Source organism: Photinus pyralis, unplaced genomic scaffold, assembly GCF_008802855.1.
Source record: "Photinus pyralis isolate 1611_PpyrPB1 unplaced genomic scaffold, Ppyr1.3 Ppyr1.4_LG4, whole genome shotgun sequence".
Lineage (NCBI taxonomy): Eukaryota > Metazoa > Arthropoda > Insecta > Coleoptera > Lampyridae > Photinus > Photinus pyralis.
The window spans coordinates 32,094,533-32,166,621 of record NW_022170511.1 but is presented as its reverse complement, the minus strand read 5'-3'; the positions used below and the strand labels follow the sequence as shown (position 1 = coordinate 32,166,621).

The 72,089-nt window shown below is 35.3% G+C and overlaps 4 protein-coding genes across 9 annotated transcripts in view; 1 reads left to right on the top strand and 3 right to left on the bottom strand.

Moving 5' to 3' along the window:
- Positions 1-6,080, bottom strand: part of LOC116168331 — an 8,103-nt gene extending 2,023 nt beyond the window's left edge. For 2 of the 3 annotated variants that reach the window (XM_031484104.1, XM_031484105.1), the window contains exon 1: positions 1-28. This exon is cut by the window's left edge. Coding sequence is in view for 1 of the 3 variants with exons in the window: in XM_031484103.1 (XP_031339963.1) it covers positions 5,988-6,020 (33 nt within the window). In the remaining 2 variants the exon portion in view is untranslated. Of the gene's footprint in view, positions 29-5,987 lie in introns of those variants that run through there. The other variant, XM_031484103.1, reaches the window with a different exon arrangement.
- Positions 6,081-12,862: 6,782 nt separating this feature from the next.
- On the bottom strand, positions 12,863-25,887 carry LOC116168332 (pinopsin-like). The gene is made up of 6 exons (XM_031484106.1): positions 25,616-25,887; positions 24,618-24,777; positions 24,032-24,227; positions 15,821-15,953; positions 13,296-13,526; positions 12,863-13,246 (listed from the first exon to the last, which is right to left on the bottom strand). The coding sequence occupies exons 1-6, from the start codon at positions 25,754-25,756 to the stop codon at positions 13,166-13,168; spliced, it is 942 nt and encodes a 313-aa protein (XP_031339966.1). The 5' UTR covers positions 25,757-25,887; the 3' UTR covers positions 12,863-13,165.
- A 12,038-nt stretch (positions 25,888-37,925) lies between these two features.
- LOC116168330 (alpha-(1,6)-fucosyltransferase-like) lies at positions 37,926-48,341 on the bottom strand. Of its 2 annotated transcripts, XM_031484101.1 has the most exons (9): positions 47,767-48,341; positions 47,599-47,717; positions 46,142-46,404; positions 45,838-46,095; positions 45,622-45,787; positions 42,619-42,781; positions 42,259-42,496; positions 41,918-42,212; positions 37,926-41,870 (listed from the first exon to the last, which is right to left on the bottom strand). In XM_031484101.1, the coding sequence occupies exons 3-9, from the start codon at positions 46,381-46,383 to the stop codon at positions 41,547-41,549; spliced, it is 1,686 nt and encodes a 561-aa protein (XP_031339961.1). In that variant the 5' UTR covers positions 46,384-46,404; positions 47,599-47,717; positions 47,767-48,341; the 3' UTR covers positions 37,926-41,546. The 2 variants fall into 2 exon arrangements, with proteins under 2 accessions (XP_031339961.1, XP_031339960.1); XM_031484100.1 differs by having other exon boundaries at positions 47,599-48,341.
- A 6,832-nt stretch (positions 48,342-55,173) lies between these two features.
- On the top strand, positions 55,174-71,883 carry LOC116168597 (UDP-glucuronosyltransferase 2C1). Of its 3 annotated transcripts, none has more exons than XM_031484522.1 (5): positions 55,174-55,496; positions 64,589-64,914; positions 65,369-65,869; positions 71,046-71,274; positions 71,320-71,883. In XM_031484522.1, exons 2-5 carry the CDS (start codon positions 64,591-64,593, stop codon positions 71,835-71,837), a joined length of 1,572 nt encoding a protein of 523 aa, XP_031340382.1. In that variant the 5' UTR covers positions 55,174-55,496; positions 64,589-64,590; the 3' UTR covers positions 71,838-71,883. The 3 variants fall into 3 exon arrangements, with proteins under 3 accessions (XP_031340382.1, XP_031340381.1, XP_031340383.1); XM_031484521.1 differs by lacking the exon at positions 55,174-55,496 and adding an exon at positions 64,386-64,535; XM_031484523.1 differs by lacking the exon at positions 55,174-55,496 and adding an exon at positions 64,389-64,481.
- The last annotated feature ends 206 nt before the right edge of the window (positions 71,884-72,089 follow it).

The following is a 72,089-nucleotide window of genomic DNA, read 5'->3' as shown; positions in this document are numbered from 1 at the left end:
TATTCTTGAAATGGTCGCTTGACACATTCGCAATTTAAATAGTAAAGTGCAAATTGGAAACAAACAATCTTATAGTTGTCGTAAAGTTACGACTGGTACGATATGATAAAGATAATAATGTCAGTTTAATTTTAACATCCTCGTAAAAAATAACTGAGTAGAAATGAGTATTTAAAAATATGCTAAGGAAGCTATGGGGTAAATACAAAAAATATACAGGGTGGGCAATTAGTCTGTGGGTGCAAGATTGTAGGTTTATTAACGCACGTATTTAAAATTCATTGTCGGGGCATGATGAAGGACTCTTAAGGCTACAACCTAAAATATTTTCAACGAAATTGCAATTGTTACACAGGGTGATTTATATCAAATATGTATTACCTACAGGTGATAACTAAAATCAGTCGTTTAGCCGCAATTCGTCATTCATTCAAAAAGTAGATGTCCAGTAAAAATGGAATATCGCAGTTATCAGAAATCTAAGAAGGCCGTGACTTTGCAGTGTTACTAATCATGGAAAATGTACTAACATACGCCGAACGATCACTCGGTTAATTTTCAAAATTTTAATCAAAGGTAACTTGATTTTTGTAAATGGAACTACCCAGTTTTTTTTATTGCATAAAATGTTGGATTTTGTTACCTTTCTAACGATATAGAATGTCGGTATTTATCTTTTACATATTTTTTGTAATTCAACAATTTTTAATAAGTTATATTGTTTTTCGGTTTTCAAAGCCTCCTAGTAATTAGTAGGCTGTTAAAAATTATAAACAAAACAAAACAAAAACTCTTTCATGTATTTCGTAGCTAATCTTAAAAGTCATGAAAATTCGTATTTTTAAATTAAAAAATAAATTACTATTAAATCAAAATAAAATGGAATAGCATCTGTTAGTTTGGTCCATTGGCATTTGCAATTCTTTTGTTGATTGTTGATTAGTTAACTATGTTAGTAAAATGAAATTTACACGGTGCTCTTTACTATGAATTTTTAAAGTATCAATTTTTTGCTCTTCTACAAAATGTTCCGGTGCACATTGTAGAACAAAAATGTGGTTTCTGCAGGATGGTGCCAAACTAACACATACTATGCCATTGTATTTTGATTTAATATTTTATGGATTTTCATAGCTTACTATTCAAATTGATTTATTTAACCTTACGCATTGGTTTAAATGCAAAGTTTATTATTTTATTTTTAAAATTAGCTATGAAATACATAAAAGAGTTTTTGTTTTGTTTTGATTATAAATTTCAACAGCCTACTAATTCACAAGGTTCTTTAACAATCGAAAAACACTGTGGCTTAATAGAAATTATTGAATTACAAAAAATATGTAAAAGATAAATACCGACATGCTTATATGGTTAGAAAAGTAATAAAATCCTACATTTTATCCAATAAAAAAACGTGGTACTTCCATTTAAAAAAATCAAGTTACCTTTGATTGAAATTTTGAAAATTGACGGAGGGATTTCTTTTAACACAAAAAAAGTATAACTTTACCCGTTCGGTATACATTTCATGTAACGCTGCAAAGTAATGGTCTTCTAAGAATATTGAATTTTTACTGGACATCTACTTTTTAAAAAAATGAGGAATTGCGGCTAAACGACTCATTTTAGATATCATGTGTAATACATAAAGTTACACTAAAATTGAACAAGGAATCGAAATATGTAATAATATACAGGGGGTTTAATTAAAAAAATGCTACTTTGATATAAATCACCCTGTATAACAATTGCATTTTCATTAAAAATATTTTTAGGTTGTAGCCTTTAGAGTCCTTCAACATGCCCCGACAATGAATTTTAAATATGTGCGTTAATAAACCCACAATCATCCACCCACACACTAATGGCCCACCCTGTATGAAAAATATATTGAAAAATTTGTTAGGTATATTTTATAGCTTTCCACAGTATTCGCAATGGCTATATACTGCGTACACACCCGCGAAAATAATCGAGTGCTGATGAAAGCAGTCGTTCGGGGGTATTTAGGTAGAAATATTAACGTTGAACGAATTTGGGAGAATTCCGACGAAACCATTCGGCTGAACACGGGCCTTAATACATATCATTTTTTGCGTGATATACTCTTTTATCACATATACAAGAACAACTTTCAAACTTCCTCCGCCCTGACAAGGGAGCGGAAAGCAAATAATCGAAATGCCCACAAAACTGTCACCACCATTCAGATATCCAAAAGAAATATCACTGGGACCCGGCCTAAAACGATCATCCATAAAAAAAGCTACTTTGATCTCTCCGATGATGATCGGACAAATCGCTAGTCACACGTTTTAAGCCTATAAGTTTATTATCAACGCTTTCAAAATTATTCGAAAAAGCTTTTCAAACACTACTAGAGGATCAGCTTCGGAGAAAAACACTATCCCTTCATGTCAATTCCTAGATTTTATATTTATTATTTGAGCTGCGAAGTCAACTAAGTTACCAAATATGTTTTTCAGAAATTACAACGCTCAAATCAAAAAATAATTGAGCATCGAGCAATTGAGGTATTCTAGAAAACAATATTTTTTTAATGGGACGCCCTGTATATTTATAAACACCCGAAATGTGAAGGGTTGGTTACACTTTGTGCTACGTAGTGCCCTAGGACGAAAACGATCTTAGCTTTATCCTAAGAATATCAAAAAACAATCGCCGAATCCATTCAAAATGTTGTAATAGAATGCAACTGAAAAATTATGCGAGTATAAACATTCAAATACATTGACTTAAACAATAAAAAAAACTCAACCATGGAAGAAGAATAAGATACATGCAGGGACGAGCAAGAGCCAGATAAAAAAATTACACTCAGTCCTGTAGAATGGGGATGAAAGCATATGAAGATTAATAAAAGTAAAGCCAGTGGAGTCATTTATGTTAATTTCTATGGAATTCGCTTTATAGCTATGTTCTTAATTAGTTGCGAGTAGCTCAGGCTGTCGCCCTGATAAAAAATGGCTACTCTTAATCATCTTTCAAGAGAGCAGACCGATCGTATGCTCTTAGTAAAACCTATTTTATTTTGTTTAGGGTTCAGTGTCAGAAAATGAAACCAGATATCCGGGAACAAGTGATTAATTGCTACTTTTGGTGGGTTTATGCAATCATTATCATTAGTTCACTATCAAGTCATTAAGAATAAGTAGCCAATAGAAATAAAGGTTTATTGGGCGTTGCTAGCCAACAGCATGAACTTCGTGAACTAAAGAGATTTGTATAAACCCACAATGAATTCCTACTTCTAGATTATCGGTATAATAAGGAATATTAAGTCTTTTAAAATGCAAATGGGTATATTTTACACCTGTAACCTTTGTTTACAAATTCAAGCCGATGACCGCAGTCGAGTAGAATGCTACTAAAGTTAACATCAGTAGTAGTAACGTAATAGTGTAATCCATCAATGCTCAGAAGTGCCAATTCAGCAAAACGCGAAGCGCTCAAATTTAAATGTAAAAAACAAAACGGGGTTCTTGGGAAAACTGACTTGAAGTGTGTCCAAACGTTTTCAGATAGTTCATCTACAACTACCCGAACTTATCTGTTTTTTTGTGTTTAGTACACAGCTGCGAATTTGAAAATAATTTTTTTTCTCGTTGTGGTCGAGGTGGAGAAGAGAGAGGAGTATTGGTTTAGCTTTAGATGAAAGGATAAGCAATACCAACATCGTTTTTGAGTACGTCCCGTACATTGGATATAAAGAAGAGAGGGGTTTCATAGCCTGCCATATAGATACAAGGTGCGTGGTGGATGGGGTCGGGGAAAGGACGAAGGGTAAGGCTTTTTTTAGCGAAAGCAAGCGATGTTATAAGCGAAGCGAGAACAAAGATGGCTCGCCGTCCGAAGACTTCAAGTCTCAAGAGGTTGTTGAATGTAGAAAACTAAACAAAGGACCTGGTCCATAGAACACGCAACACCTAGAAAACGGCGAGAGGAGGTCTGCGAAACATTAAAGAGACCAAAGAACGGTAAAGAGACTTCTCCTTGAGGCTAAATATTACGTCTTGCGCCATAAAAGCTTCATTATGCTTTCGTTACATAAATAATTATTACGTTACCAGTCACCATACACTCGACATGGTTTTTTAAAGTAAAGTAAAACTAATATGTTGTCTCTGGAGGAAAGGCGCCTTTTCATTCATCCCCAAAAAACCAAGTTTTATTAAAATGACATTATAAAAAATAAAAATGATAGTAGTTGGCACGTTTATTTTGTTAGCACATATAATACCAAGTTGGTAATTATAATCAACTTCACTTAACATTTGCGGACAAAAAAAGCAACACCTCAAAGGTGAACTTATTAGTAAAGTCATTTGCATTTTGTCTGTTAAACTAGAAACTTGTACGAGGGTGAGCTGCCATCATGAGCACCTCAATCACTTTTGCGAGATTGAACGCGAAAGCTGCTAATTACTAAACTACCGTTTGCTTTAATTACCACGACAAATTGAGAATTTAACATATATAAGTGTAGAACAATTTTCATCAGTTCCTCACAAACAATAATAATGCCATGCATACTGATGCCGTGTTGTCCGTACATGCAAATGACAGGAAGTAATCTACTTCTTTTATTATTGTTATTACCGATTCGTATATGCAGAGATTGTCTACCTAAATTTATTAATCGATCCATAGGAAAATATATGGAAAGTGAAATTAAAAGTTCTTCAAAATAATCTTATTTTTAATGTAGCATATGCTCAACTTTCTCCCATTTGAAACACGTAATACTTTCTACGAGGAATTTACTGCAATCTAAAGCAAGCATATATCTTAACCTTTGACCTTAATCGAATCGATGGGCTCAGATAACTTATTATGTCCGAAATTCGAACGGAAAAATAGGCTGTGTAGGTGTAAAACACGCCACGTTAATTTTGGCGTGTTAATTGAATTGGAGCACTTAACATAATAAACTAATCAAACTCACTGGGTTACTTTCTTTTACGTACGTTTTAACCAAATTAACCGCACACTTAAAGTAATAAAATGTGAGGGAGTATCCATTACAAGAAGATTTCTTCTTCACTTAACACGTCCCTAACCTAAATTTTACGTTTCAGAGGTTACAAGAAACCAAACGCCTGAATTGAGTTTCCAAGTGACCACAAATTATTAATGCTCAGGTATTTATTTGAAGGATGAAATCGAACAAAAAACTAACTGGTTTCTATTTACCGTCTTGATAAGTAACATTGTCATCAATTCTGGAGTTGGATTTGAGTAGGAATGTTCCCGTGAAAGTAAACTAATTAGTTTGTATCTAATTAATACAGGTGAGATATTATAATTGAACATCTTAACTAGTAAGAGTACAAAACAATAGAACTACCTCTTCGTGACGGTTTAATACCAATTTTAATTGATCAGGTCACGTTCATTAAACTTTACGTTTATTAATTCACTCCCAGTACTTCGTTAACAAAACTTTTAATTGAAAGGTTGTAATGACTCATACTACGTGTCCATAACGTGAGCTATTATCAAATGCAAATATTCGATTTGGCGACCAACATCAGGTGCCCCCAATTGAAGATGCATGCAGATAAATTAAATTAAGTGCGCAATTAACCGCTGGAGATTCACTAAGTGCACCGGAGCTTAAGAATTTACAATTGGCTGAGGACAAAACCCAAATTTAGTAACAATTTGCATTATACTATCTCATGAGACCATGAATTTGTCACGCCACGATAAATCGAATGCTACCGAAATAACAGTAGTTGCAGAGGGCGATCAATTTGATCTCAAATTAAGGGAGTTAATTGTATTCCGTCAACAGGTTGCATTTCAATTAGATTCAGTTGATTCTCTCGGCATAGGAAAGTCACACAATGAAATCTTCAGTATGTGTTTCACCATAGTTTTAAAATTTCGGAATAGTTTTGCAAGTAATTTTACAGTGCATGACCTATAGCTGGAAGAATAAAAAATTAGCGTGATATACATACCAGCAGTAGCAGTCTCATCCTAACACTGAACATCTTCACAAGATTCTTTATAAGAAACTACGCAAAGAAGTGAGTGACGGGTGTGTTTTATACTCTTCGGCAGAATAAGCAACACATCTAATTTCAATCCCTTCTTTCCGGCAATATCTTGTCCATATCCCACGTAACAATGCACTTTATAAATGTTTTTATAAGAAAACGTGGATGTTGCGGTTGACAGATTTAGCATGTACCTATACACTAATTAATTATATTGCATCAATTTTTTAAGCTACAAAACACACATCGAAATTATTATAAAACGCATTCACATTCATTTGATGATCCTCAAGCATAGAGACAAATAAATATTTATGTGGAAACAGTTACTCAAATTAGAATGAACATGATGAAGTGTGAGAACATAAATAATCGTTAATCAAACGTTAAATATGCAGAAAGTGTATATTTCAATTCTGAAATTAATACATTTTTTTTTACCATGGACTATATGAACTTTTACTTCCTGTAAGCAATGTTACCTTAAATTTAATCTTCTTTAACAACAGGAGTAGGTACTTTCAACGGATATAAGGTGCACCTATTCTAAATTGTTTCACAAATAAATTTGTCATTAACCGCTTTCATATTCGATTTTTATACAAACAAGGTGTCACTTAAAATATTCTTGAAAGTACAATCTCTATTTCCACCTGGTATCTGCGATATTATGAACTCGCAACTGGTTAGAAATGTCAGAAACGTGCACGAAAAAGTAATTTGGAAGTCAAAATATTTAAATTCAAGAGGAGTACTTTCAGTAATCAATGTGCTTTAGTGTTCAAGTTCATTCAACGAGTTTTCCACAACACATACGGATAGAGGGAGAAGCCTTCCAAACTTGTATTAACATTTCTTGTTTTTATGTTTTAGTTTTTGTGTAATTCTCCATTACTTCTAATGACAAAGTCATCGATTTCGTTACCATCACACAACAATTCTTTGGCACAACTCAGCTTTATTAAGGATCCTCAGATCCTTTATAGTTGTGTATTGTCGTCCGTCATCCATCAGTCCATGTGCGCTATAACTCTTTTTAAATGTGGCCGATTGTGATGATATTTGGTGTGGAAGTTGGTTCAGATGAAACAAAAGGTATGGGACTTCGAGTGAATCGGGAACAGGAAAAACTGCAGGCTCAATATAATAGAAAGCAACATATTTCAATCCCTAGGTCATGTATCGTGTTCACTAGATTATTCCCTATGATCCTTAGATGTGTAACAATTCAATATAACTCTCCTCTGTGGTCTAGGTTAAAAGTTTTCGAGAAAAATGTACACAACATTATTCTTTACCATGAATTTGAGTTGTAAAAGCTTTCAAACGCATTATCTTGATGCTGGAAGAGAACATCACGTGAGCATTTGATAACCGCATGTGTGTGATTCAAAGATGTTAAATTATTTTTCTGAGGCCACATGGATTTTGATCAAAATCGCAATTCTTGCACCGAGATCGTTAGGAAAAACACCAAGAGCATGATCTCAATGCCCAAGACATGAATTTGATGCATTTTTGGCGCCCACATGGACTTTTCATCAAAACATGTAAAAATCCTTATTAATGCACCAAGATCGTTAGGGAAAAGCTAAGAGCATTAATAATAGCAGCCCAACAAAGTTAGCTCGTTAAATTATCCGGATAGGTTTCTACACACTAAAGAAGAAGATTTTAATACCAACAACAATTTAAATTTTAATACTCCGTTTACCTTGGAACAATTGAACATCGTGTAACAGTTTAAAATAGTATTAACCTTTGTAGTCATATTTCTATTTCCATTACCCTGTATTACATGTTCGCGCATCGTTGAGTGCAACCAATATGTCAATTCTCTAGTTACTTTTATATTTTTGTGTTGCCTGCCCGTTTTAGTTTCTCGATCTACCGATCAATGACGTCAGTTTACTGTAATTCGATACCTTGCTGTCATTGGTTTTAAATTCGTTTCCTTTATCGATAAGCATTAGATATTACCATTTATGGTATTGACATATCCATCGGCTCTCGTGGTTGGTTGGAATTATTCGTCGTCGGTTGCATCGTGACCGGAAACAAGAAAGTTAGCGTCTTCTTTTCTCGCCACCTGCTTTAGAAAGACGGTCGATTTGTGATCCCGAGTTGGGGGTGCTTGTTATATCTTCCAGTGGTTGATTTTGGATCGAACACCCTTGCGAAAGCATCTTTTAACCAAGTCAACCCAAATTAATGTTTGCACCAAGCAGTTTCGTTTTAATGCTTGGGGACAAACTTCCGTAAGGAATTTTTTTTGTACTGGAGGAATTTCAAGCCACCTTAATCGGGGAATCCATCGTATTTATGGTATAAGAAGGCTACCTTACTTTAACGAAGTTCTTTTTTTTGTGTACTCTCTGCTTTAAGAGAGTCCTTGTAAGGAGTCAAAGTCCAACGATTCCGTAGCTTCTATTTACTCTCTAAGCGAAACACATCTACGTTAAACGACAACATGCAGGAGTTCCGTCTACTGTAAAATCTGCCATTGAAACGTTACTATCTCTAAGGCGCAGCCAAACAGATACTGCGGACACCAACCCTTTTGACACCTGTTGCGGTACATAGAAAACCGTTAGCCGTTTACACGTACACCAGGAATCTTAGGAACCAGAGACCTACCTATCGTAGTGGTGATATCTTATTATTGTTTAAACTATTGCCTTTGTGTATTTGCATTTCATTTAACCCATACTTATGTGGTAAATGTTAACTGGCCGAACACTAGAGCCACCCATATTACTCTTAATTAGTACGCTTGAACTTGAAAGGGAATAATTTGCTTTAATTAACTGCATTTACTCATGTGAAGTAAATCACCTGTGAAGTACAGAGCTCTATACTATGATTTAAACTTCGATACGCTACAAGCTACCAATCAAGGTATTCAATCCACTGTCAATTTAACCCATTAAACTCAATCACTGTGCAACGGTAGTGGGTGTTCTATACCTACTTTCAGGATTTTTGGTGTGAACTAGTTTCAGCTACTAAATTTATGTAATATTTCATTGGGGGAATTTTATGTAAACCTTGGAATTTGGGATAATTATTTCAACACTTATACTTGGGGTTGTTTAGTTTTTTTTTACATAACGTGTTTATTATACTTTATTGATTTTTGATTCCCATTTGGGGAACATAACTTTTGTGTTGGTGTTACGTATGCAGGTACAATTGCACCCAATAAACACTTATTTTTGTGGGTTATCAGTTGCCTACTTTAACGCTAAAGCTACCTTTCCTAGTTCCGGTAGTGGCAAGCGAAACTTAACTTGGAATTAGGTGGCGCCCATAGATTTTAATTGAAGCGACCAAAAGTAAGTACTGACGACCTAGGCTGGATCGAGGAGTTATAAGTGCCAATTACCAATTGAGTTAATTCTGTTACCCACAACCCTGTACATTAGTCTTTCTCTCTCCGCTGTTTGCTATTTGGTCAACAGAGCTAGCTGGCCGGTCAGCGGCGTGTGTTTTATTTATGAAGCACATGGTATTTTTGTAGTGCCTTGCATTTTGCTGCTTGCGCGTTATAATCGCCATCCGTAACACCAAGTCATGTTCACCGGGAGAAGACGGTATCCATAAGCAGATGGTAGTATAATGATCTTCAAACGTGTGTGGACCTACGGATTGCATGTATGGGGAACTGCCCGTGTTTCTAATGCAAACATACTTCCGTTTAACACCACTAGACTTATTGCACGTTGACATTTAGTTAAGTTAGTTACTTTTATTATTGGTGAGATACTATAATCTAATTTAATGTTGATAACTTGTCACGTAATATGCTAGATTTTCTAATGGGGAACTCCAGTTTTTGTATAATTTATATTACAACTTTCTTTTATAGCCTATGGGCATTTTTAAAAATATATTCACAAATAAAGGTCAAGATTAGTGTGGCTATATAGCGTCATTTGTGCTTATAATGAATTGCTAACTTCACTGACGGTTTTGATAATTGCGTTCGCATGTGTTTCCCGATTATAAATTAATTAACTGCTTGTTTAAAACCAAGTTCTTGGAAAATTTGTTGTCGCATAAGCTATGTTCATAATATACTTATAGTCAGTGGCGGATTTAAATTTTTTTCACCCCTAGGTATACCGAAAGAAATGCGCCCCTCCAAAAATAATCTTTAAATGAACAGGAGGAACAAAGAATAGAGAAGAGAACTACTAGAGAGAAAGACGATTACCAGGAGACTGAAGATGAGGCATACCAACAGGAGGAACAAAGACCATATCATAACGAGTTGCCAAGATTCTATGTACCTCGGAATGGAAGGTAGGCCGACCCTGCCACACATGGAACACCACCATAAACCAAACGGTAGAGGTGTCGGGGATTACCATGGGAAGATGGGAAGAGAAGAGTAGAGACAAACATCAAAGGAAGAAAGAAAGCAGAAGAATACTAGAGGTGGAGGAAGAATCAGACACAAAGACAAGTAGCCAAGGGGAGGAGGAAAAGGGGACAGAAGGTAACGCAGGGGGAGGACAACAATAAAAAGGGCCTAACACGAGGAAAAACAGGGAAGGGAACGAGACCAAAGCATAGGAACATCGGAAGCCAATGAACGCCCGGAGAAGAAGCTATCACTAGAAAGCAGAGTTCCCTCTAAGGCAGAATACCAGTGGCGAAGCTGTGGCCGTACCCGTTCGGGTCGGATAACACCCAGTTAGCCGCCCCCCCACAACCCCCCCAATCCGCAAAATCCACCACATTGTTTGGCATATGTCGCGGCCCAGCGCGATGGCAACAAAGTAGTGGAGAAACGTCCCCGATAGTGACTACCAGGGACGCATCCTCACGACAGTTGACTAAATCCTGGGAGAGGCGGCGACGCCAGGCATATGTCAAAGTTTCAAGTTTCAATTGCAATAAATTTTAAGATGCTAATAAAAATCACCTTATAACTTGAAATTTTTAAAATTAATATGAATTAAATACAGTATACCTAAGATTACGTTTTCACACACGTCGAAACTTGCATTGTCGATTATCGTTCAATTCCAATTTATTTCATAATTTTAATTAAAAATTTTTTCCATTTGTGACTTGTTAGGGCCTTAGGGGATTTATTTTAAAACTTAAAATGTTACCTAAAATAAATATAGTGCAAAAAATGCCGCTCTCTAAAGCTGCCGCCTCTAGGCACGTGCCTAGTGTGCCTAATGTAATGTAACAAATTTATTTTCACAGTGTAAAATAAATTCATTTTAACAGTGTAACTTTCTCGTCTATTCAATTTTATATCACAATAAATTCTTGAAGGAACTCAAAATTTCCAATTGATAAGCGCCAATACTTCCTTGATAGCTACGAAAGCGAAAAGACGGCGGCGGTGAAGCGAATTACGCCGTATAAATTGTTGCTAATTAATGGCAAACTGCAAATATAATATTGTCAAAGGTAGTACCGTATAGTTTACTTACCTACCAAGAGTTGTGTTTTTGAAATTTGAGTTCGATTAGCCGGTTTTTTGAAAAGGGATTTGTTGCCAAGTCGTAAGTTTTTTTCTGATCGTTCGTTCTATTCATACATACAGTGAATTTTTTTTTAATGCGAACATAGGAGTTTGCATGCAATGTAATTTCCCTATGTTCGATTTTAAAAAAACACATCATCTATTGAGTAGTTCAAATGAGTAGTAGATACAATTGACAGCTGTCACATTATTGCTTAGAATGTCAAGGAGGACACTTCGAACATTTATTGTAATTGTTTTCGGTATTTATTTTCTTATTTTCTTCATTTATGTATTGAATAGATCAAATTAGTAGAATACTAGGTGCACATGACCTACAAATAATTGAAGGTTGGTTCACAATGAGTTGTGGTGTCAGTGCGTGGCCTGTGAGGTCCAATTATCGTAAGTTTAAGAAAAATGTATCCTAAAGTTGCTATGGGTTCGTATGGCTTCTTTAAAAAAATCTTACCTAGTGCTCTTCATCATAAAGACTATAGAGTTGCTGTTCATAGTCACACAAGTTGCGCGATTTGAGAATGTGAACCGTGCACACCTCATGATGTGTTTTTTAAAAAATCGAACATAGGGAAATTACATTGCATGCAAACTCCTATGTTCGCATTTAAAAAAAAACTCGCTGTATATTTTTAGCTTTTTATTTTTTGGGTTTATATGGTTTATGTTTTCCTGAAAATTTGGTTTTGGATCGAGTTCTAAATATAAACCATTTTGTAAACGAATATTTACTTTGACGAAGAAAACTATTTGTAAAACATAAAATTTTGTATGTACCACGGGCATAAACTGATGTTTATACTCTCGGGCGACTAAAAAGCTCTCGGGCCATAGGCCCTCGAGAATATAAACATCACTATTATGCCCTTAATACATAAATAACTATTATAGAGAAATGTTCGAAAAACAATAATAGACAAATCAATCAGATTTTATGCTTCATTTGACGAGATGAAAGAGTTGAATGGCATTTCGATATTTTTCGTTATAATAAATGATTAAAGGCACAAATAGGGCACCAAATTTATGTGACTAGTGCGGTTTTTGTGGTTTTAATGGGTTGCCAACTTTACAGATGTGTGATGCGTGTGAAGACAATGTGCACTTTTCTAAAGAAGCACTTTTCTTTGAAGGGAAAAGACAACGACTAGATTGAAAAGATTTTTTTCAATAATTGACCTAAAAGAGTCATCTGCGGATTTGTACACTAAAACGAATACAAGTGGATACCTACCCTTTAAAATACGGAATTCTAAGTTGTGTTCCCAAAAGCGATGTCATCGATATATATTATCAACATTCATTATTCACATACGATGCAAAGTCGTTTACAAATATAATACAGATATAACATAATAATAATATACCTACCCTATTTAAACATAAATCCCTAAAATATAGCTGAATGGAGGTGGTAGTGAAACGGAACAGAACACGTCACCCATAAAACTAGTCTGACAATTTTTGTCTTTAATTTCAAAAATTAATTTATCTTGTTTTGAAAGATTTTAGTATGTCAATTCTGTAGAGAAAAGCTACATTTCAGATAATTTCATTCAACGTTACTAAATAAGAAAATTTACAAAAATAAACTATACTTCGTACATTATGTTTACATTTAAATATAAAAACATTAGAGGGTTGTCACATTTGTAGTCCTTCCAGTATCCCTACGACGCGCTTTCGAGAACATTTGCATCCATGAGTGGCGAAACTAAAACAAAAAGTATATGTAATAACGCACCATTACAATCCACTTGTACCTGCGTATTAAAGGCGACATAAATGACGGGGTTGTAACATACACTACTTTTCGCAAGGATGGCTGGAATCACTCCCATTGCTGGTGTAATGCTGTTTTTTGCACCAAATTGTGCAACTAGAGCCATCACGGCGTACGGCATCCAGGCGGTTAGAAATGCCACGATCATTACGAATATGGATATGGTTACTCGTTTTTCAGACTGCTTTACCTGGCCGGATTGTAAGTTTTGCTAAAAGATCGCGAGTACAGTTAACATCACTTTTCGCAATTAGGAATCGGGCTTTTCATTATCCAAAAAGATACTAACCGTTAAATGAATTAAGCCGAAGCATGAGGGTAATTTGCTGGAAAATGCAAAACGCCGACTCTAATATGCGTATTTTAGTGCTCAATTGATAAACGTATGGATATTTGAATGAAATTTAGATACGCTACCCTTAATGATTTTTATTTCATACTGTCCGGTAGATGTTCGATTACACTATCATTTTGAGTCCGGTAGGTGAGTTATTACAGCATCCGAGCCGGTAAGTGTCGCTAAGCAACACTTACCGGACTGTTATTTGTATACATCAAATTTGACATCTTCACACAATTAATTAAAAACCCCAACATAAATTTGGCTGTAATTCTTTATTTCAAACATTAACATTGATTGTAATGAAACAATTTGTATTGCCCTCAACACTACGCCTGGGTTATTACTGAATGTCGAGTTAGTAATGTTTGATTCCTTCTGCTGTAAAACTTCAATGAAATTTTCGCCGCCTTGTATCAGTTGTATCATACGGGCAATCTTAACTTTTCCTTCTACCGAGCCTTCGATGTATTTTTCTGCCGTCGATGAGCTTTTCCATGCTCCATGACGCTTTAACACCGAAACCCAGGCAAAAAAATCTCAATTCAAAAACTTACTGCGTCCAAAAAGTATGCCAACATGACTTTTTCCTCTACTTGTTTCGCCCCATGTTCGTTCCTCAATTGGCAAAACACTTAGTACTCTTTTTCATACCTTGCTGCCGACTTCTTAGGAACCAACTTTTCGGTTGCTTCATGAGATTTCGACAGGATTGTATCGGGAACATTGCAACATCCCACAACGTTTATAACGTCAATTTTTCAGTGAAAAAAATTCAATTGTCAACAAACTACAAACTATAGCAACGGCCGTTGTCACAGAAACAAGGTAATGCGATTTTACAATATGATGAAATTTTGTAATCTTTGAAATGAAATAATGATACAAAACAGACTTACAGTATGAAATAAAATACGTTACGATATATGTCCGGTAGTACTTGTAACAGTACTCGTTTAAGACATTCTTGACTCGGCTCCTGACGTCGCCTCGTCCATAATGTCTAACTCGTACTGTTACAAGTAACCTACCGGACTTATAACGTAAATAACTATTTCATACAGAGTCGCTGATAAATCTGGAAACGGTCGATTATCGAGGAAAATGCAGTGCGTTTGAGATAAGAGGGTCGCCTCAACCCTCAATATCTCTTTTATTTGGCGAGATACGAAAAATTTCTCAAATACAATTTTATATGTGACACACGATCTATCCATTCCCATATCTTTTGATATCGTTAACCTGTTCCTCAGTATTCCTTTTTCAGACTGCTTTGAAATTATCGATGAAAACCTTTACCAATTCCTCGCTCCCAGACACGTGCTCCTTCATCTCGGCATCTCTCCAACTATGCTCAGAGCAAAACTACTTCTTGTTCAATAATAACCATTATATCAAAACTACAGGTTTGCCTATGGGCAGTAAACCTGTCTCGTTTACTAGCCGAAGTCTTTTTAAATATCCTAGAATCCAACGTTTTCAACTTAACCCCATAAAAACCCATTTCCTTTTCTCTAAGCGACATGTCGATGCCATCTTTGTGATTTTCAGGGGTAACAGGTCAGAGTTAGATGCTTGTTTTCAGATTCTTCACCCAAATTTAAAATTCACTTTGGAGATCGAGACAAATACATCCCTAAATTTCCTGGACCTGTCATTGACGAGAGGTTGTTCAAATATTCAAATCGACATTTATAGAAAACCATGTAATCCCTTTTAACTCTTGCCACCCCCCATGCCATAAACTAGTTGCCTTTAGACTTTAGACAGCCTCGGTCTTACAGAACGCTATGACGATGAAATCCATACTCTCGAGATGTAAATAAATCCTCCTTTGCCCACCACATCCTGCGTTTAACCCCTTCCTTCAGTAAAGAAGACGTTGAAATGTTACATAATTGTATTTCGAAGCCATGGTATTGATTATTTTCACGTACATAAAATGTGCTTTATTAAACTTCCCCTTCCAGCGATTTTCCCTATTACCAATGGAAATCATAGCAGCGTTTGGAACTAATGCACGTGGATCATTTGATTGAATTCATAAAATAATTACAAAATAGTTGTTGGAATACAAATTGTAAATTAAATTTATTAATTAATTCTAGTAATACTTGCTTTCCAAATTTAAGCAACGCCAAAAAATGGTAAATGCAATTACTTACTTGCTTCAGTCGAATAATTATGCTGATGTAGCTGAATCCAATTACTATTAATGGCAACACCAATCCAAATACAAAGAGAAATATAATATAGCTTTTCACATTGAAGCCTTGTTCCTCCCAATTTACAGAGCAACTGGAAACAAATGGGCAAATTTGAAATAAATGCAACGTACAGGGATATAGTTAATCTACTGCCATTGTACTTGTACATTGTTCACTTATTAAATGAAACCCCACAAAGCACGCCAGTCCTGTCAACCTTACAAGAACCGTAACACCACCCATCCATCGTTTGAAGTAATACGAGTATAAATAATTGATAAATAAATTACAAAGTACAGTACGCAGTAAACAATAAAAACTAAACAAATGTGAAGCAATTAAAAGCTACTCGGAATACCCGACGCTGATTTTATTTTATTTCATTAAATGCAATGCCTTTCGCAACCGTTATTTTCGTTTCATTACACAGCGCGAAACAATTTGGTTTTGTTAGTTTTAAAACTCGACCCAAACCGCGATTGGGCGGAAAATCGTTTGATTTCTTTTCTGGGAACATGGAGTGTGTTTAAATATACCAGCTTCAGTATTTATGAATACTAAAGTAATCACGAATATTAAGGTAACCATGATAAAGCAATTTAGTTATCTACCTCTATGTCTGTTGCACTTATTTGTTTTCATTCCTTTAGTTGATGAAGTACTGTGTAATTTCATGCTTATTTAGGAAAAATTCGGTGTAGCATGTACGGTTACTATAGATTTTTAACTTCCTTATGGAATATCTGGCTTTATCGAAATGTCTTTAAAATAACAATGAAAACCAACTTTTGGCATTGCGTATTATATGGGTGAAGCTATGCCCATATTTTATATACATTTAATATTGTTAAATAATCTCCCTCTTCCTCTCCCTCTCCCCCCTCCAACCAAATCACACGAAAGGTTTGCCGAAAAATGTGCGACTTCGAAGTGTTGGTACAAGTTGTGGTAGTCTTCTTCGCGCTGTTTCTGTTCATCTCGAGTCGCGCGACCAACATCGGTCGAGTTATGGGACGCACGGGATCAAGCGGTGAGTTTTCGACACGCGCTCCTAGTACAGTCAAATTAGATCAAATTTCCACGAATAGCGGAAGTAATTGAAAGAAAGCTGAAAATTGGTATAGAGGTACATTAGGGCTTGTATTCGAACATACTAAAAGTCGGGACCAAAACTCCAATGGCTGGAGCCGCCATCTTGGAAAAAAGGTGCTCCAAATCACTTTTTCGCTGATATCTCGGTAACCGTGCATTCTAGCAAGTAAAGTTTCATATAAAAAAAGAAAGATAATAAAATTTTGTATAAAAAAGATGGTATGCACTTTTTTTGTATTTTCGATATTTACGTCGATATTCCACATTGAATATAGAGCATACTCTTTTTTCAGATGTAGGTGCATTACTTTCAGTGCTCGCGTGCTTTAAACATGAATATGTTTACAAAATTGATTTAGTTGACATTTTAGGGTTTGTTGACCAGTGAAGAGAAGGGCAGTTTTATCTAAAATTAAACACTTACAACATATCGTATTCACTCAACAGATGTGTGTTTTGTATTTCTCGTTAATACAATCACTGTTAATGTATGGAATTGTTGGCTGGGGATATTTTATGCTAGTGAATCCTTATACAGCCTTATACAGGGTGGTGCCTAGCACGACGCAGCACAGGGATGTCAATGATAATTTCTTTATAGTCAATCAATCAAGCCGGGCTGCATGGAAGAACAGAGCTTATAAGCACTGAATGCAGTCCTTTTTCCTTTTTTTTCGTGTTATTGGATGTGTTATAACAAAACGAGGAAATAAAGTTTATTATTATTATTATTAATTACTATCTCCCCTAATTATTTTAGAGCAAAAGTGTAAAGAAGTTTTTGTAGAGAAAAAAATACTGCATCTGTTCATACTATTACCAAAGAGTACCCCTCTTTGTTTGCTATTACTTACAATTTTCCGTTTCTCAAATCGTAGAAATCGACAAAATAAAAAATTACATTTTTATAAATCAGTGATGCTTGGGAATCTTTTAACAAACTACAAGAGCATCGCATCTAAGTTATCGTTATTTGACGATATTTGACGATTTTTATATTTAATTCTGTAGTCTTGTACCTACCTACTGCTTGGAATCGGTCATTTGGGTTACCTACTTAACACTAAATACACACGTTACTTGGCGAGCATTATTTCCAGCATAAACTAACTTTAACATTTCTCGTCAGTTAAATACATGATAAACAATTTTATGATTAACTAATTTATAAACAAGTATAAATTTAATAAACGTCAAAGGCAAATGAAACGTGATCGCTGATTTTTTAGGTAATTAAGTTCAAATCAAATCAAATCATTTATTGTCAGAGTACCAAATGTGGCTTTGACATGTCAATAATGCACAATGTAAATAACGTAAATATAGAACAGCAACATTCGAGATATAAGTACAAATTTTCAATAAATATAAATATGGACGTACGCTACACATTAAAATTTTGATTTAGATAATAAATAATAATAATTCAGCTTACGCTGACACTTATTATATATGTGACACAAGGGTGTAATATAAAAACCAACGACATATGATGGAACGAACATACAAAACTGATAAGCATGAAGGCACGAGTTACCATTTAGTGGAATAAATAAAGAGTATATAAAATAAAATCGAAAAATAAAATAAATTCCAAGGCATATCTGTTTTATTGAAAAATGAACCTTTTTATTTTGTTAATTTCTACGGTTTTGAAAAACGGAAAATTATAAGTAATCGTATGAACAGATGCAGTATTTTTTGCTCTAAAAAAACTTCATTAGACTTTTGCTCTAAAATAATTAGGGGAGCTAGTAATTGACTATAAAGAAATTACCATTGACATCCCTGTGTTGCGTTGCGCTAGGCACCACCCTGTATAAGGAATCAAATGTAATGAATTTACGCCAACTTTACTGTAAGAAAATCCTCCAGTTCAGAAAAACATCCAAAATTACTGCCCACCATGCACTCTCATTATACACGCCAGGAAGACCATATACTTTTTCCAAGGTCTGAAAAAACAATCGGTAAACGATGTGCTCAGTACATTGCTTCAAGGCTTTATTCCATTCTACCGCGCGAAATGAAAAAGATTACCTATACCGCTTTAACGAAAAAAGTTCAGGTGTGGATACTGGAACAGCGCTATGTACTATTTCGCGAATTGGTAATGGAATTGTTTAGTTTAGTTTATTATTTTTAGTATTTTTTTTATGAAATGAAGTCAAGTTTGATTTATATTTTTTTGTAAATGCCCCATATCCATTACAAGTACTCGTAGTTCAAACGACTTCGGATTTTGGCAATATTTATTTTTCTTAGTTTCCTTATGTAGGTATCTTCTGTATTCGGCTATATAGTATAAAAATAAATATATTATGTATTATTTCCTTCTCTTAGGTGGTCAACAGGCCTTAACAATGTCAGTCAATTTTTTAAACATATGTTTAAAGCACGCGAGCGCTGAAAGTAATCACCTGCGCATCTGAAAAAAGATTATGCTCTATATTCAATGTGGAATATCGACGTAAATAACGAAAATACAAAAAAAATGCGTTAAAATAAACAATGAAAGTACCTATACATAACACTGATATGAGCTTCATCCGTCCGTCTATCATACATCGAGGGTTCCCGGAGTCACAAACAGAAACAGAATCGACACAAACTGTTTAAACTAAAAAGTGGACATTTTTAAATTATTGTTTTGTGTGCATATAGATCGAAATCGATTATTACATAGCTAAGTGTGGTACCACAGAATTTTAAATACTACTACTGCAAAAAAGAGTCATAAGAATAATTTACTCTTTACCACCTAAAACTTCTTGTAGACCGCTATTTAAAGAATTAGGCATACTAACAGTAGTAGATACGTATATTTTGGAGATTTGTTGCTATGCGTATAAAAAGAGAGCATGTTTTGAAAAAACTCAAGATAGGTACAATACCCGTCATAGGACGTTATTGAACCCTGGTCAACATAGGACAGCGTTGTTTCAAAAAAATTTGTTATTTCGTGCCTGCCAAATTTTTAACGCTTTACCCTGTAATATTAAAGAACTCAAGTCCTATCAATTTAAGATTTAAGATTTAAGCAAACACTTAAACTGTTTTTGCTTAAACAGACTAATTACCACTTAGATGAATTTTTAAGAAAAAAATAAGTCTTAAGTGTTTTTTATTACTTCTATATATTGTTCCCCATTTGTTTATGTCTAACAACTTTATATATTTGCATGTCCATGTTTAGATTTTAATGTGTTTTTACTTTTTATTATTTGTAACCATGTGACACATTTTTGCGTACGTGTTGTTAATGTGAACGTACTGGCAACAAATTAAAAATAAATAAATAAATAAATAAATTACAGGAAAAATTATTAAATTTTAAGAGTGGTACAGATGAATAGTGTTGATTTATCACCTACAGTCCCTCGAGTTCGATTTTTTAATCGTCCATAAACAGCAACTATAGTTGACATACAAATCTCTCACGCACGGCGAGCATCAGTTGAACGTGTTGATTACGAAATATGTATCTCTAATTTACTTATTTCTCAATATCCTGAATTTCACTTTTCCATAAGATATGTGGACTTATAATTTACTTAAAAACCGGATATAACTTTTTTTTCTATTTCAATGTTAAAGCGAGCTCGACGTTTTCGATTTGATAATTACACTCATTTGAATACGATTGGTATGGTAGAGGAAAACCTGTTCCTGAAAAACTGTTCGATAATTTTATAATTTAACATTTTCAGTTCATTTGCTTTCGACTAAAGATGTTGTGTTGTGCTTGTGATATACATAAAATTCTCTTTCTCGTTCATTAGAAAATTCCTTTTCTACACATGGACTAGTGCGATAAAAGCGCTTCTTATGAAACTTGTTTTTAAGACTATTAGAAAAGTAGCATTTGAGTTAAATGGGAACTGAAACAAAAAAACAATATGCAAAGGTTTCTTTTAAAAAACGATTAATAACGCATTGACAATATATCAGCCTATCGAGAATTTGTAGAACGTAAATTTAACCAGAACAATCTATTATTCAATCCTGTCAACGGCAGTGCTTTTATTGCATAAGTTTGGATACCAGATCTACTATTGTTGGTTTTCTGGTAATCCGCATTACGTTAGCAATATATTTCAGCAACAGACATTTAATTTCGTGAAATGCTAAACTAAAAGTACTGTTTCGGCAATTTGGTAAACGTGTACCATAAAGTGTTTTAACCCGAGGACTTCTTTTTCTCAAAGCGATGGCTCACCCGGTATTTGCGGTTGACAAATACCTCGTAAGGCTTTGTAGCATAAAGAACGAAGGCGGATGTGACGCAATCCTTCCGGGAAAAATGATGTTTATTTTAGAACATTCTGAAGCGTACTAGAACAATTGTCGTTTCCTATATAAACAGGTCTAGTTGCGTTTCAGGGAGTTCCAACTTCGATGTGCTTGTGTTATGTTATAATTATAAGTGATAATATTTTAGCTGTTATAAATCAATTCGTTTAAAGACAGTTATAAATATATTGTTAATTAGTTGTAATAAATAAACGCACGTAATTAAATTTACGTTACACTGGTGTCAGGTGTGGGGTTGTGTTTAAGTGAACAATCAGTAGAAGTTTATGCTAATAGTGACCAGATCGTCGGAAAAAATAGAGAAACTTCTGCAATTAATGCAAGAAATGAAAGTCGGTTAAGATAAATTCGAAACTGGTCAAGCTGCGAAGAAAACCGGTCAACAAACCACGGAAACTAAATTCGAAGGTGGTCAAACTGGAACAGAAGCTGGTGTTCAAGCCATGGAAGCTAAAATTGTAGCCGTAAACTTTCTGACTAATAAACGGCGTACATGCTTGTAATACTATCACGGGAGATGTGCGAGAATTTTAAATTCGAATTAACAAAACCCCTGTGCACTGTTAAGTAAGTACCGTATCGACCGTATCCGCGACTTTTCCTGAATCTACCGATTGCAGTCGAGTACGGTACAATCAACACTAGACGCGACACCACTTCTTTTCTACTCGGAAAACCTGGTAAATTCATACAAAACATACGTATTTCCAATGCTAAAAACCGAACCCAAAAATCTGGCGTAACTTTGTAAGAACATGAAGCCGATATAGCCCGGTTGATAAGATTGGCAGTATATAAGCTAATCGAATTGTGTTTCAAGTTTAGTTCCAACTTTGATGCGCTTGTGTTATGTTATAAAAGTAAGTGATAAATAATGATTACTGTTATAAATTATTCCATTTTAAGACTGTTATAAATTTATTGTTAATTAGTTGGAAATAAATAAAACCACGTAATTAAATTACGTTACAGTTTTGAGGTATGCCACAAACGTTTATACAGTGTGTAAAGCGATGGGGTATACAAGAGGGAATTTTTTATTACATATTGATTTATGAAAAAAATTTATTCTTCATGATATTTTTTGCTTGCTTTGAAAGTACCAATAACGTTTCGATAATCTAAAATTTATTTATAGAAATCTGGAAAAATAATAAAATTAATTTTTTTTTATTGAAAGTTATTCTACATTATGATCAAAATAGCGTATAGGCGCGTACAGACCGAGTTTCCAACGCAAGCCTGTGGTTACAGATTTGGAGGGGTTGGTGTGTACCGCGCAAGCCAACGGTTTCCACCCCCTTCCAACGACGCTGTTGGCGTTCGATTGCGTTCGCTCGGTGAGCGGTACATCAAAGGGAAACTTGATGTGGTCTGGTCTGGACAGGATTTGTCGCGATTTTAGTTTTTAGTCGTTTGTCTGCCTTTTTAAAATGTCCACCATCTTCATTTTGAAGTTCCTCTAGTAAGTGACTGTCACTATACAAACGCCTGGCCGTTTTTTCTTCTTTTTCTTTGAAATTAAAGAATTCATTATTAAAAACCCCGCATCTCGCCAGCAGTAAATCGTCCTCGTCGCTTGACATTGTTTGACAGACCAGCAGCACCGGTTACCGAACTTTACCTAACACGGTCCCACCAAGTCCAACTCAAATCTTAAATTTTGGTGTGGACGAGGGCATTCCAATCGTTTCCAACGACAAACGCCAACGTCACATGTGCTTGGATTCCTTGCCTTGGCGTTGGAATCCGGTCTGTACGCGGCTTATTGCTATCAAACCACAAACAATCGAAACGTTATTGGTACTTTCAAAGCAAGCAAAAAATATCATGAAGAATAAATTTTTGTCATAAATCAATATTTAAAAAAAATTCCCTCTTGTATACCCCATCGCTTTACACACTGTATACTTCATTGAACTATTTACGCTGTCAATGTATTTGCAGGAATAATTTTGCATTCATTGGCTCGGCGCAATTTGTTAACGAGGTTTAATTTAATTAATTTTATTATCCACTTCGTTTGCGGTTTTATAAAATGTACATTTTCCCATTTACTGTATCTATTGCATTTAATTCCACCTACTAAAATATTACACGTTTAGATCGGAAACTTTAAAGTTTTAATGACTGAAATCCACGAAAATCGATTCATTGCGGTTAATTTAGTTGAAAGTAAGATATTGAAAATCTGTCAGCAGTAATTAACCATTGAATGCAACCACTGCCCTACCATCGATGTATTTCACGGCTCTTTGAATGAATTAATTAGTCATATAAGATCGTAATTACTGTGTAGTTTTAGTTTTAAGTACAGCACCCCAGTGCCATGTAATTGGAATAATTGTATTCTGTATGGTATCTGGCTAAACAAATAAATAAATAAATAAAAAATTACAGTAGGTAAATTCTTGTGCTGCGAGTCTATAAAAGCGCCGTGTCAAATTAGGTGCTTTCTTAACTGAAGGCTGCAACTTACTAAACTTTTAGGTTTAAATTCATATGACATTAACGCACATGCACAGATTTACTTTGAGTTTTGAAAATTAAAATTGAAATTTGACGGAGTCAACAATTATAAAGTTCCGAAACGGTCGATTATCTACATTATTATAAATCAATTTTTTAATAATTAGGTTGTGTGGAAAATATGTGACTCTGCAAGCCTTGTGGCTAGGTTAAGCTAGCACCCCTAAATCGGCACCCCCAATTTGTACCATCTCCAAAATATTGTGCTCATTTTGGGTTGGACATAATATTAACCTTATATTGGCCGCTTCATTGATGTAGTCACCCCAACCTATTAAGGGCGGGGTAGTTAAGACGAACGAATACAACCAAATACTCAAGAGCAATGTCCATGCTCCGGATCGGGACAGCTTTGCATTCCTAAGCGGTTTCATTATTATAAGATATCTTTCGAATGACAAAGCTGTTAAGGTTGTGATCGCGGTGATACCTGAAACAAATAATTTTTATTTATTGCTTTTGTCAAGTTTCCCATAAAGGGAGGAAACCAGAATAAGGCTATACATTTTTTTTTACCTTTATAGAAGTCTTATAGTTCGCTAATGTTTAAACTGTTTGAGTTCTTCTACTTTACGGGGCAGTTGTTTCTGGCTCCCCATGTGGGACATTGTGCACACTTTGCCAATTCGTTCATAGTTTAAACTATTTTTGCTGGTGAGTGCTATTGAACTGAAACTATTCCTTATGCATTCATTTGACTGTATTTTATAAGACTCTCATTGAAAGTTCGGTAGTTTTAAATGTTATTCTGCAAGTTCTGTTTACATTCCGATTTCCTCCTTGTGCATAAGTATTATAATTTTTATTGCATTTCATTTACCTAAAAGGGACATAAAAAATCCATAAACTGTGCACATGATGGAACCAAATATCCATTTATGAGCGATCGCTGCGGCTGTACTCATAGGTATCCCAAGTAAGGCAACAAGAAAATCGGCGCAGACTAAATTAAACAAAATTACATTAACTGATGTCCATACCTAGAAATGTAAATATTTACAAAATAATTGATACCGCAACAGTGGCTTACACTTAGAAAAATAAAAATCGATGCCACATTTTTCACCTATTTTATATTTAGTAAATATCTACAGCTCAAACCAAATATCATAATAGTGCTTCTTTCAAATTATTAGATGATACTGGAAAAATTCTGAATTTTGTAACAAAATTTAAACCTGCTTCCTCAAAGTTTTGTTGCCAATATAATTTATAGTTACATGCAGTATTTATTACCTACATTATTGAAGAATAGTGCAGCATTGTGCCCTATAGAATTAAATTACAATTAGGTACGTTATAAAACATGTATCATCGTTCAACACTTAAATGGAAGAAAATAGTTCAATAAAATCGCCATGAACTTTTTTCCGCTTCTCTTCCAATGATATACGTAATCAACTTTCGAACTAAAGTACTTGTGGCGTTTAGATTTTACGATCTTGCATTTAAATGTGCACAGGGAAAGAATATTTTGAAAGAAATATCATTCTAGAATAGAAAAGGCAACCTGAACTAGTGTGCATCTTGCCAAAATTTAAACTTGAATCGAATTTGGCGATCTACACTGCACTTGAAAAACTTAGTCGGAGGACGTGTCAAGAGCATGATTAAATATTTATAATGCATGAAAGTGCATGGATTATGTTAGTATGCATGCGATAAAAGGGTAGCCAAAGTACGCACTTGCTGGAAAATTGCATTAGCTCCACAGTAAAACTGTAAAGTACTCGAATACGTAAATTCAAGCTTTTCAGAACTTTCGGGATGTTTTACAACTTAATTTAATGAATGCGTGTGTAAATGGTATAAACTTACATGCTTCTCCTTCCACATAAGTTTAATTGCAATTAAGTTTAAAGTAAATCCGAGCAATCCAATCACCGATAATACAACAGAAGCAGCAACGTAAGCCCCAAATTTTTCTGGATCACTTCGTAAAGTATTGTTCGCATTCATGTTTCGTTTGGACAGGAACGGTCTGGTAACGCTCGACTTAATAAATCAAACGTTACATAATCGCAATATTCATTAGTCATTTTCATGTAACATGAACTTTACTACTAATAGAGAATCGCGGAATCGGGTGGTCTGCGTTCGCCAAGTGGAGGGAAGGAAGCTGACTGCAACTGCGACGGTTGAAAGATGGATTGATGTATTCTCTGTCGGGCAAATTACGAATTGGACTGGATCATGTGGAACAATGCGCTAAACATCAAAGAAAACCCATTCCAGCAGACGATTTTAAAGACGCGTTTAAAATGTTTTTCGTAAACAGCATTCGTCTGTTTGAAACACACCCTAGTGGTACGGCGGGAATTTTTTAAACAGATTAATTTACAACAGTATAGCAGCTGCAAATTTTATGGAAAAGTAGAAAATATGCATTACTTAATTAAAAATCCGATAAATGTTATTTAATAATTTAGTGTGTCCAAATTGTGATAACCCTAATACATAAGTTCTAAATATCAAGGGGACATCATTACAGCAAGAAATAAGTAATCTATCGACGTAACTTCATTGTGAAGTATCTAGTCCAGGCATCAGATGTTTTGATAAGGAAAAAATTTTTAATAAACCAATTGTTGTTTTAATCTCTTCTCCATACTGTAAATAATACCTTTTAAAAAAATAATCCTACAATTCTGACCGGAACATTTGTTTAGACAAATGGAAAGGTGAATTTTTATGATTTTTTGGAATTATCTCGATAAATACGAGTCGAGCGATAAGAATAGTTCAGTACTTTTTTGTTTCTCGTTAAATGATCTACAAAAAGTAACCCCAGATTTTTATTTCTCAGGATGATGGTTTTTGAGTATTGCTCCTGAATTATGCCAAACCCCCTATCAAAAAATCCCTCTAGGTGGCAACACTGATGACAGCTGGCCTGCTGTCCCCTCTCCTATTTTCGGTTTTGGTCTCGAAACGGGTCTCTTCTTGGTCCCATCAAAACCGAGGGGAATATATTGGGAAGCGCAACATTAGCTGATTAAAAAATTTTTCCAATTTCTTTTAATCCGAATGTTAATTTCAATTCGAAATTTGAGTAGTAATTTAATTGGAATTAGCGAAATTTCATAGCGGCCCTCGGTTTTTTCAAATTTATAAAAATTCTAAGTCAAAGTTAGGATATTGTGAAACTAAAAACTTAAAAGCTTGGTCAACCATTAACTGAACTTGTGAAAAAATGTTGTAAAATTTAATTGGAAAGCAGAGCAACAAGAAGCAACTACAAGAAGCTCTCACTTCCGCTCTGTCCAGATTTTAATCTTATATTGCAAACAGATGCCAGCAGCACAGGAATTGGAACCGTTCTATCACAAACTCAAGATGGTATCCAAAAAGTCATTGCCTACATTAATCGAGCACTCAAGCCCGCAGAGAGAAATTATTCTACAATAGAACAAGAATGTTTGGTTGTAGTTTGGGCGATCGACAAATGGAAAGGGTATTTTGAAAGTTGCCACTTGAAAGTGATTACAGACCACCAAAGTTTAAAATGGCTGAGGTCCGTGACTTAGTGGTGGTATACCGTGAAGGACAATGAATAAAGTACATTATCACGTTCTTACGAGAAACTGAAAATCGGGAACCCATCGCAGGTGTTAAAGAAACCGAAAATCTTAAACTATATTGTGCTGTCCCTTCATCATCTTCCTCCGCTGAGGGCTTTACGAGTTCATGGAAGTTGTGCGTTCAAAAACTCCAACGTTCCCGGGTGTTAGGAGAATGTCATAACCAACCGACCGCCGCCTGACAACAATTTCCCGGGTGTTTCAAAAATTATTACTGGCCTAGAAGCGCGCAAGATGTATTTAAATATATTAAAAATTTAAATTCAAAGATAAATCAACCATGTAGTATTGATGGAACCATTTCCACGTAAAGGAAACTGTTATGCAATTGTTTATCAGGATAGGTTCACCAAAAGGGTGGAAATAAAGGCGTTTTAATTAAAAACATTTCAGGAAAATATTACGTACATAGATCCAACTAGAGTACGCAATCAACACGTAAGAGAGCAATGTACGTTTTGTAAGACAAAGAAAAACATTCTGCGACAGGTTTAATTTTTCTAAAAGACGATAAATCATACAGGTGCATTAATTAAACCTAAAAGCCCGGTGAAAGAATCTGTAACCCGAAATCGATCGCTTTTTAGAATTAATCCTATCTTGTGATCTACTTACCACATTTTATACACGTATGCGCCTTATTTATACACAAATGACTTACGTAAACACTAAAGTGTATTTAACATTATTATAATTACCCAAAAAGTAGGTTTCACTTACTTTTCGTTCAAATAAATTTGTATAAATTTACTATGAAAAACTCGCGATTAAAAAATATTTCATTGAGCGTGAACAATTACGCTACAGTATTTTCTAAGAGTGTAATAATTTTGGAGTTTTGCGAAAGAAATTTCCCTTATGTGATGGTTTTGTCCATCCGTCTGTTCGTCGTCTCACTCGAGAACGAAAAGAGAGTAATGTCAAACCTTCGGCAATTCTTCGTATCTTGTTTTACAGTTGCAACTTCTTATTATAATATTCTCGGTATTTCTCGTCACTGAGGAACCAGACGGTTAGGCGTAACATTCACGTATGAAAGAAAATCAAATATACATCCCTATAGGTACAACACCATCAACTACGCTTCAGTGGAAACTTCTCGAACACTTACACATTCTATTTTGAATTTATATCGGTTGGAAAATTGTATACAGAATTCTATACTAGAGGTTTACAAAAGTAACGGAGGAAGTTTTCAGCGACCTATTGAAATTCAGTGTGAGGAAACATTTAATTAGTGTCTTTTTGAAGTCCTTTCAAGAAATTCGTCAAACGAGAACTTTAAATTTAGTTGATGTGGAGGAGCTTAGAACTTTCAAAATAACCTTTCTAAAAGCAACATCATTTTTACTTATCGATTGTTCTACCCCAACAGGACATTGTTTCGCGCACTTTGTACGTATAGCGTAAAGCCATTGAATAAGGAATCTCGTTCAATGATAAATATTCAAAGACCAAAGTGGCCACATTGTCTCCTAACGCTTTTCTGTCGATTGATTGCGAAATCGTCAGAATAATACATTGTAAATTCATACTGGAAAAGTGACCTCAATCTTTCTACCCTTATCTTTGAGAGAACACAGCCTGTTAAAAATATTGGATATTGCGGCAACATGCCTTCACTTGGAATGCGATAATCGAACGTTTTTCTCAAACTTTCTGATACATTGCGACGCTCCCAATGTGGCACCGGCACAGCGGTTCAAGTCTAGGTTCAAGTTATTCTTTTATCGTCAAATCAAAAACGACGTCGTATGCATATGACGCATTGACGCCTGCTATACGTGTCAAAAACAGTTTTGCATCTCTTCAACTATTAGAACATGAATGGGCCGGGACACTTCGAACACGTCTCTAAACCAATGCCAGAGCTGGGCAGTATTCGATTTTATAAATACTTTTTAGTATTCAAATACTTTGTAATTAAATATTTTTATGGAAGCAGAATTTGTATTTGTAACTCATACTTTCACACATATTTAGTATTCGAATTCTTCGCAAGGTATTTGAATACTTTGAGAAGTATTCAAATACTTCGCATAGTATTTGAATACTTAAACCTTCCTTTTTTACCAAAAATCGACTATTCCAAAATTTCTCGGAAAAACACTTTTCCTTATTAATTTTGGTGCGTAGAATCCAAAACAATTCGTACTTTTTCGATCAGACTTCTCAATCAAAAGTTATAGACTAGAAACCAATTTCGAAAGAAAATTCAAAGGGCTGTAACTTTTGAACTAGTAGCCCAATCTTGGAACTGTTTGAAATTATGGATTCTACAGGCCACATTCTATAAGAAAATTTTTTTCCGGGTCGATCTGAGACAATTTTTTTTTCGGGGCTCAAAAAAAGGCAGTGTATAACCTTCCTTTTTTACCAAAAATCGACTACACCAAAATTTCTCGGGAAAACACTTTTTCTTATTAATTTTGGTGCGTAGAATCCAAAACTATTCGTACTTTTTCGATCAGACTTCTCAATCAAAAGTTATAGACTAGAAACCAACTTCGAAAGAAAATTCAAAGGGCTGTAACTTTTGATCTAGTAGCCCAATCTTGGAACTGTTTGAAATTATGGATTCCACAGGCCACATCCTATAAGAAAAACTTGTTTTCCGGGTCGATCTGAGACAATTTTTTTTCGGGCCTCAAAAAAAGGCAGTGTATAACCTTCCTTTATTACCAAAACTCGACTGCACCAAAATTTCTCGGGAAAGCACTTTTTCTTATTAATTTTGGTGCGTAGAATCCAAAACAATTCGTACTTTTAAGTTATTCAAATATTTGAAAACAATTTAGAAATGTTTAGGGAAAGTTTCCATTGCCACAAAATCAAATATAAAAATCCGATACAACTGAATACCGAACGATCCTGGAGTAAAACTTTTTGACTCGATAGTCTACGTAATTTAAAAATAATAGGGACCTTTCTTATATCCTTAAGGCTCCTCTGTAGTCAATTTGCATTTCAATGTTATTGCAATTGGTTAGACCACCAACAATACACATTTCTACGTATATTCGTGGAGTGCGAAAACGGTATAATTCTATCCTTTTCAGTTTTGCATATTTTCTTCATTTATTGTTAAACACAATAGACCAGGTATAATGATCAAGGACTAATTATGTAAACAAGTTTATTGAAAAGGTGTAGTCAATATTTGAATGAAGCTACACAAATACCTGTTCCTTTTACTCCATTTGTCTATAATGAGATCTTCTGTAAATTACTTGATTCTAAGATAATTAGTGGAAAAAATTCGCAATGTTTGCTAACATTTCCGTTTATTTGTTTTAATCAATTTTACTTATCAACTTTGATTTAGACATTTTTATAATTACTAGGTTATTATTTACTTATTTAAAAAAAGTTCTTATCTTTTCAAAAAATAATTGTACAGTTAGCGTATTCGTTTTATTTATGCACGGCCCATGAAGGTTTTTTCCGAACAGACAAAACTGCTGGTAAAAATGTAACTAACACAATAACATGTCTATACATATTGTCATTGCTACCTATCTTCCATTTTTGTGGGTAGAACCATATTCGACACCAAAAAGCAGGACATATCACATGGACATCAAGCAATCGAATTTACTCCTTTTGGTCTGTAAGTATCGATATTGGCATCGTTTGTGCTGTATCATAATTCGGTTTTTTAAATCTTTAATTCAGTAGTGAAAATTGAAATTGGGCAATCCTCTATGTTTTTGACGAACAAGTATTCATCCTTGTTGATATCAGATCATATTGAAACAATTATAAATTGTGCACAACTCTTGTGCAGATAAAGTGAATTTTTTTAAAACCGAAATTGCTTAGTAAATACTTGGGTTATAAGGCTCTTCTGTTGTCAAGATATTCGCTTGGACTTCACCAATAGATGTCTCGTCCAGAGGATTCATTCTGCCTCTCCTCCGACAAACTGTATTCGCTCTTATCGTGTTGATCTTACCAATGGATATATTTGTTCCACACGTCCCAATCGCCCTTTGTGAGTACCTCTTCCGTCAATTCGCTATAGAGATAAAAATTCTAACCGATCACGATGAGGCGTCGAAGAGGTAGAAATGCGGATTCCTTTTGTTGAGAACTTTCATTAGAGTATGGATAATACTAGTCCCTCTCTTCCCCGAACTCCCTATTTTGATAAGGGTAAAAAAGAGGGGGGCCTAATTGAGACTTCTGAAGTATTTTGTAAGGATGTTACATAGGAATTGCGGTATTGTGCTTTCTCCTTATGTCGAGGTCATGCGTTTGTCCTGTCCTACCACATTTTTAGCGCATTTTTGGTAACAAAAAGGAGCTTATCATTTCACTTTGTCCGGCTGGCTGGCTGGCTGGTTGGCTGGCTGGCTGGCTGGCTGGGCGGATTGAAAAACTTTTGATCTAGACATCGTAGAGAGGTCCGGTTTTTTGCATTATCTCCGTCTTGCCGAGTTATTGGCGCAATGGACATTCATTAAGCCCGTAGTGGTTGCGTTTAATTAGAATTTGCGAAATAACTAACGCCGCTTGAAAACTTGTTTGTCCTAGGGGCGAAATTAACGACCTTTTTCAAGGCGCGCGCGCGCGTCTTCGAGAGGTAGTAAACTTCGGGCGCCTTTTACCTTCCGTTGCGAATTTTGTCACGCGGTTTAACGTTTCGTAAATCTCGAATCGCTGTCTCTCTTTCTCGTGTCGCCAATAGAAGCTCGAGTAATAAGAAGTGCCCCAAAAATTAAGTACTATCTTGTGGAAGGTTTTTAGCGAAATTCACCAAAATGTGGGTGTAATATAAGTATGCACCGAAAGAGGTAATGTGATAGCCTCCGACAAAATCTAACTGATGGTGGAGTGAAAACTTCAAACGCGAATTTGGGGTGAACGGGGCGTCGGATGTGGGTACCGTCAAAGGGAATGTGGTAGCCCCGGACACGATCTTCCTGATAGTGGAGTCAAATCTTCAAACGCGCATTGGAAGGGAACGGGACATCGGAAGTGGATACCGACAAAGGGAATATGGTAGCCCCCGACAAGATTTTACTGATGGTGGAGTCAAAACTTTAAACGCTAATTGCGGGTGCACGCGGAAAGTGGGAAGCGGGTACCGACAAAGTGAATGTAGTAGCCTTGGACAAGATCTTTTATTGATGGTTGAGTCAAAAGTGGCTAATTGAATACTGATCTGCCACACAAAAATGCGCTGAAGTCCCTTCGTCACACGAGGACTTTGATAATTTTTTTAATGTTTTTATGCACGTAGATAAGCAGTTTCGTGGTACAAAATGTTAAAAAAACAAAAAGGAGTCACATTTTTATCTAGATAGAATGAAAAATGTTTTAGAAATAAAAAAGTATTTCTATAAAAAAAATAAACATTAGCTAATTATATAGTAGTTTATCTAATCCATGTCATTAGGAACGAGGTAACAATGTGCCAGGATAATGCCAGGTAGTTTCTTTTGTTTTCCCTTGCATTGCAAGTAATGAGATATCGCCTTTGGGGTTTTAAGTGCAATTTGAGTTGCCTACCTTTATGTTAACGTTGCGCTCTTTTCTGAAAATCGCGGAACTTATTTTTTAAAATATATGCCTTATCATAATAGATGGAAATAATATCTTTAAGTACCGCCGTAAAAAATTCTGTCGGATTTCCAAATTGGTGCTGTAGGTTTTTCTACTCCCATTACAACGGCTGTTATTTACGAAAAACGATTTTTCTATTCGTCGATTTTCCTAAAAAACTAAGACGGATATTTCAATTTTTTTTAAGTACCGCCGTTCTTTTCATCATTGCAAAGAATATCCACTATCGAAAATTTGTTAGACTTCAACTACAAAAGCAGCATTTCATAAGAAAGTTTAGCTATTTTTCCAATATGGCGGATTGACTACAGAGGAGCCTTAAGACCATGTGTACCAATTTTGAAAGCGATCGCAGGTTTCTAAACAAGTTATCATGCACACGGACAAACGGATGGTCAAAAAAGGATCTGTTCCAAAATCGCTAGGATTAATTTCAGAAAGGCGTACGTATCATGTGCACGACGCTTTGAAAACTGGTACACGTATTCTTAAGGATATAACTGGTATAAGAAAGGTCCTGGTAGGTGCCTCCTATATCATAATATAATAATAATAATACGTTTTTACTCCCCTTAAATTTGTATATAACAATAGATATATAAAAAAAACTAGCCCCATACAAAGTATAACTTGATTTTTAAGTAGTATTAAGCCTTTTATCTAGTATACTATTTTAAATTTTTAATGTATTTGAGTGACAAGTATTTGAATACTTTTTACCGTAAACAAATACTTTTTACTGTATTCGAATACTTTTCAAAGTAAGTTAATGAAATACTTTTCAACGTATTCGAATACTTTTTATAGTATTCGAATACCTTTGATAGTATTAGAATACGTTTGAAAGTATTCGAATACATTCTAAAGTATTTGAATACTTTTCAATGTATCTGTATCTAGTATTTGCTTGTGCTGGACGTAATAGTACATTATACATCAAGGTAGAGAAGTACAGTATTATTAAGTAAGGTGCGAAGGCAATAATAGACTTCTCTACCGTGGTATATATACTATTTTTTTCACTACTAGCACTTGAAGTCCTCTAAATTAACATATTATATTGATAAGAAAGTGAACGGTTGGACAGAATTTTTTGTTTATTAATTTAGTATTCAAATACCTGTGATTTGTGTAAAGTATTTACTATTTAGCATTCAAATACTTTTTGAAAGTATTCTGCCCAGCTCTGACCAATGCCCTACCCCTTAGATGATGGATTAACAGGTAAATGAGGACCTTGCCCGTGTACTTGATCTTATGAATATTACCAACGTGATTCTGACAAACGCATGCGGATTTTCAGATAATAGGCAAAAATTAATGAAGTTGTTCCCGGTTATTAAAAATAACGAAGTTGAAATTTTAATGAACAATGGAGCTTGATGTTTACAAAGGGCGCAATTTAATATTCGTACACTGGCTTATATCTAGCCGTGCTTTGTTTGTTCCATGTTTAAGTCCTAAGCAATACCAGCACGATTGTCTTTTCGCAACAGTATTATTTAATTCACGGTGATTATTGTCATTTACAAGCGCCTTTATTCTGTGCAGCGTTATAAACTTGATCAATCCATCTTGCTTAATTTTCCATTATCCAATGTAAAGGAATGCGCGCACTCATTTTCTGCAGATAGAGTTGCAACGGCAAATCCGGAAGATTTATTAGATTTTTCTCACCCCTCATAATGCACTTTGAATAATTATCGTTAGTAATCTAAAATTCAGTTGACTTTCCAAGAAATATCTTAAAATCATGGAACGTAGCATGTAGCAATGTAAATATTTAATTTTGAAAGTGAATTCGTTTGAGCTACGCCTCTGGATTAATTGCTTTGTTATCAAGTGACATGTATTGGGATGTTAATTGATTTGGTTTGGGTTCATTTAGCGTTGTAAATCACGTTTGGTGGCGATTGTGAAATAATTGGAATTATGTTAGCACGATTTAATCATGTATGAGGAGTTTTTTTATGTCAATGTACCTATTCTGTTATTGTTTGTTTTTAGGACGATTAGTGAAGAGAAATTTAGGTTCTTGACATCTTAGCCCCGAAAATCAATGAATGTCGACTCCACTTTCCTGGCCAGATCTTTCAATAGTTAATTTCATTTCAGTTCCCTCTACGTATTAAGAAAAACAGCAGTACCAACGTTTCCGTAAACTAATGTTTTAATTTAATATTTTAATATACCAAGTATGTTGCGAATAATTAAAACAATTGGTTACGTGAAAATTGCACAACATTTAAAGCGTGCATGACCTTCTATTACCTGCAATCTAAAAAATGCTTAAATCAGTTTTTGAATAAATTAAATAATACATCCAGAGACACCTACTAATTAGTTAATCATGAACGCAATAGTTTTTTTTATTTGTTTCATTCGATCGCTTGTTGTGTGGTATGTGTATTCTGACCCTGAGTGCCGATTGTTATTTGATTGCTTTTACGTAATAAATGTGTTTCATCTGGAATAATCTTATGTGTGTTTAATCAAGAGCAAATTACGACCTAGATAAGAATTCTCATTCTAAATTTTCTGTTGATACCCAGGTGTACGTTGTATTTTGGGGCTCCTATTTTTTATTGTTTATGTAAATTCGTGCAAGTGCAAAAATCCTCGTCGCTCATGCTTCTTGTTAAAATATTACTTAGCAACGTGTTTTTTTCAATTTTTTTTGGTAAAAATTAGATGCCCTCTGATATTGCGTGCGAACAACTTGTAAGGTTCCTACAATGTCCAAAAAGGTTCCAGCCTCTTTTTCAGTAAGAGTTTTAAAAAGATGTATGAAATTTCTGTCACACAAAGAATGCTTTTAAAATGATTCGTAAGATTTTACGATTTCTAAGATATTTTAAGAAATTCTAGAATGTGTATGGAACGAGCCATCGATATCGGTTTTAAAAAAACAATTATATAGCCCATTCATTATCATATTTGCAACGTTGTATTAGGTACACATTAATATCTTCACACAGGTTACAGGTTCTTCTGTTCTGAAGTTCAAGATGGACTGCCTTATCATAATTACATTAGAAATTTCCTTAAATGGAAAGTAATTTCAATAATATATTTTATATGGCTTCTGCTATAAAATAAAGTTTTGTATTATACACGACGATAAAGGGAAACTAACCATCTCGTGAATTAACATATTTTACTCAATGGTTAAAATATCCCTTTAAGGTCTTGTATAATAAGTATTATATTCTGCTACAAATGGAAATGAACGTTGATAATTATTGCACTTGAGGAGGATCCAGATTATATTTGCCTAGAGGAACTGACGCAATAAAGCCCTGCCATCTCTAATTCCAAATTTCCATTATTTTATTTTTGAATAGTTGAGGACCATTCGTCCATAATTTACACTATATCGGCTTCGAGACGGCGCTTATATTAAATTTTAATTCGCTACAAAGACCGCACACAGTAGAAAAATTTAGTTTCCGGTACAATGAAGTGATTAAATGGAATGCACAATACGAGTAGAAGTTTCTATGCACTGCTCGCAGTCTTGTTTGATAGGATGTTCTGAAAAGGAATGAAAGCAATTCTGACAATAGAATGGAAGGTAAATGGATTACTGGAATGGGAAACATTTAATCTTTACCTATAAATTTCATGTTATAAAATTGTTTGGTTCAATCGCGTATCACTATATTTCAAAAACATACGATTTGAGGTTTAGACGGCTGGCGTAAAGGTGATTTTACATGCGTCCGATATTGTCGGTATGTTAACAACAGTCTGTCATTAGGTTAGGTTTGATTGAACTTCATAGCGATGGAGTTACCTGAACCATCCCCTAACCGTCTCCTTACTGTAAGATTTTTAAAAATGAGCTACCACAACATAATAGATTAATCATTGATTAGGCGCATCCGACCTCATATTGAGGTTTGAAAAATGAGGACCCTTATCATCGATGGTGAATGAGTCAGTTATATCGTATGTGAATTCGTTCTAACTCCATACAAAGCGTATGTGAAAAATACATTCTTAGGAGACGTAGATACGTCGAGCACGTACTCTACTTTTGTGACTAACCACGCTTTCATGCTTGCATTCAATATCAGTCTGGAGGTTTGCTAGTTTTATTAACTCCGGCGCTAGGAACGAAAAATAGTACGAGGAGTATTTGAAGTTACTAAAAAAGTTGTAAGAAAGTTTATTTTCTATAATTAAATCAATTCATTCTGGATGTTTCTGAGCCAGTCAATTTTTAAGTACAAATTGAATGCAATATCCTAATAGTAGAGCACCAACGACGCTTTGTGTTAGAGGGACGTTATACGTAACATTGTTACAAAGCAGCTCAAAAGCGAGGATTCAAAAGTTATCCTGCTCTTGCGGAATTTCCCGTTTTTCCGCATGACATCGTATAAAAAAGGAAAACTGACTGACTAAGTAAATGGATTGCTACCAATGGAATTACAGCCGGTTCGCTCCTATGAAATAAAACAGCGACACATTATTGAAAAAGTAAAATTAGATTAAGTACTAATAATGTGAAACGCACTTACAAGTAATGAAATTGGTTTATACACGTAATTACCCTCCCTTTTACATTGGCGGACAAACCTGCTACAGTCGTCATGCTTATATCGGCATTACTGCTATAGCAGACGTATTTTATATATATATATACGTATATATTAGTGCATACCGGCTTCAGCAGGCAAGATCTGCGTATGATTCTTATGAAAGCATATAAAAGGTGTCCCAGTAGGCGGAGAAAAAAATGGAATTTTGCCGAAATTTCGTTCAGGTGAGGTGGAAGGGGTTACTGTAGCGGGTGCCCAGCGAAACCTGCATTTTGCACAAGACCAAAATTGCTGTGCCATGAGACAGTGTCTGCTATATCCATCCTCTGTTTTTTTTTTGCAAAAATTTAAACAAAAATCATGTTTATGTACACAATTCAATCTGTATTTATATTAATAAACTTGAGTTTAACAAAAAAATATTTAGACGTTTTCGTCTATCCGCAAATGTGTTAAGACAGGACATCCTCGTTCCATTTAGGTTGGAAACTATTTGCAAATGTTAGAATTGGTTCAGCAGGTCTTCACTTTATTTTTTTCAAAGCAGCCTCCTTTTTTTCTGTTCGCCAATAGATGTCACACTTAAAAAGTAGTAGTAGTTTGTGATTATATTCTAATTTATTCGCATTATTTTTCTAGATGATGATTGACGCAACTCGTCATTGGACAATTATACTAATCACTAAGTGCAGGGATGATAAGTAATTATTTATGTATTCACATCTGGCTGTTGCCCTGTATGTGTCGCCTACCCGTTTATTCCGGGGGGATTTTTACATTTTGTCTCCTCAACAGATTGCACTGCTAGCGTAATATTAGTCAAATTCAAATCTGTGACAACATGTGGACAAATTCCTCACTATCTGTGTCCTTGCATTTTAAAAATTCTATGTATAAGTCGACATTATCCAGTAAAGCGCACTGATATCTTTAGGCATTCGACCTTTTAATTGATTAGGTAAGTGTATGTTACTGTATCCTTTTGAAATTATGCATTTCATTTAATGATAATAGATTTAGTGTATTTGATAACGCCCTAGATAACGCCACACATGTTGGCGTGGCGTTGTTCTCCATTTCTAATCGACCTTTTTATTAATTAGAATTGAATATCCCGATTACGACTAAATCTCTCGATCACGACTACATCTCCCAAATTAAGACTTATCTCGAATTACGACAAAATAAAAAATGACGGACGACGACCGGTGAGTTTGTATCACTAGACCTCAGCGACCCATACGTAAAGTAACCGCGAAGGGATCATTCCGGTTTAGTGTTACGGTAGGTTTTTTTTGCTGCTTCCTTTTTCCCGGACTTTTCCGTTTGGATTTCCGCCCTGTATTTATTTTATAACATATGTTAAATTGACATTTTAATAAGTTTGAATGAGTTGACTAAGTCGCTTTTTAACCGAGGTTAGATAAGTCATAACTTTAATCGTACAGATTATAGCGAAAGATTGTGCATTCTAATGACATCTGTCATTCTTATTTCAAATGGTACGCGTAACACTATATATAGTGTATACCACCTTCCTAAAGAGATAAGTATAAGAGCATTGTATTCTTCTTCTTATGAGTTGTGGTGTCACTGTTATTGCGTTGTCCAGAAACGTTCAGCGCCACGGTTCTATTACATACCCTTACCCATTCTCTTTAATTGGACAGGTTGATTGGCATACAACAAAAAACTAAACCTCTCGCCAGGAAAGATTGCCGGTATATACTGATAGTCATTTCACACGATGTCTTCCTATTCGATGGAGCTCTTTTATCTCCCTGCATTCATTTAGCAGCCATTGCTACCTTGCCCCTTTGGTTTATCTCCTTCATTTATTATTATTCGGTATTTCTTTCTTCCTTCTGCCGTATTTTGCCATTTATACTCCCTCCTTTCTTCAAATTTATTAATCATTTCAAATGTTATCCATGGCTTCTTTGCTTTTTTTTCCTTTCCTATACACCCACCTCCTCAGCCACTGCGATTATCTCATTCTTCATACTCTTCCTTTTGTCTTCTGTAGTTTCATGATTCTTCATTGCAACCTCCCTTTTCATTTGAATTCCTATATATTCGTTATCCATCTCCCTTAATTTTACCAGATCGCATTCCTTTACTCTTTTTTGTGACATTAATACTTTTCATAATAGTCTAATAAGCGAAATATTATTAGAATACGTGCATTGTAAGTAAAGGTACTTGTAGACGTGCCAATGGCCACTAGTAGTCGAGGCACACAAATTAAATTAAAAAAAAAAAAATTCTATTTCTAATTCTGCCAACAAAAGAACGTGGCAATCCACACACATTTTTCACCCATTTGGATATCTCTGTTCAATCATAATGAAATCAATCCGCTTTCGGTATCTGTCTCCAGAGGATTTCCGGCTGTAAAGTTTCCCTTTATGATGATCGAACCAAGTGTGGCCTATGACCATCTTCTTTTCTTTGCATCATTCCTTGATCTTAATCCACAATCTCTAACGGCTCTGTCCACTCTACCTTCTCCAATACTAGCGTTCCAGTGTCTCATCACTATTTTGCACCCACCTCTCGCTTCTTTCTCCATTAGAACATTCTATTTTCTCGTACATTTCTTCTATTTTGTTAGCTTCATAAGTACTAGTTGACATGTACACTTGTACAACAAAAGACTTTTTGGTACAGTACTTAATCGTGCTTGCTTCTCCTTCACAAATAACTTTCTCCACTACTCTCTCCACGCCACTCCTTCATTGACCAAAATGCCCACTCCATTCTTGCCTTTAGTAGTTCCGCTGTAGCAAAACATCATTCCGTCTTCTTGTATCAGTCCAGTTTACTTGGCTTACTCCAAAAATATCCAATCTATTTCGTTCCATATCCCTATTTTCAGTCTGCTCTTTGCACTCTTTGTAGGGTTCCCCGAATACTGTCTCGTCCGGAGATCCGAATGAGAAAGTATATTAACTTCGAAATATTTAGCATTCGAGGAATCCATACTAAATAAATGTATACTCGGCTATCAATGGGGTGGTCTACCCATCCTAATATCGATGGTCATTTTATAACCCTCGGGGACATTTATTTTATGCGTACCAGTATATGATTATTTTTTAGAGGTAGGGTTTTGATCTATTATACATGCTTTTTATACAGAAGTGGAGGGTTATCCTGCCAAAGGTTTAAGAAATTAATTTGTTGTTGATGGTTGTGGTAGTTGTCGACCTAAATACAACAACGCATCTTCCAAGGTGTTTGTAATCTTCGTTAAAATGTTAGGGTGGATACAAATTAAGCCATTCGTTCCTCTTTAATCGCCAAATTTGTTTACAAGAGGATTCTTACGTCGTTCGAAATAATGAAAGTTTCATGAAAGTGTCCGTGCAATTTCGAGCAGCATAATTAGAATAGTAGCTTATTTGTTGAATTTTAGGGCCTGCTACTTTATAAACGGCCACAAATTTGTAACATTGTTTTAAATAAAACGATAAACTAGTACTTCCGCCGAAAGAAGGAATTATTTATCTATTTTGCTCAATTTGTTTCCAGCGTCACTGGCATTGTGCGTAAGTTAGACCAGAACGATCTAGGAGTTAATTATTGTAGTAGGGTTGCTAATTAGCTTTTGAAATACACCGATAATTACCGTTTAGCAAATCCTGTTCGCCGTGCAAGTCACGTTATCAGAATTAATAGTTAATACGATAACACTATGTACGCTATTTGAAATTAAAAAAGAACACTTTTGGAAAGATTACGGACTGGTAATCTTTGCTCACGACACGAAGTTAAGATAAGTTTATAATCTCTTTAGTAAGTTGAGGGCTCTTCGTCCTAGACGTCGTATGTGATTTAGGCAAGGGTTAATTGTTCGTTTGATCCGTTGGTATCCAATACTTACAAATAATTGACATAGGTACTGTGATTACAGATAGTTTAATAACTAATAAGTTATGAAGGTAGGATTCGAGCAATTACTAAAATGTGAAATAAGGTAAAGTAGGTATTATTGTATCCTTTATGCCAAATTTGAGAAAGAGGAAATTGGCGATAAACCGAAAAAAATTGTTAAATAGTGTACTCAATTTCAGAGTACGTTGGAAATTTTACAGTCTCAATCTCTATTTCAACTTTATGGGATGGAAACAACCCCCATCTGTTCGTACGCAAATTTCTCCCCAAAGAATAACCATCCCAATTGTTACGCCAAAGGTCGATTAAGTCGTTCAGTTCAAGATCAATTTCCTCTTCACTTTCGCTTTGGTGTACCCGTATCGCTTTTCGCATATTGTGCAGTTGCTGTGAGTAGAAGTATACGTCGTCTAGCGATCGACATTTTGCCGAGGCGTCTGGTTGCTTGGTTTGCATCAACTCGTAAGCTAATCTGCAGGTCTGGAAAAATAAAGTTTACAAACGGGGCATTGTAGTTCATTATTTACTTCGGAGGAAAATGAGCAAACTAGAAAGTCCGTCAACGAGAGTATGTGCAAATCTATAATGAAGTTGAGTAAACCACTCGACGTTTCCGTTCTCTTGGTGTGAAATATTACTTGATAATCAGGGTATCTTTTTGTTAAATCGGAAATTACTTGAACATCATCAGCAGCGACATAAATTCTCCTTTTTGTTACAATCTGTTTTAACTCCAGCTGATTGTAATAGCGCTCGACTTCCCACATGTGCTCGTCCAGTGTCAAGCTTAAATCCCCACTACCAGTTTTTGCTAAGTGTACACTAAAACTTGTTTAAGCACCGTCATATTTTGGAACTGAATACGTACCCTACGATTGGATTCTTTAGCTTTAGACTTCGCATCGTGGCTTCGATGTAATCTGTCGTATTGTTTTGGTAGCGTAAAACATATTGTAGAACGTGTCCAACCCACCATACGATTGGATTTCCATGCAATCGTGTTAGTCTTGGCGCCAAGTCTTCTGGTACCGCCTGAGGAGCATATTGGGATCTTGGATTCATTGATTGCACATTTGGGATTGAAATTACTTGTGAAGTTTCTTTTCCTAAAATTAACATTGTACGTTGACAATCTTGAGCAGATAAATTAAATCAGTCCATGTGACGCTAAAGTTTCTTTTCCTATCTTACGCATAACATGAAACAATTTCAAGAGGGATGAACTTACCAGGCCAAATGTCAGCACTATCGTAATTCATTGTACATGTCTCGCTGAGAGGTTTAAATACCCCTTCAAATCCCTCAAATTTAAGTATAACCGTTCTTTGAGTACCATACCCCACAATAAAGCACGACACCAGACGATGAATTTGACAACCATAACTGCAATCCTGCGAAATAAACGTGGCCATTAACAGGTTAATTTTTACAATATCGGGGCAAAGCTCTGTGTTGGTAGATTTGGCTTTTGGTGAAACTATCTCGCAGAGTGCCTATTTCATTAGTTTAGAGTGAGAACATTAAAATCCGTCGCTCCTCCAACCCCACTCCCCTTCTTCTGAAATATAACCGAAAAACTGAAAATGTCAAATTTCGTTTTCATTTTCCCTAGCTTAAACGGTCGGAGACTTTATATAGACATGTTTTTGGTATTATATTTATATTATTCATTTATACTGCTTTCGTTTGGGAGCGAGAAAATGTGAGCGGAATATCCATTAAAATTTGTTGTTATACATTGCACAAACATGTAATAACAAGGACCGTTTCTATTTGCGAATTTACACGGCATTCTAATCTAAATTAGCATTGAGAATCTCTTTGAGCCTTGGAATAATTAAGTGCCATATTATGAACATTTTGATCCGTTTATATAAATTTATTATAAAATAAGTGGACATTATAAATGTGGATTTTCTCCGACCTCTTATAAAGAGGAATTTTGAATCTTATTGAAACTGAGTGGCAACCATTTTATATTAGCTGCTCGCAAAAATTCAAGGGATCGTTGTGCAACATTGGGTTCAAATTGTAATACGAGTAATCATTCTTCACTGAGGCATTTTAATTCAATAGCGTCTGTCCGTTCTTTTTGTTGTTGTTGCTTGTCCATTTAATGGCATCGCACCACTTCACATCAAAGTAATAATTCAATCTTGTTCGGCATTTATGTGGGAGCTAATCGGTTGCTGCTGTTCACTTGCTCCGTATTAAGACAGGAACGCCATGCAACAAAATTCTCTCTTGTGCATACGTGCCTGTCTGATTAGCTTTCGTTGCATCTAGAATCTGAATTGCATGTGCATAAGAACGCAAGGGACCAATAAATCAATATAGTATAAATTGTGATAATCGCACGGATATTGATTGATTTCTCATTCTATGGGCAATGATTTAATTGATTAAAACAAAGGGGATTTCCATTTATATTACTTTGTGTCCCATTTATTGTCTGTACATAATAATAATCGTATATTGGCTTGTGTTATTGCTTTAAAAAATGTGTATACGTGCCAGAAAAGGGGAGTATTGCATAATATTTATTTATTATACCAGACGATAAAGGGGTGTTTTAACCAATTAACTTTCACGAGATAAATTTCCCTTTATCGTACAATTTCTGAAAATTCTGTAGGTATTTAATTTAGACGTCCAAAATATCAAGTTTAGGTTCTCGCGTCGTTTCCATGGCAACAATATTTTATTCTGTTCTGAAGTTCATTTTATATCGGGCTCTGCGTCCCATTTTTAATAAGAAAGGCGTGTCATTGAAATGCACAATGATTTTATTCACTTTATCTACCCTTTACGACACTTCTCCTAGCTCGGGATTTTATAGGCGATACGAGAAAGACCACGTTCGTATATCACACTCGGTAATAGCGCCCAAATCTCGCCGTCTCCACATCATAAAGCCCCGTCCTTAAAGTTGTTAATCACACGGCCCGATAGGTTTCTGTACATTCCTCGTTTTTCAACCTCGATCTTCTACGGGTCCTCATTTGCTGCCAGCCAGCCGGCCGGCCATAGTGGGATTAAAAGCTACCTTTTTTACAAATAAATTTGCAAAAATGCGCTAAAAATCGAAAGAATCTGAGGAAAAATCTGACGGAACTTAACTAACTATAGGATCTAATGAGTTTGAAGAATCCAAAGCATCGAAAGCAAAGAGAATAATTGAAAAACTCGAAGAAATGTAAAAATGAGAAGAAGCAGAGGAATCGACAGTTCACGCAAATGACTCGTAGAAACTGAAAAATCAAACCAATTTGAAGAAAAGAAGCAACCCGAAGAACTATAAGAATATTGAAAACTTGAAGAATCTTATGTATATAATTCAAAAGAATGGGAAACCTATGAATAATAGAAAGTAAAGACTAAAGTCGAACGGAAAACCGAATAAGCCGAATAACCGTAAATATCCGATTAATTTTGTAGTAGTACAGAATTTGAGAAATCTAAAAACTGGGATAATTTAACGAATCGAAAGAATAATAGACATTGTGATGAAAAATCTGGAGACACGGAAAAAATGGGCAAAGTGATGAATCGGAAGTAACTAGGAACCTAAAGAATTGGAAAGATTGAGTAATTAGAAGGACTAAAAGTGAAGAACACCCAGTGAGATTTTAAAAAAGAAATACAAGGAAGGTGCTGAACAGTAAAGGCAAAACAAAAAATGGAACTCTTTAAAGAATTGAAAGAAAACAAATCCGAAAAACTCGAAAGGATCAGAAAAATTGAAATAATGTTATCAATACCCCAGAAGAAACTAAGGTATCCAGAAGAGAGAGAGAGGAAATAAGTAATGGAGTGAAGAAGGGAGTATATGTGCCGAAAACAAGTAGAACAATCGGAACAAAGCAAAAAAAGAAATATTAGACGAAGACCAAAAGAAAGAGAACTGGATGATTTGAAAAAAAGGAGGAGAAATAAAGGCACAAGAAGAAGAGCAAGTCGACATAGAGAGGGGGTAAAATTTAAGTTAGAGGATGTTTTTAGTGTTTTTCCGAAACACATTTTGTATTTCTAAACATAATGATTTCTAGCATATGAAACATGAAAAAATTTACTCTTTAAGTAATAGTACCAAATCAGAAAATAAATCTCACGGATTTACATCTGTAAATACTTTCTCTAACCGCATATACGCGTGGAAACCAAGCAGAGGTGAATTGATAATGTTATTCAGGTTTGTGAAGGTTGTAGAAGAGAATAAAAGGAAACTTACCTGTTCAACATGGCAAATTAATTTTTTTGCTGTTTTGCAATTCTGGGGATTTTGTAAATAATTGAATCGTCGCCACACTAATCCAGCTAAATCATCTCTTTCTGCTCGTCTCCAGTCCTTGTAACCATCCTTCTGCATCACTTCATCAATATCGCTTAACAGAGCCCTTCAAATTTGATAATGAGTAACATTTTAGTATAAAGCGTTCGCTCCTACTGCGTATGATCTAGTGCCATCGCTAAGATGTCATCCAAAGTCGGTTTTAGTGATTCCGCAGCTTCCGATTTCATTTTTTGGAGTTGTGCCTTTACAAAATACCAAAACTCGTTAATATTATTTTTTATATGTCTTTGCAAATGTTGGTACTCTGTGGAGGGTCTCTTTAAGGGAACTTTACTTCCATTTGACGAGGAAAGTATCTCTAGACGTTCTTCTAGGTCGTGTAGCGTCCCTTCTTTATCGATAGTAATGTCACTGCAACCTAAATGATGATTACTGTAATTTATGGCGCGCCACTCACATCTTTTCAAAATCTCTCAATATCTTCAGAAGTTGCCGGTTGCGCCTCTGCAATTCCACTAAAAGGGACTGTGCGCTACTTAAACGGTCGATGTATATGGCAGTAGCAGGTTCCTGTGTGTTTTCCAAAAGGAGGCATAATACTACAAAAACGCTAAATAACGAAAAAAGCACCCAGCGACGTTTCCACTGTACAAAGGAATTTGATAAGCGTTGTCCTTCAAGAAATATTCGAGCCACCATTGTACACTAACACTAAAATGGCTGAAAATAGAAAATAATGCCAATATATAAATAAATCGGTACCAAACACGGTAGTGTGAAATTGTTTACTATTTTTAGTTTTAATGTGAATGGAACGTGCTGTGTACGTAAGATTATTTTCCCATTCTGTATTGCTACGTATCTGTTTAGATAGACTGGTGGGATCATTCTCCCAGCTAACTTTTTACAGTACTATTAAGATTATTGTACCATTTTTAAATGCTCAATAAGCAACGTAGCTACAAAAAGGTGCATTAGATAAAAATACAATGGGAGAAGGAATGTATTCATAATGATCCAAAGCGTGGAAAACCTTTGAATCCACTCTCCCATAAAACAAGAGTGCACACAATTGGTTTATAAAGGCTCTCTACCACCTAAAAAGGCGTTACACAAATTTATATCGGGAAGGGGAGGGGGGAGCTATGGTTACAAATTTTTGGTAATTCTCATAATTGAGTAGCCAAAGGGATGGAGGATGTCCACAAAGACACAATTAAGAACTTGAACGTCTGCTTCTGCACAACGGCTGTAGCGTGCATAAAGCATAAATTGTCCAATCAACTATCGCGGTTTTAAGGCACCGTATCTTTCCCGATCTCTCCCCCGTCCCTATGACGTCTTTTCAAAACAAAACAAAAACGCTTAAGAGGATGTCGCTTTTTACCGAATGATGACTTGGAAAATGCTGTGGAGTCGTATTCCTCAGAATTATCATAATAGTTATTTACATAAAAATTAGAAAAATGACGATGAAATATTGAATTAATTTCCGGGTCAGGTAATGACATTTTACTGACGAGGATTGTATTAAATTTTACCCGAAATCATCTCTTAATACAACATTTCAATTTTTATAGATAACTTTAATTTAATGTCAATCTGTAAGTGATGACATGAGTCATTATAGACCTTTGGAAATATCAAAAAAGTCAAATAGATAATCTAAATTATTCGAAGAGTGTGAATGATTTAAATAATCGGAGTCTGAATAATATGGAGAGCCTTGAGAATTAAAAAAAAATTAAAAAATACGAACAACTCGATAAACTAACAGAAACGCCCCCCTCCCCTCCTGATTGGAAGTTACACTGCACACTTGTACCCTTTGGACAATATTTCTGTTGTCATCAATTTCATTGACTCGTCAAACATAATTTATGATACCTAATATTAAATTGTATGTATACTTACCAAAGAGTCAACAGTAAAGCAAGCAACTGAAGCGGTTAATTGTGTTTACTCGTCGATGCACATTAAATAAACATTCAGATGTACACATTTTCCTAGAGGCAGCGTGCGAATAAAATTAGCTGTACAACGATATTTAACAGTCACATATACTCTGCTGATAAAGCCTACCTTTATTACAATCACTAACTACACAATGTAATCTTGGATAAATAATCCAGCTGTTTCTAGATACTAAGATGAGGGAGTCATTAATGTTTATGTACTACGTTAATCAATGCTTCCATTTAATGTTAATACCTCTTGGTAGGGTACAAATGTAAAGAAAATATAAATCGAATATACAGCGCGCCAACAATTGACCAAATGGCAGGTGGTAGAAATAAGATCGGGAAAAAATCTTCTCCAGGATCAGTAAAAGCTACACTGCAGTTTTTGCGACCTCATGTTTGTCAAATGAGTTTCGGAGTGGACAGAGATACTAAGATACATAATTCACTCCAACCCCATTTTTTTACGAACCCTCAATTGTATACTACATTTTATTTTTAAGCGATTTTAAAATTGATAACGGAACATCAAGTGATGATCACTATAAACTGTTACATATTGCCATGTATAATGGCAAACTGTCACTTAAACCACCCACAAGCGCATTTGTCCAACTAGTGCAGGTACTAACAGAACCTTTAATAGTATATTAAGATACAAGTGTATAAGCAAGTCTTTAAAGCACGCGCAACGAGTAGTGGCACGACGCGAAGCGGAGTGCACTTAACTCTTATCAGGGTCGTAATTTGGACTCTATGAATCACCGGAACACTTGAAAGCCTTAAAAAAGGCTTCTCTTCAGTGACAAACGCTGTATAACCAATTTTAGCACGGCGAAAACAATCTTTAGCTTTCTTCAACGCAACTTTACAATTAAACAAGACAGACTGCCTTTTCAAATACGCTCAAACACGGTAGTATATACCAAAACAAACGGCTACGTTTGAAACGTCCATCACCAAAGAGGCTTGACCAAAAGTCCCCACTTAACCAAATACTGCGTCTTCAAAATAATTAACATCTGCTTACGATAACACGTGTTTATCTTTGACACTTTGACTTTTATTAAACAAAATAACCTTCTAACAATGTCTAGTTATGCACTACGAACTGCTTTTCCAACGACAACGTAACTTCTTTCGTAAACGGACAAACCGCATCAACTTCTGCACTGCGAAACTGCGTTTTTAAACAAATAGTAATTGTTTGGCAACATTAACGCACAGAGAAACACACGCTCTTTACCCATATCATCAACAAAACAGAACGGGACGCGCGTCCCCACTTACGCCGTCAAAGGATCGTGCACCTGTCTTTTTGTTATCTCTTCTAGCGACGAGAAAGAACGCGTGCATTTATTAAATTAGGTCCGATGACTTTTATATCGCAAAACGACCAGATGTTTCTTACATTCTAACGCACAATTTTTATATCTTATAATTTAAATAAATAAATTCACACGAAGAATTTAATTTAAACAAAAAATTAAGCAATTAAGGAAAGCTAAAATCGACAAATAGATCAATTCCGTGATTATTTGTAATAAAATTCTCTAGATTTCAACTAAATTAAAATATTCACACATACACAATGGCCCGTTCTTATTTTCGGTATTGTTCCAACCTAAAAAAACGTCTACCTGACGTTGTTTACACAATATATTATTGCTTTTCAACCACGAAATCAATGCACTTTCTCTAATTGGTGATAAGATGCTGTTTCTTGGTTAGTTGTTTACTACAATTACCAGGAAACTCCATAATTGGAAAAAACTCCGAATTTTCCACATCTTATAGAAACCTAACGGAAGATTCTTGCTAGACTTTAAATTACATAAATTGACACTTAGTTACTGAGTAAGCTCTATTTTTCACTTTTCTTTACATATTCAAATATTAAGAAATTCGTTGAACGTTTACTTTAAATTACAGCGATATAATACCACGTTTTGTTTAGATTGTTTATGACTTCAGAATTAGTTTTCATTTATTATGGAGTATGTAAAACAGTTTGTGTATTTAGAATTATCAGTACCGTAACATCACCGCCACACTGTAAGGTGGGTTGACTATATACCTGGGGTCCAACCTATGAATAGCGTGATAGCATAACCATACCATAGGACATTCTATTTCGGTTTAATGTAAGCCTTCTTCCCTGTTCTATGATCCATCATTGAGATCCGCATTGTAGTTTAACAAAAGATTAAATGCGGAGACCCAGAAACCGCTATACAACCCCTCGACAACAAAGCTGGGTAACGATTTCGAGGTCGTACCAGTAATGCAAAAAGAATATTTAAAAAACAATAATTCCGTTGAGTTTGCTTAAACCAATTTTTAATTGAATCAGAATTTTGCTTGCTGCGTGATCCTTGGTATCTTCAATAGAATTTTTTTGAAATTAGTAAATTTAAGAGGTATTGTTACAAATCATCATCAGAGGTCTTTCTGTAAAGTTTAGTAGAAGCAAAATAGGTACTTTGTAGTTCAAAACTTGATTCTAAAAATTATGTGATTACTTCACCCCACTTACCGAACAACTCCACCGTTTCAGGAACGCTGAACTACATACAAACTACAAAATTACAACATTCTGTGTATTTCAGATATTCATTCTGCTGCTGTTAACACGAAAAACACCTTTGAATGGAACAGCCGCATTGCTAGCTGGGGTTGACATTTCTGATATTTGCCATATCCGCTATTGTGCTAATCACGAACACCTACAATGGCATCAAATTAAACATCTAAATTAAAGTAGGTAATAATAGTCCTAAAGAAATGGTGAGGCACGGCACATCCTATAATTGCTTCGTTTGATACTTTCACGACTGTATCTGAATATTAAAGTGGCATGGCATAGACTAACAACTTTCCAGTGAAATCGAAATTAAATTTTAAGAACGAAGTTATGATTTAGGTAGTCTCGACAATTCAAGCGAAAGTGAAAAGTGAAGAGATGTGCGCAAGAATGTGATTAATAATTTTTATTAATAACTGTTATATTATTTGAATTTAGTTTATGTTGTGGCCGTACTACTACGAATTTTACATAACGACCCAAAGCGGAAATTTGGTTGTGTAAACGTCTATAAAATGCAAAACAAATAATGTACGTTCAATGTATACTTTTCAAATGCAGTTTAGATGAGAACATGTTTGCTAATCATCTATTGAGACTATACATATTCCAATTATTTATTAAATAAAAAATGAAGCATTTGTCAACAGTAACTACAATCACAATTGTTCGTGTATACTTGTCATGTATTGTATTTAAAATTTTACTGTTCTTATCATAACTATGCATGTATGTAATAAATGTAAATACGTTTGTATATACCCTGGGGGTTTATAAATGAATTGAGAGTTATGCCTCTTTTACAATCTCATGATTATTTAATGACAATTTTATATTTGTAGATCATTTGTCCCTGAGGAGCTATCACAAGAAATCTGGAGATTTTTATTACTGCTGGCTATTTGTCGATTCTACTCTCTTTATTCCTTGACGAGATGGTCGCAGATACCGTTTCAGCGGTTACATATTCCACACTTCGGGGCAAGCCTGGCGCTTTGGAGGAATCACACGTAACATTCAATTAATATGTCTGGGCACACGTCACCGCACCGATCTCGCAACGAGTATGTTCCTTAGAACGGCAGTGTGTCGCCCAAAATCGCACATTTTCGGTCGCATGATGGTCGTACTACGAATGCGGTTGATAGTTTATCAGTTGGCTTCGCCAGCTTCAGCAACAGCGAATTGCCAACAATAGCGATTGACTGACACAATTTACCTTCCATCAGCGACTGACTAAGCTGGAGGACAAATTAAAGAGAACGTATAAATTTTGGGGAGTGGCAATTACACCAAAAGAAAGGTTGATGGCGTGTTATTGAATTTGATAAGATTAGGTAACGCAAGAATTAGCAGCGATGGAACAGAGTAAACAGACCCTGATGATGCTGGTGAGGGTCCAAATTGATTGCAAGGAAATGTAAGAGTCGTTTCTTGAAAATCCAGCAACTTGTAATATGGAAAAACATGGGGTCTTCGGGCTTTAGAAGAATGGTATTAAGAGACTTCAGAGGAGGTGCTATACCAGCCATAAATGCATCAACAGAATGTTTTTCTACTTGGTCCCTTGCAAGAGGTCTTCATATTTATATTTTCAAAAAGTTTCAGCAGCTTGTCCAGAGAAAATCTTTCTTAATTCATCGCGAATGGATTCCCACTTCTTATTCGCCTGTAAAAAACATTATAAGTAGATTAATTATGAGTAAAATTAATCAATTTCGTATGTGGTGTAGGAAAAATTAGTAACATATCACGCGTAGTTTGTAATACTAAATAATTGAGACTATTTTTTGTTTCAGGTTCCTTTGCACTGATGAATCTTTCAAAACAATTTCGTTCAGCTATAAATTAAATTAGGAAGACCGACTGTGGCAGCAATAATTCATGACGCCTATAGAACCCGTTTAAATGAAGTCACATATATCAATGCGAACAGAAGAGGAATGGAACGTTATTGCTGATGGATTTTGGACACGATCGCAGTTTCCAAATTGCATCGGGGTTTTGGATGGGAAACACCTTACAATCGAAGCACCGAAAAACTCGGGGAGTACCTATTGCAACTACAAAAAGTAACATATTCGATCTTTTGACTTTAGTTGATCCATTCTATAACTTCATTGCATATGGAAAAATTCTGATGGACGTATTTTTCATAATAAGTCCCTGGATTACGGTATGTACCAAGGCCTCAAATTCGGGCCCCTTTGTACTACCTCCCTGACTAGAGTTGAAATGCGAGAACTTATCAACGTCACACCTCCTAATCTACAACGTTGCATATTCACGATCGTTTATCGGAATCAATTAATTTTTATTTGATAAAGCCCCCGTATCTGCCAAATAATTCTCTCACAGACGTAAGAATTGTTTACAAGTGTTAACTTTTACGTCTTAAATTACAAAAAACCATTAAGACCTACTAAATTATTTAACATGAGGGCAAAAGTAAAACTATAAATAAAATTCATCAATTAGGTGCCTATTTGTAACAAAATTCCACCAGATATTCTGATGAAATTTTGAATAAGTTACGTTAAATACAGGGTGTCCAGCTTGCCACTTTAACCGAAAATTGCGCCACGTCCCCGCATTCTTAAAGTAGTTAGAGCGCCTAGGTAAAAGTAACAAGAAGTTGGTGAAAATTTGGTCACTTATTCTCTGAGAGACGCACTTTCTAATGGTCAAAAGAAAAAAGTGTTCCTATGTGCCGTTTCTGAGATATTTGACAGTAAAAACAGGGTATTTTAACATGGGCTCTTATGGACACACTCGGTTTTTTTGAGCTAGCGAAGGGTTTTGTATCAAGACTTAAATGCGATGGGTCTCATTAGAAGCGAAATTTTGTGATAAATCTAAATATGCACGGAAAAGTACGTGTTCATGATGAAATAAGGAAGATATTTACCGCCGAAGCGGCGTCTGCTCTGACGCGGCGGCACGCTATGCAGCACGCGTTTAAATCTGATGACTTTTCCACTAGGTCTAGTATATAGCTGAGCTAGGACAATCTTTTCCTTCGTCTGCTGAGCACTTTTCTTCACAAAAGGCATGGTGTCTTTCAGAAAGAACGCCAAAACCAGCGATATTTATAAAGGCCTGCACACGTCTTGTTGACACACTGATCGGATCTAGATCAAGATAGCGGCTGGGGATCTCTGGCGCCAACATCGAAAAACCAGATCCACTACACCGACTTCACGTAAAACGCCAAATTGTTTAGTTTCCCGGATTTTACATACGTCTCGCATACGTTTTGATTAAAAATAAATATATTCGTTTAGGATTTACCGCTTACACTGTGAATATTTAGTCGCGGTGTGTCGTCAACATTTAGTGTGCAAAGGTTTGAAACAGGGTCGAAAAGTAGGGAGACTAGTCAAGTTGACTACTGTATATACCTTTTTAAAATTCATGTAAGACGTTTGCATTGTGCTGAGGTACAAAATACCACTCATACCGTATTTCTAATTATGTTTCCTTCATAACAACATTTTTTTGGGGACGTTTACCGTAAGTAATAGATAGGCCGAGTACATGACTTGACCTCAGCCGAACGCGCTCTAACTACTTTAACCAACCGAAGGCATGCCTTTATTGTCGGCATTATTTCAATCTAAATAATCAAAAACAACCCCTTTCGCTATTCCTGGAGTTCGGGTGTTCCTCTTTGAGGAAAAATACGTGTAACGAATAGGCCCTCTGCCTAAGTATCACCACACACAGCTGTATTCGTTCACCATAATTTTGAAGGAAACGCAGAAGTGATAAATATTACGGTACTTTGATTATATTAAATTTACAGTGAACAAACCACCAAAAAATATAGCATAGTTATAGTAGACTTGCTCTTGCCTCTAAAATTCATAGAAAGTTATAGGAACAAAAGGATTGAATTTAAGACGATTCTTACAGTCAAGGTACCTTTATTTTCCCACCACTTAAATACTACTTAATTTTGTAATTTTCTAAATACTTATTTTACAAGAAAACTAATGGTACACGTCACGCTTTACTGGCATTACAATAAGACAATAACAATGAACTAAATTATTTTAAATGAACTGTTAGAACAATCGACGATTGACACCAATTATCCCTTTTTTTGTTTCCAATACACGAAAAAATTCTCTGTTAAAAAATCTGAAAGTGCCGACATAAAAAAAAGTTTGCATGCTTTCAAGTGTAGAACTGGAGTACTCACATTCCCCTTTAAAAGTGTTAAAATAATAACATACCTAATTTAAACGCTCGTTTTTACTAGTTTTCTTGTAAAAAATTAGAAAAATGCAAAATAGAACTTTATTCAATTCTGCTGCATTACGATTCCGCTTTAAGTAATTATTATTATTAATAAATTAACTTAATCGTGTTTTTAAATATCCTTTACTATGCTTTAAATCACAACTGCAAGAGTTTAAATGCAACAAGTTTCGACATAATTTACTCTCAAATGTCATAAAAGTATGTAATCTGCCATCTTTTCATTATATAATCATACGTTCATATATTCTGCGGCTAGATCTATCAACATGAACACGAATTGATATTTAAACAGAATCCACAGAATTACCCCACAAGCCTTGATGCTATTGTAGTGCGCTTCTAATTCTAAACATTGTTAGTAATTACTTTTACGACTCTAGTAGTTTAACTAAGGTTCACAGGTCAATTTAAGAACAGATTGAGGGTGTATTTTCAACCCTTTGAGGAGGAGTACCACTATAAAAATTTGGAATAGGTGTTGAGAGCCATTTTTAAAACCGTTATAAACTTTGCGCCCTTGATAAAATAGGTTTAGTATATTATTAAAGTGGAACATTTCACAAAATGAGGTAAACAGTCCGTTTGGTCTGTGCCATTTCTTCTGCCAATTTTAAAAGAAAGCGCACTGGCTTTATTATCATTGTATAATAACACTGTGCTAGTGGCATACTACAAAGCATTATTTAACACGCTGTAAAATAGTAGTGAACAGCACGAGCGTAATTTCATTTCCATTTCTCTTCACTTTCAATAGCGGTAACTCCGACAAATTGAAACGCTAACACAGTTCTTCGGCAACTTCTGCGTACGCTCATTTAATGATCAATTTATGACTCTTCTTAAATTTTTATTAATTTATGTTTGCCAGAACTTGTGTTACTTTGCAAGTGATTAATTTTATTTAACAATAAAAATAATGGATTGAAATACTTAAAAAATTAATTAAAACCAGTACCTACTGAGGCGCTCAACAGGTCCACGGAGCTAATCAAATTTTAACAGTGAGTACATTTTTTTTTTAATTGCACATTTTTTCAAGTTCCTTCCTGGGTCAAGTAGCGCCGTTGTTTTACACTTGATCTGAGATTTCACTTCCATTATAGAAAGTAACAACGGTGATGAGAAGAATTTTTTCGCTCCGTCTTTGTCCACGATGTTATGATTATAATGCGGCGAAACCTTTCTCTTTTCTATACTTACACTTTTCATAACAAAACGTTTGTTTTTCTGACAAGGAAATTATACATTAATTGTTGAATTGCATGTTTTGTCCTTAAATTGAGAGTAATCATTTTGGTTTATTTTGCATGCTAGTTACATTTCTCTATAGGTAGTGCAATTAGTGATACAATGTGGAACGCATATAAGTTACTGATTAATATTACTTTGCTGCATCCATATTGATCTGACTGCCGCAAAAATGTTTAATTGCTGATTTGTCTCATGCATCATTTATAGGCCATGAATATTTTGTTGCCGATTTCAAATTCTAGTTCTGCATCACCAAATTTGTAATGAACGCTTTCTTTCATTCTGTTTATAACAAAAGGCACAAAGAAAAGGGCCTGGTTTATGTAATTATTTATCAAAAAGGACCGTCAAAGAGATATAAGGAGTGATTACGTAAATCAGTCGTCCGAGAAAATAACATTAATTCGCCAATTTCTAATTAAAGATGCCTTCACGTACTCAATTTGTAGATTTTTTGGCAGCAAACCAGCCGAAACCTTTCTTTTCCGTGTTGCATTACTTCTTTTTTAATACTCATTTCACTCACATCTTCTATAATTTGCAAATTAATGGTCGGTAACTTTGCCATTGCCTTCCATTTTTTAACGAAGGCTGTATTTTAAACGGTTAATGAATTTCGCGCATATCGCAATCTTGAGTGTGTGCAAACAATAATAAACTCAAGAATGCGTAAGAAAGTGAAGAAAAGTTCAAGTTCACTGCCATAAAACATCAAGGAAATGAAATAATTTTGAAACCTCCTACTGCAGAGCGCAACATTTCTCAGGAAGCAGTTGAGGACGACAGAATTCATTACGGTCCGACGGACAAACATTAAATTATCATTAAAAATGTGTGCAAAGAATTTTAATAAATTTATTATATCACAACTGCATTATGTAAAAAATATAGTAACGAGGTTAGTACTACATAAAGCAGGAGAAAAAGCCGGTATCAAAGGAAAAACAAGAATCATTTTCTTTCCTGAGTAACATAACGATAGTTTGCATATGAATTACTAAATAATAAAACTGTATCGATTGAGATCAGAAATAGGTTCTCGTACCCCCTACATCTCATAGCCTACTTCTTAATAATTGTAACTGGTCACTGTTCGATGATATACGCTTCAAAAGCATTATTAAGCGGCAGAGCAAACCGATGCAAGCTTTATAGGGGAGACGATGGTGTCCGTCTGGCCGTCCGTGAACACGATAACTGTCAAACGCTTGGACCGATTTGGTTCAAACTTTGCATAGTTAACGTATATGCCACAAGTAATAAGCCTATTGAAAATGTCAAATCCGATGACCCTGTGGGGTCACGCTTCTCTGTCCCTGCCAAACTCTTGAACCTATTCGGTTGAAACTTTGCACAGTAGACTTATATGCCATATGTAACAAGTCTATTGAAAATGGGTCAAATCCAATGACCCCGTGGGGTCACACCGAGGTGCTCTGCCGCTTTTTTAGTTGCTCTTTAGGGGTTTATTTTACAAGTGATAGCTTTAATGCTTCTAAAGCGGTCAGAGTATTCGTTAATAGTGTTATAAAAAAGTCCTCGGTTAAAGTTTACAAAATTACCAGCTTCCATTGAGTGCAGAAAACTGCCACAACCTGAAGACTCTAAAAACCAATTAATGGTTTTACAAAGCCTATTAACAAACCTTGGAGTCTTGAAATACGATCTTAACGACTTTTAGATTTTAGAACAATTGAACTTGGTCAAGCATAGCTTGATCTAGTGACCCAGTTTGAAATTTGTAATAGTCTGTTGACAGTACTATGGTGTAATATAATACAGAGAATTGTGTGGACTGCTGATTCGATGTACAGCAATGTTATGGCTATTTTCACTAGCCAAACGCAGAATAAACCGAAATAGTAAGAAAATTATAGAAAATCCACTAGGGAACCAAATTTTCCACAAAAAAAAAACTCGGCAAGGATCTTCTGGATCATATTGGGTAAAGATGGGTCACTGGGGCAAACTGGGATGACCTAACAATTTTAGGCACCCAGCTGATTCAATCACCAGGTGCAATTGTGCTCTTCAGTGTACATACATAGAAAGACTTTATTAGTTCGAAGAGGGTCTTAAAGCCTTTCAGGATTCGTATATTCAAGATTATTGTAAGTTCTTAAGGACTTTCGAAACCCTTAAAGACCTATACAGGGTGGTGACTTGCGTAACGCATCATAGGGATTTCAATGTAAAATTCATAACAGTTATCAATTAGCAGCAGTTCGAAATGGATTTTATGTTCGACTTGGTTACTGTCTTGGGGTTAATGGTGACTTATTCGAACATTTATTGTAAATTGTTATAATAGGAAACCGTTTTTAGTAATTTGGTCTTTCTTTATGTTGAATTCGCTGTTCTAAATATAATACTTTTTGATAGAATTTGATTTGTTTTATAGCTGACGTTCCATGGCATGACGGATATTGGCGTAGTTTTTGTATTATAAAATTCCATGGCATCACAGAACAAAGGTGCGGGTTTTATTTTTCCAATTTCCCGTTTTTATTATGCAAAAAATTGAAACGCAATGCGGTTGATTGACGTAAAAAATTTGTTTCTACAAAAAACCTTAATACATTTTTGCTCTAAAATAATTTGGGGAGCCAATAATCGCATGTTATGAATTTTACATTGAAATCCCTATGATGCGTTACGCAAGTCACCACCCTGTATAAAAATTCATGGAGAAAAAACATTTGATGACTCGTGAAGGCTTTTAAGTTTTAAACGTTCTTAAAAACCAACAACGCCTAATCAAAGTTTTGGAACGCTCTCTCGTAATACACTCGTAATAGTTACCAAGGACTCATAAAAGCTGTTCGTGCTTTTAAAGACTCTTAAAGGTTACAAAAATTCATCTTTTAGTTTGCAAAAGCCCTCAATAGTATTCAACAACACTACGCCATCATTATATGGGGCAACTCCAATGCAACTGTCAGACTGCTGTTACTGCAAAAACGGATCATACGTCATATGTGTAACTCTGGCATACGTAACCACTGCAAACCTCTTTTTAAACGCTTGCAAATAATGACTGTGTACTCCTTATATATGTATAACTGTGTGCAATTCGTTTTCGACAACTCATATCAGTTTACAACGAACGAAGAGATCCGCAGCTGTGATAGGAAGACTCGTTTCGGTTCTAAGCTCACCGTCCCTCGACATAATACCTCTCTGTTCAAGAACTCTCCAAAATACATGTGCATTAAACTTTTCAACAGCCTCCCTATTGATCTCCTGAAATGCAATCAGGCCTCCTTTAAGTCTAAGGTCAAAATGTTCTTTCTAGATAATCCGTTCTATAGTGTCAACGAATACCTCTGCAAAACCTAATTATGTCTTTCTGTGTGTTATATGTAAATGCTTGTTACTGTTAGTCTGGTTGTAGTCAATTCTGTAGTTTGTATGTATCTTTCAAGTCGCGTAAAATTTAAAATGACGTTTCCAATATTACTTATACACTGTAATCAAAATGGAAAAAATAAATAAATATAAAAAATATAATATAAAAAACCTCAATAGTTTTCAAGAGTCATCCGGTGGAGTCTTTTAAGCTTACAGACATTTGGAGAATATGTTACAGGCTCTTGAATACCTTTAGAGATTCTTAAATTTAGAAGACTGCATAATACTTTATAAATCTCTAGAAGAACACTCCTGAAGGTTAATGAAAACGCATGTCTTTAAAGGCCTCGAAAAAGCTTATGGAAACCTTTAAAGGAGGTATGTTTATTAGAAACAAGTATGTTTTAAACAGCTTGTATGTAGTATGTGTATATTAAAGATCTGTTCAACAGTTATCTTTTTATTAAATAGCGCAAAGACCAAATTAAAACAACATTTAAATAATTACAAAATTAACCAAATTTCAAAAAATTAAAATCCGTTTAAGATTTGGTGCTGATATCGTAGAAATTGCTACACATATGAGGACAATGCGAAACGTTTTTCCAACTTCCATGCGACTATTGTGAGTCTGTTATTAAATTGACATTTCTCTATCAATGTTTTTCAACTAAAAAATTGAATCCCCCCCCCCCCACCACCACCATAGGGCAAGCGTTAGTAGTAGTTTTTTATCCTTGTAACATGGATAGCGTAGAGACCGGCACTTCAATGTGGATATTCTAATCTAATTCTTTATAAAGGCATTCAAATTCTTAATTTGTCTCCTGATTTTTTGTCTAGTCGTATACTCCAAAGATCGTGATGATCTTTGTATACTCAGCACTGTGGCGAAGAGCCTTCATGGACCGATTTCAATGCATTTTTGTTTTTTCATAAGAGGGATCCAGTGCTGTATCCAGGTGTCAACCTCGGTTATAATTCTGTTCAAAGTTTTCATATTTGGATAAAGGTTGGATAATTTCAAGCGGAAATATGGAGGGAGATAGTGACGGACAATTTATATACATGGGAGGAATAAGGAGGTCAGTAATTGATTAGACAAAAGTAAATAAAAAAATACCAGAGAAAATAGAACAATTTAAGGTAGAAACAAGGGTAGAATCGAATCATCAACCGATGGAATTGAGGGAAGATAACATGATCAATAAATAACAAAACACAAAGACGAAAGGAGATACCGTTATGGATAAAAGACACTGTATACAGACTAGAGGAACAAGGAGAAGACATGGGAGGGAGTACAGAAAAGGAGTGCTTTTTATTTTACACAGACAACAAAATAATTCACAGGGAAACACAGAACCATTACAAACAAACTACAACTTTAAGATTACTTGCAGTAGACATAAAACAACAACTTTAATGAACATTAATTAGTAATTACGCACCCAACTCCATTGTAAATGTCCCTTTTCTACAACCCCGTCCTGACGGAATTATTATTAACACACTTCATAAATGCATGAATAACAAATAAGGAATTATCACCGAACACGATAAGGGGTAGCGAAGGAGGACTATGGTTGGTAAAACTTAATTGTTTTCATCGAGACCTTTCATTAGAGTACCATGACGGATAAAACCATTCCCCCCAATCCCCCATTTTGATAAAGGGTAAGAAAGAAGAGCGGTAGTTGGTAGTTCCTTTTGTTGAGCCCTTTAATTAGAATACAATAAAAGATAAAATTAATGTTGCACTCCCTCGATGACGCTGAGACCAAAGCCTTCAAGTCACGTTCAAGTGAGGTTAAATTTCTTGCATTGATTGTTCATTTTACGGGAATTGATTTTTATCCAAATGTTACGCTAGACACACTGTATACATAAACTAAAATATGTATATACAATGTCTTCCACATAAAGTAGGCACTATTGCTAACTTTGTTATTAATACAGCCACGAAGTAACCAGTTTTTAATGGAACGCACTATATATCCTTGCATATTTTGAAAGAAAATGAATTTCTAATTAGGAATTGTAGTTTTTAATTGTATTACAAAGATTTAAAATAAGACGCAGGCATATATAGAATTACAAACGTTTTTAGCGCAACCCACGAAAGTCCGTCCGTCTTCCCGTCGTTCGGCGCTATAACTCAGTCCCTAGACCTCGTATCAACTTCGGATTTTCTCTATATGAAAGTTTATGTGTTCCAAACTTGCAACTATCAAAAATTAACTTTGGTATCGATCACTTTCTTGTCCAAAATCTATCTAAATCCTCATTCATGCACCAATTTTGTTGCCGAAACCACTCTATTGTATGATAACCAAGAAGTGATCCATGTGTATTGTTGGAGACCAAAATATTCGTACTCAAAAGATGTCAAAAGGGTTATTTATGCACCAATTTTCTTGGAAAAAAGACCAAGCTCTATTTTTCGATGTGCAAGAAGTATCCATGTATATTTTTTGTCACCACCGGATTGTTGTTCTTGTCATGAAGACATAAAGATTTTAATTTTAATTGAATCCTAAAATACCTTTTCTTGCGCAACCCATTATGGACAGTGGTATATTCCGTCCGTCTACCTAAGCCGGTGGCGCAGTGGTTGCGTTCGCATCCCGCTGCCGACTGCTCTGTCTGGGGTTTTGTCAGATGAAACGAGACGAATGCTGGAGTAGTACTATTCCCTCTCAGCACCCTAACTCCGTTCCTTCCGTTTCCATCCTTAACTTTACCCATCCTTACATTCCCGTTTTCTGCCTGAAGAGGGTCACGAAACCCTGAGCAGCCCGCCTCCGGCATCCCTTGGGGTGTGGGAAGAATGAAATACGTTGACCTTCTCCTTTTTTTTCCTTTCCGTCCGTCTGCCTGTCCATCCACGCTCAGACTATAAAGTGGTTGCCCTGTATCTTAATAACTACTGATTAATTTGCATTTACGATTGTGTAACAAAAATTTTACAGCAAAAATTATGTTTTTCTATTTCGGTGTCACAATGATGATTTTGTACAACTGTTTTCGGCCGAAAACAAGTTGTACAAAGACAGTGATTCTTAGATTAGGAAAGAGTATGGATACCGCGTATGCCGTACAGCCCGTGTATGAATCGTGTTACCTTTTTAAACAAGTCCGCCATTTTATATGTGGCACATATGTCATTAAAGAAACATCGTTTTTTATGAGTTTTTGCGCTTAAATTGAGAGGAAATACACAAACAACAACTTAAAATCATGGTGAAATGTGCATATTGTGGATGCAAAAGCCGGAGTGAGAAGGAGGAACCCGGAATTTCATTTCAAACGTAAATATTGAAAATGTGCCTAATGCCGTTACCACGTATTTTCCTATTTTTCCTCATAAAGCTTTTTCTTTGAATATTCTTTTTTTAATATGTTAAAATCCATAGCTTAATGAGCGAGTTGACTTAATTTCTTACAACAGAACCAATCCCATGCATTCAAAATTTGATAACAAACTTCTTCAAGGATGGAATTATTCAATAAACTCCATAGGCGTAGTCATTAGCACTCCGCGTTTTTCAAAGAGAAAATTGGTACGGAAACGGCTTTACGTGAAAAATCAAACAGAAAGCAATGAAGATTCTTATTTTATCACAATCTTTAGCTGGAGGGAGTGGAGGGACAGTTAGTTTTGAAGGCATTTCCGAAAAAAGATGAGAGGAAGTTTCGTTTATACCCGTGTCTGATTAATAAATAGCGCAACGCACGAATTTCATTCGTATGTTCAACTTCAACGTGATTTATTAGCTATAATAGGTGCTTCTGCCACTATTCGCATTTACGGATGCTACGACACTGGCCAATGTCAATATGTGGCAGCTGGTAACACTACCGCTAGTGAATTATGCGTCCATATTCTTTCCTTGTCTAAGCAGTGATTATAGTCGTTTTTTTTGGTAACTCATCTCTTAAGTTGGCAGTTACTAGTTAGTACAAGTAGGTACTTCGTTGGGTACTTCCATGTTTGAACTTCAAAATTCAGTCTTACTCACGGTCTTACTACGCTGCCAACCTAAAACTTAACGGCATAAAAAGTGTTCCCAACATAAAACATGTTAGTTCTAATGTTCCCTATAATTTCTGATAATGATTTTTTTAAATTAAATTAAAGCTTCGCGTCGCCACTCGTGCCACAAGATAGTCGTATTACAATAGGTCGCATTGTAACACTTGTCTTTCAATATACTATTAAGTAGTTAAATTATCATATTTGTTTTATACCAAAACCGTTGAGCTATTTTGTCGCAGGATGATTGATGAGACCCCGATTTCTGAGGGTTTTATATCAGAACTCTCACTATGAAATTTGACGCTTTTTCGGTAGGCACTTTAGCAAGTCTTGGGTTGATAGAAAACGGGTTTTTTCGTAGGTGCTCAGCTCTCGTTTTCTCAATAAATTCCTTGTTATCGCCCCCGAGCAGGGAAAGGTTTCTAGATGTTAGCAATAGTTTGTGCTATATATTCCCCAATTAGGGCTTTGCTACCAGTACAGTATCAATACAACCATGGTTCAATTTGTGGTAATTAGTATCATTATTTTTAGAATTGTCCAGAATTTGGTGCAATTGTTGGCAAAGATTTTGAAACTGTTTTATTAAAAAAAAAGGTATGGTACTCTCCGCAATAGCGCCGATTGACAAATCAAACTGTTTATGTATGCGAGGCGGTAATTAAACTTCAATACACGGTTTTATGTAAGATCGTATGTTTCCTGAAAGTGGTACTTATGTAAATTATTCCTAGAACTGCTACTGTAACACCGAAACGATGAACCAAGTTAGGGACCTCATTCGCAAAACTATTAGAAACAGTTTGCGTCATTGTAATATTTACCAACGTTAATCGATTGAGCGTGTAAGTTTAGGTGGGATTTGGAGAAAATCTTAAACTTTCTTTTTTTATTCATACGTTTAACGAAGGTGATGTAACCGTAACGTGTTGACTTAAGCGTTTACGGAAATTGATTAACGCACATTGCACGATTTAAATAGTATCCCGTAATTCATCTACCGACCGAAATCGAGTACCTTAAATTTAAGAACTTCTTTAATTTTTCGAGATTTATTTTTAAACGTCTTTTTTCAAAATGCGTTATTTCTGTGCGTCCGCCCGTCCTCCCATGATGTTATCCATTTTGGTAAATTTGACAATGGCCTTTAGAGATAATAGCCGATTCTATAATGACTGATAATTAATACAGGTAAACTAACCTCAACTGTAATATCTTCTACTATTGCGCATATGATCAGTAATGAAAAATGTATATTCCAATATCAAGACACTTTCTGTGTAGTTCGTGTCAGCATGCACTCTGTAAAAAACAAATGAGAACTAAGTACAAGTGGTTACCGCAAGTATGTGTACGATATTGCTTGACAAAAGCTCCCAAAAATAAAGCCACATTTTTGGTAAATTATGCAATTACTTTGATGGTTATCTACTATGGATATGTTTGTTTCAGATATGACACACTTGGCTACACTCGCACTCCTTGCAGCCCTAGTTGATCATTCGTTCTCTGCTAACATCCTGATGATCACTTTGGGAGGAACCAAGTCTCATAAAATTCCCTTCTGGGAGTTGGCTCGTGGGTTAATTCCCCGTGGACACAATGTAACCTTTATTAACGCCTTTCCTGCCGATTTCGTCATGCCCGGGTTAGAAGAAATAACACCACCGGGGCTGGTGTTCTACGTCAGGAATTTTACGGATTGGGATTTGGTCGGATCCAGAATGCGGGGTGAGGAACCTGTACATCCTTTGGACATGCTCAGATATGGGTACCAGGTACGGATGTTTTTGCGCAATATTTTGTTATAATAATTCCCTTGAACTTAGTAACCTTTGTGAATAGAAAATGTTTAATGTTTTCATCACGTATACAAATGTTATTAATGCCCCCATTAAGATGGTTAATAAGGTGTGATTAACCTATTTGTCTCCAAAGCACATACATCTTTATCTTACTTTAGACAGGCAAGAAGGTTTGAAATTTCTTTGTTAGTCTAACAATGGAGTTGCACATAAGGCTTGATTTCTGCATCAAAGCAATAAATGATACATAAAGCTCAGGTTCATTACCTGTGACATTGAGTTTTGTAAAATGGTCGTACAGATAATAACAATAAAAATTGCGAACACCACATCGTAATTGCGATCTCTTCACTTCACATTAATCACGCATCCAAGTTCAATTGTCCGTAGGCTTACGTACTTTAAATAATTGTATTTCCCATTCCAGGTATGTGATGAGCTTTTGTCAGACTCCGAAACAAAAGACTTCCTATACTCTCATCTCAACTTCGATCTTTTAATATTGGATGGAGCCTATCCTGAATGCGCTGTTGGATTCGTTCATCATTTTAAAGCACCATTTATGTACATAAATACAGTCGGATTTTACACAGGATCTTTATCCGTAGCGGGAAATCCGACCCTTTACTCTGTTACACCATTCTTGGCACGTCCCTATACCGATACGATGAATATATTCCAAAGGACCTCAAATACTGTGTTTCACCTTATGGCTAATTTAATGCACTCTTTTATGGTACGATTTGCTTTGCAACAAATACTGCGCAGCCATTTTGGAGACGACGTTCCTGCGATTTATGACACCTCGAAGAACGTCAGCTTTATTTTGCAGAACGCTTATGCTACGATTACGTATCCTAGGCCGTATCTGCCGAACGTGGCTGAAATTGCTTGTATACATTGCAAGCAAACAAAACCATTACCTTCGGTGAGTATCGTATCTCCTAATATCGACCTTATCTTAAAAGTGGACAGTCAAAAGAATAATTTGAAATCTCAAATGTTGGATAGTGCAAGGCATAAATTAAAACTAAATGAAATAGCTAGTTCATGGCGGGTTTCGTTAAACTTCCCATGGATCCATGGAGGTTACATTTTTGAAGTGTCACGCTGCATCGATCATCTTGGTGACATTTCTCTCAAAAAGTAAACTCTGGTAGAACATATCTTCGTTAATAATCTTAGGAGTAGGTACTGGCATTTAGATCAGCAAGAAAATATATATCCAAAAGCTGTTGAGATTCTAAATAAGCTAAGTAATTGGTTTAATTTTAACAAATTATTCTTAAATCACGATAAAACATTTTTCCTACCGTTTACAACTTTTGGAAATAACCATTTTGTCTGACTCAAGCAACAAAAACATTAATATTCTAGGCACTGGGAAGTTTCTGGGGATCTATTTAGATCAAAACTTAAATTGGAAATGTCACTGCGAACATCTTATTAAAAGACTAGACACATATTGCTACCAGATACGGAATCTTAAAGAATTAATGGATGTGAACCATACTTTAAATTATTACTATGCTCAAATTCAATCCAGATTGTCGTATGGAATAATTGTTTGGGGCTCGTCAAGCGCGGCAAAAAATGTTTTTCTGGTACAAAAACGAATAGTCCGGTGTATTGCAGGTAGTAAGAAATTTGATTCGTGTCGCCCGGTATTTAAAAAATTGAATATTCTTACACTTTCATCACTCTATATACTTGAATTGTTAACTTTTATTTTCCATAATCAGCAACATTTCTTACGCCATAGCAGTTTTCACAATTATAACACGCGCAATAAACAACAATTTATCATCCCTTTAACAAGGCTTAAACTTGCCCATAATTCTCCCACGTCAATGGGCATTAAATTATTTAATGCTCTTCCAAGTACACTTAGAAGTCAGGGAACAATAAAGTGCTTTAAAACTTCTTTAAAAAAATTTCTTCTAGTCAATGCACCATATACAATTGATGAATTTCTAAATTCTATTGATAAAAATTGCGGATCTCTAGTGTAATTTATATTGCATTCTTTCTTTTTTGTCCATTGTATTGTGTATGACCAACATTTTTTAAATTGTATTTAATTGTATTTTTTTGTGTCTGACGTATCCTATACAATTCAAAATTTGTCTTGGGAATTAATATATATTATTATTATTATTCATAGTTCCATATATGCACTTTAGAGTAAAATCAAAATATACCAACGATTTATTTATTTTAAAGGTATCTTGATTAGCGAAATTATTCGACATACAAGTTCAGCAAAACCAAGAAATCAAGATATTTCGAAAACTATTTGAAACTAAAACTTTTGTTCGTTTTACGTACGTTCAATAATTCCAATACATACATACAATTACAATTTGAAACCAAATACAGGGTGTTCCATTTCAAGAAATGTTAATTTTTGGCTCCTCCACCCTGTATAATTCAAAATATTCCTAAAATAAATGTAGGAGCTATTCTACAATTTACTATACAAAATCAGTATCTCGACAATAGCAATCAACACTCGCCTTGTGCAATCCACAGTAACTATAAATACACAAGATACTTTTAAAGATTACAAATAATGACGAATAATTTTTTTGAAAATGCCGTATTGTAGTGAGTGACACAATGAATATAACATTAACGTAAAAACTTATACTAACTGATTTTTTGAGTTTTTTAATACAATAGTAACAGATGTAATAGTGTAGAATATTCTAGACCTTTCCCTTTGTAGGTACCTTCCTCCAACATTTTCGAAATATTCACAATTAAGTCACCAATAGATATGTCTCGTTCTAACGTTCCACTTGCCCTTTATGAGTACCCTCTTCCGACACTTCGTTTTCAAGATATTCATTTCATTTCATTTATTTATTCGTTGTTGCTTTACCTTATAGTAGGTGGCAACACCATGTGCCTAATACATACAAACATACTTAGCACAAATACTAAAATTACAAAATGTATAACATTCGCTTCTAGTTCAGAAATAGATACGTCTTGTCTCGACTATTTATTTTGCCTTTGAGAGTACTTTCCTCCTTTGGATATTCGCTTTTAAAGTTTTGAGATCACCAATGGATATATTTCTTCCACACGTCCCAATCGTCCTTTGTGAATTCCTTCCTCCGATAATCTGTTCTATATAAGGAATTGTATCCGATCACGATAAGGCGTCGATGAGGACTATGGTTGGTAGAAATTAATTCCTTTCGTTGAGACCTTTCATTACCGTTCCATGAAGAATAAAACCAGTTTCTCCCAACCCCCCATATAAGGGTGGGGGGGGAGGGGGCTAAAACAGCGAAATTTTATGACAACTTCAAGGCATAGCAAACAATAGCACATTTTTTAGAGCATTTTCCAAAAGGAAATTGTCCGTCTGTCCGTCTGTACCACTACTAGTCCTTCAGTTTAGGCTTTTTCATTGTGGTTTCTTTCTTATACGGTGTAGTACAGCCTATAGACCAGAACTACAAAAGTTTATTTGGATTGGTCACTGCCTTCCCGAGTTATTACTGATTCTTCGGTCGCAAGTGACCACGTTTTTAACCTGTTTTAATATTGTCACACGAAGTACGTGCGTCCTCTAGAGTCTAGATACCCCTGGCAGATATTTAAGGCCGGGTTTATGCTCAGCGTTCTGCGTCGCGGAATTTAGCGCGTCCCGCGTTTTTTTCAAATTCAAATTTTCAGATCAAAAGAAGTACTAACTAAAATATGCACTTTTTTTCTGAATTAACAGTAGAGGCGAAGGTAACTTAAACACCTACGGCTGAGGAAAAGATACAGAGCACAAAATCGCAACTCTTTTTAAAGACCGGCAAATTTATTCAACAAAAGATAGGGCAACTTCTAACTATACGCATTTATGCATTTCCGAGGTGAATCCTTTGGGATTTGTTTGTCGTATCCTTATAACCATCGTAGTGAAGGTCTTTAATCAAGAGAAGTAACTGTAAACCCACGCTTATTCGCTTTACTGTACAAACTTTATTACTAAAAGTTTAACAAATTTAGTAGACAACTACTTACACCGAAAGGGGGGTAAATAGTGAAAAACAAAGTTATTTATGTAATTGCATGCCGTATTACGCCATAATGTAATTGTACAAATTTTTCTCGGGCAAATTTCGGAACTAGTGTTCGCAGTTTTTAATGAGATTGAAAGGCTATGAGTACCTACCTATCCTCGCTAAACCACTGGCTTTTCGCCAAAAACTACTTTTAATTTCGGACATGAACAAAATTGCATGCCTTTTATCAATAACAGCCCTATCCGGCAAATCTCTGTGTCTTTCTCTCATGCTTACATACGGTAGAGATTATTACAGCCAGACGATCGGGAGATTGGTAATGCAGGTCCACCACAAATCGTTCAATCACATTATATGCTGTCTAAATTTTAATACAACAAACAGTCACTGATAGATAATGTTGAATTAATTATCCAAATCACACAAAATAAATTGCAAAAATCCGCAGTGTCTTGCTCTAGAAAAGTATCGCAATCCTCAACTAGTGCAACTATTTTTGAAAATTATAAGTAAAGCAGCGATGAAACTATCATCAAATGTGCTTGCTGAAAAAATGGAAATTTTGAAAAGACATCTAAAGCCCTTGGTTTAATTAGAAATAATATTTGTTTTGATTCTCTATATGTCTGGTAAAGGTAACAAAACTTTAATTCTGAAAATACTTTTCTCAATATTTAATGGCGGATGTAATTGAAAATTACTCTGTAGAATTAAACGTTGTTCTTATGCTCGACTGGATTCTTGGTGCCATTTTTGGGTTTTTTTAATTATATCTCGGAAACGGTGGGCTCTAGAAAAGATTGTTTTACATGAAAATGAAAGCTAATTAAATTATTTCCATACATATTTTCGAGATGTACATAGATTCTGCCGTCGCGATCGTTAGAAATACCAAAAAGAAGGACAGATGTCATTAGAATGCACAATCATCCTTCCTTACGGTTAAAGAGCGGCTTACTATTTATTCGAACCTATTAAAATGTCCATTTAACATTTGCTATAAAATAAAATATCAAAATTGTAAAATAGATTGAACCCTTCAAGAACCGTTAATTCCAAGTTTTCATCCAATTTTGTATACAGATTAATATTTTTTCTGACAGCGGATCTTAAAGATATTCAACATTTACTGTGATGAGTTATATAAATACACAACTAACCTTGGTTTACAATTCTTCTTGCTGGTGGAAATGGTAGAAATGAACTTTTTATTTATTGTATTTATAATTTCGAACAGTTTCTTTTTATTTTATTTTATTATTACGAATTTTATTTACTCGCACGTAAGGGTCAACGGAGACATTGGTGTGACATCTAACGCTTCCATTTTGAACGATTTGATTTGTGGGACGTCCACGAACCGCTACTCTGAAGTCGCGTATAAGTAGATGTACTTCTTGTGGGTTTGTCTCTCTCACAAATGATTCATTGACTTGCTGAGATAAGTGGAGAAGAAGATAATACAATTTTCCAGAAATTCGACTTAAGAACCATAATGCATGGTTTGAATCTAATCCACACTTTCCCTAAACTTCAATCATATCTCTGGAGCAATACGAGAAATCTCCTTACGATTATCATATTCAAATGACACTGAAGTCCATTGTATACTTTAGTTATAGCTAAAAGATTTGCCAAAGTAGGCACGATGTACATAGAAAATGAGATTAAACGCCGTCGAATAGGAAATTATTTTGTTGTAAAGGCAAGTAACCGGAAATCACATTTACCTTAAAGCTTTGTAAATCCCTCGAAACAAAAAGATTAATATGCTCCTTGCAATTAACTCAGCCGTCAGAATACTGGGGTTTATCTCTGGGGTAACAATAAGCGACTAAAAGGCGTAGTGCTTGCGGAATACTTTACTGGAAGATACATACATGGAATAATCCCGGAGTTAAACCTGTGAGAGTGTTCTGAATGCTCTTGCGTGAAACAAAGAACCCTTTGTTACGTTTGAAACAATAAATATACCGCACGCAGTAATTACTTTGATTTTTTATACAGACGGTCAAGTTGCAATAAAATAGCATTTGTTGTGTAAGCTTTCAGTAACTTTTATTCGGTTTTTAGGATTTGGAAGAATTTATAAGTGGCAGTGGTGATGCAGGATTTATTTATGTGAGTATGGGATCTTCAGTGAAAGCTGCTAACATGCCCGAGTACCTAAGAAGGCTGTTTCTAAGAGTTTTCCAGCAGTTACCGCAAAGGGTTTTATGGAAATGGGAAGCGGGAGACGACATGCCCGATTTGCCACCAAATGTCAAGTTAGGAAAATGGTTACCGCAACAGGATCTTTTAGGTGGATTCCAAAATGCGTTTGCACAAACTAAGTGGTTGATTTTAGGTCACCGCAAAATCAGAGCGTTCGTAACGCACGGCGGTTTATTGAGTATGTTCGAAACGGTGTATCACGGGGTGCCGATCGTGAGCCTGCCGGTTTTTTGTGATCACGATTCAAACGCGGCCAAGGCAGCTTTGGATGGTTACGCGATTAAGTTAGATTTACCTTCAATTAGTGTAGATTCATTACTGGTCGCTATAAAAGAAGTAATTTACAATCCCAAATATAAAGAAGAAGTGAAGAAGAGACAAATACTATTAAAAGATCAGAAAGAAACGCCGCTAGAGAGGGCGGTGTTTTGGACGGAATATGTTTTGAGGCATCGAGGCGCTAAGCATTTACAATCAAACCTGAAAGACCTCAATACATTTCAATATTACATAGTTGATGTTATGCTTGTTATATTGTTATCTTGTTTGTTGTTTTTGTTCGTTTGTAGAGTTGTTTTATCATTGTTGATAGCAGTCCTAAGTGGCAATATTAGTTTAAAGGTCTTTAAAAAGACAATAAAAATAGAATAGACTTTATGTTAGGTTTATAATACATTTTAAGATATTTGAACCATAAGATTTTTATTTTCTTATTTGCATTTATGAGGTGGATCTTAGAACGGACTTACATTAACTAACAGATTTCGGCTAGAAGATCATAGTAGAAACCCATCCATAGCGATTTTGAGATATGTAAGAGCTTAAGACCGACATAAAATAACACAATCAAGGAATCGGTAGAGTATCCGACTCTCCTCTCCTCTAGTTGGGTCATAACTCATA

Bases quoted from the DNA above. Each gene is read 5' to 3' on its own strand.
- LOC116168332 (XM_031484106.1), bottom strand. From the start codon at position 25,756: ATGAATGCGAACAATACTTTACGAAGTGATCCAGAAAAATTTGGGGCT. The intron at 24,778-25,615 runs GTAAGTTTATAC...TTACATTTCTAG, and splicing joins TTATGTGGAAGGAGAAGCAT to GTATGGACATCAGTTAATGT. The intron at 15,954-24,031 runs GTTAATATTATG...ATTTGTTTCCAG, and splicing joins AATGAAGCGGCCAATATAAG to TTGCTCTGTAAATTGGGAGG.
- LOC116168597 (XM_031484522.1), top strand. From the start codon at position 64,591: ATGACACACTTGGCTACACTCGCACTCCTTGCAGCCCTAGTTGATCAT. The intron at 64,915-65,368 runs GTACGGATGTTT...TTCCCATTCCAG, and splicing joins TGCTCAGATATGGGTACCAG to GTATGTGATGAGCTTTTGTC. The intron at 65,870-71,045 runs GTGAGTATCGTA...TTCGGTTTTTAG, and splicing joins AAACAAAACCATTACCTTCG to GATTTGGAAGAATTTATAAG.
- LOC116168330 (XM_031484100.1), bottom strand. From the start codon at position 46,383: ATGGTGGCTCGAATATTTCTTGAAGGACAACGCTTATCAAATTCCTTT. The intron at 42,782-45,621 runs GTAAGTTTCCTT...TTTATTTCGCAG, and splicing joins TAATTTGCCATGTTGAACAG to GATTGCAGTTATGGTTGTCA. The intron at 42,213-42,258 runs GTACGTATTCAG...AACAAGTTTTAG, and splicing joins CTAAAGAATCCAATCGTAGG to TGTACACTTAGCAAAAACTG.